This window comes from Mesocricetus auratus, unplaced genomic scaffold, assembly GCF_017639785.1.
Source record: "Mesocricetus auratus isolate SY011 unplaced genomic scaffold, BCM_Maur_2.0 Super-Scaffold_4256, whole genome shotgun sequence".
NCBI classification, from domain to species: domain Eukaryota; kingdom Metazoa; phylum Chordata; class Mammalia; order Rodentia; family Cricetidae; genus Mesocricetus; species Mesocricetus auratus.
The window spans coordinates 48,091,292-48,160,655 of NW_024429182.1; the positions used below are offsets into that span (position 1 = coordinate 48,091,292).

The 69,364-nt window shown below is 39.1% G+C and overlaps 2 protein-coding genes across 3 annotated transcripts; both read right to left on the reverse strand.

The window, feature by feature from the left end:
- Nucleotides 1-7,128: 7,128 nt before the first annotated feature.
- LOC101824907 (membrane-spanning 4-domains subfamily A member 4D) lies at nucleotides 7,129-21,345 on the reverse strand. The gene is made up of 7 exons (XM_021225729.2): nucleotides 21,188-21,345; nucleotides 18,074-18,233; nucleotides 15,992-16,114; nucleotides 12,803-12,859; nucleotides 11,400-11,516; nucleotides 9,000-9,101; nucleotides 7,129-7,419 (listed from the first exon to the last, which is right to left on the reverse strand). The coding sequence occupies exons 2-7, from the start codon at nucleotides 18,215-18,217 to the stop codon at nucleotides 7,273-7,275; spliced, it is 690 nt and encodes a 229-aa protein (XP_021081388.1). The 5' UTR covers nucleotides 18,218-18,233; nucleotides 21,188-21,345; the 3' UTR covers nucleotides 7,129-7,272.
- A 2,656-nt stretch (nucleotides 21,346-24,001) lies between these two features.
- Nucleotides 24,002-42,968, reverse strand: LOC101825174 (membrane-spanning 4-domains subfamily A member 4A). 2 transcript variants are annotated; one of them, XM_005063266.4, is made up of 7 exons: nucleotides 42,802-42,968; nucleotides 38,747-38,909; nucleotides 34,462-34,590; nucleotides 31,340-31,396; nucleotides 29,783-29,941; nucleotides 26,154-26,255; nucleotides 24,002-24,342 (listed from the first exon to the last, which is right to left on the reverse strand). In XM_005063266.4, exons 2-7 carry the CDS (start codon nucleotides 38,891-38,893, stop codon nucleotides 24,280-24,282), a joined length of 657 nt encoding a protein of 218 aa, XP_005063323.1. In that variant the 5' UTR covers nucleotides 38,894-38,909; nucleotides 42,802-42,968; the 3' UTR covers nucleotides 24,002-24,279. The 2 variants fall into 2 exon arrangements, with proteins under 2 accessions (XP_005063323.1, XP_021081399.1); XM_021225740.2 differs by lacking the exon at nucleotides 34,462-34,590.
- Between the last annotated feature and the right edge of the window lie 26,396 nt (nucleotides 42,969-69,364).

Sequence of the window (69,364 nt, forward strand, 5' to 3'; positions counted from 1 at the left end):
AATTGTAGCCTCATAAAAAGAGTTTGGCAGTGAGCCTCCTGCTTCTATTGTGTGGAATACTTTGAGGAGTATTGGAATTAGCTCTTCTTTGAATTTCTGGTAGAATTCTGCACTGAAGCCATCTGGGCCTGGGCTTCTTTTGGTTGGGAGACTTTTGATGACTGCTTCTATTTCATTAGGGGTTATAGGTCTGTTTAGATTGTTTATGTGCTCTTGATTTAGTTTTGGCAAGTGATATCTAAACAGGAAATTGTCCATTTCCTTTAAATTTTCAAATTTTGTGGAGTACAGATTTTCAAAGCATGCCCTGATGATTCTCTGGATTTCCTCAGAGTCCGTTGTTATGCCCCCTTTTTCATTTCTGACTTTGTTAATTAGCATGCTCTCTCTCTGTTTTTTGGTTAGCTTGGACAGAGGTTTGTCTATTTTGTTGATTTTCTCAAAGAACCAACACTTCGTTTCATTGATTCTTCTCAATGTTATCCTGGTTTCTACTTGATTGATTTCAGCCCTCAATTTGATTAGTTCCTGGCATCTGCTCCTCCTGGGTGAGTTTGCTTCTTTTTATTCTAGAACATTCAGCTGTGCTATTAATTCTCTAGTATGACTGTTCTCCAGTTTCTTCATGTGGCCACTTAGTGCTATAAACTTTCCTCTCAGCACTGCTTTCAGAGTGTCCTGTAAGTTTCTGTATGTTGTGTCTTCATTCTCATTGAATTCCAGGAAGCCTTTAATTCCTTTTTTTATTTCTTCCTTTACCCAGGGATCGTGCAATTGTGCATTGTTCAATTTCCATGAGTTTGTAGGGTTTCTGCGATTTGTGTTATTGTTGAATTCTAATTTTAATGCATGGTAGTCTGATAAGATACAGGGGGTTATTCCAATTTTTTTGTATCTGTGGAGATTTGCTATGTTTCCTATCCCAGGAATTCAGGGATGGGTCAACATTAGAAAATCTATCAATGTAATCCACCATATAAACAAACTGCGAAAGAAAAACCACATGATCATCTCACTAGATGCTGAAAAAGCCTTTGACAAAATCCAGCATCCCTTCATGATAAAGGTCCTAGAGAGATCAGAGATAACAGGAACATACCTGAATATAATAAAAGCAACATACAGTGAAACCAACAGCTAACATCAAACTAAATGGAGAGAAACTCAAAGCAATTCCTCTAAAATCAGGAACAAGACAAGGCTGTCCACTCTCCCCATATTTATTCAATATTGTACTTGAAGTTCTAGCTACAGCAATAAGACAACAAAAGAAGATAAAGGGGATACAAATAGGAAAAGAAGAAGCCAAACTTTCACTATCTGCAGATGATATGATGGTTTAAATAAGTGACCCGAAAAGCTCCGCAAGGGAACTCCTAGAGCTGATAAACACCTTCAGCAATGTGGCAGGATACAAGGTAAACTCAAAAAAATCAGTGGCCCTATTATATACAGATGATGAAGTGACTGAGAAAGAAATCATTGAAACATCACCCTTTACAATAGCCATAAACAGCATCAAATATCTGGGGATAATGTTAACCAAGGAAGTGAAAGATTTGTATATCAAGAACTTTGAGTCTTTAAAGAAAGAAATCAAAGAGGATACCAGAAAATGGAAAGATCTCCCATGCTCTTGGATTGGTAGGATCAACATAATAAAAATGGCTATCTTGCCAAAAGCAGTCTACAGATTCAATGCAATCCCTATCAAAATTCCATCACAAATCTTCAAGTACCTGGAAAGAACATTAATCAACTTTATATGGAAAAACAAAAGGCCCAGGATACCAAAACAACCCTATACAATAAAGGAACTTCAGGAGGCATCACCATACCTGACTTCAAGCTCTATTATAGAGCTATAGTCCTGAAAAGAGCTTGGTATTGGCACAAAAATAGGCAGGTAGACCAATGGAACCGAATTGAAAACCCTGATTTTAACCTGCACACCTATGAACACTTGATTTTTGACAAAGAAGCTAAAACTATACAATGGAAAAAAGAAAGCATCTTCAACAAATGGTGCTGGTATAACTGGGTACTGGTATGCAGAAGACTGCAGATAGATCCATGTTTATTGCCTTGTACAAAACTTAAGTCCAAATGGATCAAAGATCTCAACATAAATCCAGCCACACTGAAATTTTTAGAAGAGAAAGCGGGAGATACCCTTCAACGAGTTGGTACAGTAGACCATTTCCTGAACATAACACCGGTGGCACAAACACTGAGATCGACAATTAACAAATGGGACCTCATGAAACTAAAAAGCTTCTGTAAGGCAAAGGATACAGTCAACAAGACAAAAAGGCAGTCCATAGAATGGGAAAAGATATTCACTAACCCCACATCTGACAGAGGGCTAATCTCCAAAATTTACAAAGAACTCAAGAAGCAAGTCTCCAAAACACCAAAGGATCCAATTAAAAGGTGGGGTACAGAACTAAATAGAGAATTCTCAATAGAGGAGGCTAAAATGGCCAAGAGACACTTAAGAAAGAGCTCAACAGCCTTAGCCATCGGGGAAATGCAAATCAAAACAACTCTGAGATACCATCTTACTCCTGTCAGAATGGCTAAAATCAAAAACATGGAAGACAATTTATGCTGGAGAGGATGTGGAGAGAGGGGAACACTCCTCCACTGCTGGTGGGAGTGCCAACTCGTACAGCCACTTTGGAAATCAGTATGGAGATTCCTCAGGAAAATGGGAATTAATCTACCACAAGACCCAGCAATTCCACTCTTAGGTATATATCCAAATGAGGCAAATTCATACAACAAGGGCATCTGTTCCACTATGTTCATAGCAGCATTATTTGTAATAGCCAGAACCTGGAAGCAACCTAGATGCCCCTCAACTGAAGAGTGGATAGAGAAAGGTGGTACATTTACACAATGGAGTATTGCTCAGCAGAAAAAACAATGGAATCTTGAAATTCGCAAGTAAATGGATAGCACTGGAAGAAACCATCCTGAGTGAGGTAACCCAGTCACAAAAAGACAAACATGGTAAGTACTCACTCATATATGGATTTTAGACATGGATCAGGATAGTGCCAGTCTGGACTTCCACTGATAGAGAGTCTGGGAAACAGGAAAGAATCTAAAATATATGCATAGTACCCAAGAGAAGAGGATTGAGACAAGATCCTCTGAATGGATGGGGAACACGACGAAGGGGGGGGGAGTGGGAGCTGTGAAGAAGAGAGGGGAGAAGAGGAAGAGAGATTAGGTCATGGGGGAACAGGAAAGTTGAGTGGGGAGGGGGTAGAATATGGGGAAGAGGGAATCATAGGATCGAATACAGATCAGGCACCAGAGTGACCTCTAGTGATCTAAAGGGATGACACCAATTGGCAAGCTAAGCAATAGTGCAGAGACCACCTCGAATGCCCATTCCTGATAATGAACTTGATGTCTATAACCACCTGGGAGCCTCATCCAGTGACTGATGGAAGCAGAGGCAAACACCCACAATTAAGCACTGAGCTGAACCCAAGGAACCCAGTGACAGAGAGAGAGGAGTGATGAGCAAATTGGCAAAGAATGGGCTGGCAAAACCAGCAGAGACAGCTGATCTGAACAGGGGAGAGCTCTTGGACCCCAGACTGACAGCGGGGAGGCCAGCATGGGACTGCTCTGGACCCCCCCCCCGAATGTGAGTGTCAGTGAGAAGGCCTGGGAAACCTATGGGACCATGAGCAGTGGATCAATGTCTATCCCTGGAATACAAACAGTCATCGTGTGCCCATAGCACAAAGAGGGATGCTCTCTCAGCCTGGACTCTTAGGGGAGTGCCTGGACCCTACCCTGAGTGAAATGACAGACTCTAGATATCCCCTATGTGGAAGCAATTGGCGATAGGGTGGGAGGCTGGGGGGAATGGGGGAGTGCGGGAGGAGGGAAGGGAGAGGGAACTGGGATTGACATGTAAAACAAGCTATTTAAAATTTAAGAAAATTTTTAAAAAAGAATTGTGTTTTCTCCTAAGCACACTTCCAGTGTAAGAGTGGAGACAAGATAAGAAAATTGAATAAAATACTATTTTAGTAAGTGAACCTTGTAGGTATAGAAAAATGTTTTCCTTTCTGCTACTTATACTTTCTATTCTCTTGGTAAGGAAAGAACTAAAAAAAATCCAAACTGCTTCAAATGGAGAAGAAAAAATGCATTACTTTGCAATAACATCGGGCTTGTTCATAATGTCTTGTGGCTAAGCTGTGATTAGGAAATAGGACAGATGCCATTGCAAATGCAGCCTGACCACCTGCTCCAGCATCACCCAGATTCAGAGAACAAAGGGTGAGAGTGTAACATAAGCACTTTCAACACTGACTGGGATGTCCCATGCTTAGCAGAGAACTCACTTCCCATAAGGAGAAGAACAAGGAAGTAACTCAAAGAACAAAGAGAGAACCACTTGAAAGGAAGCAGAATTGAGCAAAGTGTTGGGATTCTTAGTGCATGTGACACATTACAGACCAGAAACATATCTGCAGCTTTGTCTGACTCTGTAGACATTTAAGTAACTCCAGTAAGGGAAAATGTCTGATTTTTCTTACTTGAAACCATTTCAAATCAATCATTTTCCTATTGGTACTGGTCTTGAATTGATTACTTTGCATTTTTGTCTGCATCTACGGGCACTAGAATCATTCATGAGTGATCTGCTCTCCTACCTTAGACACCCCATAGACTATTTGTAACACTGGAAGTTAGAATATCAACATATGAATTTGGGGATAAATTTCAAGGACATGGAATATTTTACAAAACAGTCAATCCATACTAACTCTCTAAATTACAAAACAATGCAAGAACAGATCACAAAATGAAACTAGAGTGAGAAATGACCTAAGCATCTAGATGATTGCACTCTTAAAAGACCAGAGAGGCAGCTATATTTATAAGCCATATTTATTTGAATATATGAGTAAATGTAAGATATATTATTCTAGCCAAATTATAAATAATTTGTTTACATACATTCACACACATATGTTGTGGACAGTGGTAATTTTATATTAGATTACATTCATAAACTTTGGAATGTACTACTACTAATAAGGATATATAAGTATATTAATTACTTTTCCCCAGCCAAAGTACAGATGAAAGGCAAATAAAAAAGTAGAAGTTTACTTTAGTGGATGGTTTCTGCAGGTATGTTCTGCCATTGTGAGGAAGAAATGGTGGGATATGGCTGTGGCAGCGACTCTCAGTGTGGCTTGCCCCAAAGCAGAAAGCTCATGAAGAAACTGGAAGGCATTATATACATGCCAGAGGAGCAGCGGGTGGTAATTGAAGTTCAAGGTGTCAGCCCACCAGGAAGAAACTCTCTAATGGTCAGTCCCTGATAGGCAAGGCCCAGAGACCACAGACTTCTGAATGTCTTTTGCTTCTGCTGTGCCTTTATATGTGTGCTGCTGCCAATTATTTCTGGTATCTGGCATAGTGAGAATGGGTGTGGGGAGATCCCCACTGCCTGTAATGTGGTATGTTTATCTCATTGAAACATCCCATTCTACTGGTTTTGTTTTAACCTGTGGATTATTATGAAGATTATTCCTCCCTAAGCTATACTGTCTAATTGATAATAATGTTAGCTTATACATAGTTTTGATGAATGAAAATAAATACAAGGAATTGTTACACAGCTAGGGCCTATGAGTTTCATGCAAAGAGCTGCATAGATCACAGTCAAGTTAATGATTAAGGAAAACAATTGAGTCCCATGATCCAGGCTGGCTCAAATTCCTTTAATCTTAATGCTGAAAGATGGAGTCACAGATTTCAGTGTGCATCGTTGGATGAAACAAAGCCTTAAAATAACTCCAGGTTATATCAGATGTTTTGATAATAGCTTTAAGAGTGAAAAACCCCAGAAAATAATATAAAGTTCACAAGGACACATAGCTGAATTATAAATTCACTAGGTTAGGGTCAAAAATACAAAGCATCCCAATTGTTTCTAGCTGACATACTTTCCTTGCTAGGTTTGGTTGGTGATTAAAGGTGATGATTAATTCCTTGCACCCATTCCTGCCCTCGATCTCCTGATATAAGAAATTATTGATGAGTGGATATGAACCCTAAAGACTTAAAGTAAAGCTGACTGATTGTTTCTTATGTATAAAAGTTCAGGTTTGTGATTTCTTTAAGACTACTTGTAAGATTAACTTTCAAGATAAATAGTAAAAATGATTGATTCATTTTGTATAACTACAATATGCAGTATGCCAACAGTAGAGTTGGCTGAGAAGAAATACTTCCTGCTTACTCATTTTCTGTTAATCTGTAACAAGCTACTTAGATGTAAATGTATATGGGCTGTTGGGGTGACTTTGTTTTTAATCATGTAAGTGAGATGAAAATTATGTTTTTATCTATATTCATTGTAATGATTCATGTGAAAAATACATTCTAACCACATTGTAATTCATACATTGCTGATAGTGGAAGTCCTTCTGTGTATATGTTTCTTTTATTGGTTGATGAATAAAGTACTGCTGGCCAATAGGGAAGCAAGATAGGTAGGATTAGGAGTCAAGGAGAATTCTGGGACATGTAGTCAAGAGTGGAGAGTCACCATGTGATCCTGGGAGGAGATGACACAAGTGTGGCATTCTTGGTAAGATAAGACCTTAAAATATATATATACATATATACATATATGTATATATATGTACATGTTCAAACATGTAAGCCTGTAGGGGACATATATGTACTCGTGTGTGTGTGTGTGTGTGTGTGTGTGTGTGTGTGTGTGCATGTGTGCATGTATTAGGGGCCAGGTATTCTGATTTCAATCACTTGTCTTCACTGTAACTTTTCACCATATCAATTAAAGTATACACTATGGTATTCTGTGATGCACATGAACATAGAGATTTAAATTGTCTTAGTGATTTAATATGCCTGTTGCCTTACATATTTATGTGTCTTTATATAATCATGAGTAGCTAAATCTACTTATTTAGCAAAATCCCCAAATAAAATGTGTACTGTAGTCTTCACTTCTTGGAAAACTCATTTCACTAACACATTTTTTTCAGTTTACATTCAGAACGTCTTTGACAGTTCAATACCCTGTACATACAATGAATGGAAGATATTCAGGTATTGTTGGCTTAGTAAATGCTTGGGTTTGTTTATTTACAGCAGATCTGATATTCCCACCAAAAACCAGGGCAGCGAACTGTTAATTTCCCAGGGAAACTAGCAATGAGAACACACACACACACACACACACACACACACACACAATTAGAATTGGAATCTTTCACCAGTGGGATTCTGACAGAGATTTTCTGGAACATTTTTTTCTTGGTATACTGGTGGCACCAATGGTCGAAGTAGCATGGGAGGCACTGGTGCCGATTCAGCAGGATTTGGTGGTAGAATTACAACAACCTGTGAAACAAATCAAAATGTCATTGAGTTTCCCAATATACCCAGAACTGCCTTTTCCTTACTCCATGTCACCTTTACCAGTATCTACACTGTTGCTCCTGAGTTGAATCACGCATCACCCTGGTTGGTGTCTCAGGAACTGCTTAGATTAGGTAGTGTACACATAGGATAGTCATTTTAGGGCAGAGTTTGATCAGAGAAGCTGATGTTTGCAGCTCTACTTGGACAATCAGTTTTCCATGTAAATGACTTAAGGGAACCAAGGTGTTATGGGAAATGACAATGGTGTCCTTTCCTACTTTACTCCTGTAGATAGCATCACATCTAGACCTTAATATGACAGCCATGAACAAAGTTCTGCACACTGACTGTGGCCCAGAATGACAGAAGTGTCATAAGACCTGGGAAAATTCTGCCCTTCACAAACTCAAGTGATGCGGGGCAGTGATGGAATGAAGATGTATGCACTTAAGCATCACACGGCCCTAGACCACTGCTCTTGTAGGTTAGCACAGACACTAATCAGAAACAGCACTGGCTGCTTTCTCTACTTGAAGCTCTGAAGCTTTGAGGACACTCCTGGCAAATCATCCACTTGGTCTCCTTCCTGGTCTGTTTCTCCTAACTTCTTCCTTCTCAGTGCTCAAAAACATCGGCCGCAGTCCTTGGGGAAAGACAATGGTCAGACGTGCACAAACTGAGATTTTCTGATAAACAACAGCCCGGTTGACTCCCTGAGCACACATTATACAGGGTTAGCACTCCCTGAGCACACTTTATACAGGACCATAGGGCTTGGAGTGGAGAAAATGGGGCTGGATTTGATCAAAGCACATTAGATACAAATATGGCATTCTCAAACAATAAAAAAGATTATCATGTGAAAGAAACCTGTGTACAGAAGAAGACTGGAAACCCTTCTTCAGCTGGGTTTCACCTAAAGAACAGCGCATGCTTGGTGGGAACAGTTGGCAGTGAAAATGCAGGGTCTGTAACAGTCCTGTAAAGGATACTACATTTTGAGGCTGGATGGCTTCCAGGTTCTTTCTACAGCTCACAAGCCCACTTTTATTCTTAGAATACTTCTCTTAGTAAATTATCTCTATTTCTATTTGTAAGCATGAGTCCCTGGTACAGTCTTTTGCTCTGCAAAACAAGGATCTGGAATTGGGTAACCTCCAAATGCAAATCTGTGGCTTGGAAATCCTAGACATGTTTTCCCAGACACTCTGGGTTTTCTCAATCTTTCTCTCTGTCTGAAGGCTGCATGGATATTCAGACAGTTTTTTACTGTTGTTTTTCCCTCCCTCAAACTGTCATAAAAATGTTCTTGAGCTTCCTATAGAGTTGATTCTAAACTCTTTTTATTAATGAAACTAAGAACCACAAAGGGAACCCCAGTTTCCCTGGTAACATAGCCTTTTGTAACTGAGCAGGGGACCCAGCCAAGCTGTTGATGGTCTTGACTTGAGAAAGCTAAGAGACAATGAGATGTGCCTTTGAAAGCTACTAAATTTGTGTGACTGATTACAGAGCAATAGAAACCTACTAAACATCATCCAACAAGGACTGTTACTCACCTCAATGGAGCTACAACAAGATGCTTTACATCCAAAAGCAGAGATGGACACAGCAATGCAGAATTCTAGCATATTTAAAATGAGCATCAAAGCATCTATACCCTAAAAACAGAGGAATGTGAATAGGGAGTGGAGATGATAAGTTTGAAATATGCCCCCCTTGACTACTGTTCCAAAAGAGGAAAGACCCTGGCCAAAGGTTTGGAAATCCAGCTTTTGATATGGCCCAACACTTAAGATAATTTCCTGGCCTCATGAATGTCATTTATTTTCTCTATTTTTTTACTAATGAAAATTATTAGAGACCCCAGAGTCTGCTATGCCCTGATGTTAGAAATTTCACAAGGAGAAAACAATAATATCATTTCACTTCTGAGGAGAATAGTTTTCCAGGTTGGCTTTCTAACCAAGCCTGGAATAGGGAGATCCTAGTTTGCAGTGGGAATGAAGGCTGTCTATTAGCCAATATGGGCAGACTATTCTGGCATCTGCAGGTTATCCAAGTTATTACAGTATCTTCACAAGCAGAATCAAGATGCTGAAGAATCAAAGTCCAAGTGACTGAGGATACTATAGTGCTAACCTTGAAAATGGAGGACAGAATGATGAGTCAAGGGATGAAGATGGGAGATGGAAATACCAAGGCCGAGAAAATTAACTTTCCCTAAATCTCCCAGGAAGGACAAAAGCCCTGACAAGACTTTGATTTTTATGCAATTGATACTCATTTTTGAACTTCTGTCTTCATGTAATACACCTGGATTCTGCACTAATTTGATAGCAATTGCCACAACTGTGGTAAATGATTGGAGTGTTGGACATCATGTTCTTTAGTATTCAATGTACTTTGTTTGATTCTTCATTAAGCCACAGGATCAAAACAGAGGAACAAAGGTGTCATATTTGTTCGGAATTCTTTTGCCTTGAACTAGTGCCTGGAATTGTTGGGTTTGAATATTCTGTCTTTTCCTCTCAGTGATCAGAAATGTTCTCTCTCCTGTGAATTAATCAGGAGCTTGGCATATTAGAGATACTGATTCAGTGGGCCCTGAGACTATTTGCATTTTTGCTTCTATCCTTGCTCCTGCCTCAACAGATCCAGTAGCCTCTGTGTTTAAGGCATTGTGTGATGGGGGATGTACTTCTGTATATATGCTTCTCTTATTAGACTGATGAATAAAACACTGCTTGGCCAATAGAGGTGGAAAGATCAGTGAGGCAAGGAGATGAGGAGAATTCTGGGAAAGGTAGGCAGGGAAGTGCCAGAAAGGAATACTGTGGAGGGTCAGGGAGGATAGGACACCAAGCCATTCTCTGGTAAGATAAGGCCATGTAGAAATACATAGATTAATAGTTATGGATTAATAATTAAGACAGATTTAGCCAATAAGAAGCCCTAGCCATTAGCCAACAATTTTATAATTAATATATGTCTCTGTGTATTTATTTGGGGGTGAATTGGCTGTGGAACCAGACTAGAAAGAAAAACCAGTAACAATTGTGGCAGACACATGTGGAGAAAAGCAAGTAGAAGAGATGGTAGCCTTGTCCTCAGAAATGTGACAATCTAGACAGACAGATTAAGAGTCTCTTTGAGCATCAGAGAGTACAGAAGTTAGGTCTGTATGCTTCATATTCTCTCTTACAAATATTTAATCACTCTCATATGATCTATAAACAGTCTCACATAACATTTTAATTTACATAAACAAGTACAGACTGGGCCAGATAGCTCACATCTATATCCTCAACACTGAGATGAGATGGTAGCTTTTAATTCAAGGGTAGCCCAGGCTACATAGCAAGAGCCCCCCATCTCCAGAAATATCAAAAAAAAAACACAAACTGAAAACAGCAACATAAACAAAATGAAAGGAAGATTTTTCAACATTAGTAGCAAGTGTAAGTGTTTGTAATATCCTACTTTAAGATGTAGGAATTGTTATTTTTCTATGTCACTTTGGCTGACCATTGGCAATTCCATGTGGCTTGTTCTGATGGTTCCAGGTAACAAGTACACTGTCTGCTCTTTCTTGCAAAGAACTCACTGTTTTAAATCTGTTTTGTAAAATCATAATCTATACAATATATCTTTTCTCCCAAGAGGTTTGGAATTCCCCCTATTAGGATCTTGGTTTTATTTTGGGTATCTGCCAACTCAAGATTTGACACGACATATGGGCCTCTGTGTGTGTGAACTATTAGTGGTTTTCTTTTTACTTAGTTATAAGCAGAAGGGAAATATTGCGAAGTCACCTGATCCCTAAATAGCTGTTCTACCTCCCAATCATTCCCAGCTCCCCAAAGTGTTTTTACAGTCAGAGTGTTGATTGTTGTTTTTGCAGGTATCAGTGAGCCCTTGCCTCCACCTTGCATCCCATCAGCAGAGGAAATACTCACCACAAAAATTTCCCCAAATTTCTCAAATGCATCTATAGTCACACTGAAGACACTGATTATACTCGTTGCTGCAGCCACCACAGAGCTAATGGTGTTCAAACTTAGACTGCTGGTGACCTAGAAAGGCATAAGAATCAGTTCATTCAATAGCATCCTTGGTATATAGCTCCATCGATACTTGAAACACACCATGACTTTATTAATGAAATTCATCCTCTTTTTGTCAAAAGTAAAATCTGTGTCTTTCAGTATAGTATATTTGCTTTCAATCCCTTGCCAAAGTAAAAACATTATATGGTTATTCCTAAGACTAAATCTCCCAGACAATTCTCAAGGACATAAGATGCTCTTCAAATTTCCTAGTGAAAATTTCAGTCTTTGACACATTTTCTGGAAAGCCCCATCTGTCATTTCTCACCACACTCTGCTACAAATGCCTGACTGTTCTCCTTGTGTAATACTGATAGTCACTCATGGCCATGTCCTTCTTGCATATTTCCTCCTATATTGTAGATTTGGCCCCACAATTCTCTTCCCGTGGTTCAGTAAAACAAGCTTTACTGTGAGAAGTAAAACCACTTAGGAAACTGAAACTTGCTGTCCCTAATATGAAGTACATTTTAATGGTCAAGGCTGGTTAAAGATGCTAAGGAGGTAGATAGAAGTTCAGGTATAGAAAGGTCACTTGATCATGTTATAGAAGTTGATGTTTACTTGCTGCAGGAAGGGAAATTCAAATTCAGCTTTTAGCTAGTGAAATAATTGTTGAAATCCTGGCTATTGCATTTTATCCATTTTTGACAGAAATCTCATTATAAATGTTTTTTAAAAAACATTTATTGTTTTATGTGTGTAAATGCTTTGTCTGCATTTATATATATGTCTGGTGCCCACATAAGTCAGAAGAAGGCTTCAGATTCCCTGGAATTGGATATCTATGTGCCATCATGTAGATGCTTGGAATCAAATCCAGGTCCTCTGTAAGAGCAGTAAGTTCTCTTAATCACTGAGATATATCTATGCCCTCTGTAATTAAAAAACAACTATTATTTTGGATACATTTGTAGAAGTCATTTTAACCTGTCAGTTAGTGATATTTTTGCTCCTGAAGATATTTGGTGTCATAGTCACATGATGGATCTGAAGCTTCAAGGTTCACCTGTCTAACACAACTTGACATTCCTTCTCCAGAACTCACTTCACCAGAACCAAGATTCTCCCAGCAACTGCCTTGACACAATATCCACTCAGATGTAGCTCAGCTACTCCTTTGTAAGTCGGATCCTTATAAAACGCACAGCCTTGGCCTTAAAGAAATTAGAAGCAACCTCTTTACGTCTTAGAAGAATTAATACTTGATGAAATCATTCTCATTTTATGGCAAAATATAACAAAATACATACCAGACTCTCTGTAGTTCTCACTGCTGCTGCAATTGATAAGGATCCTGAGAGTAGGAACTGGTCATAAGAAGAAAAATTTGGGTTGAATATCTTTAAATAATTATTATAAATTATAGCATACCAAGCTTGCTTCTAAATCAACTAGTGATAAATTGTCCTAAAAGCAACTTTATTTGTCACATACTTTCCTCTTAAAGAACAAAGGAGTGAAATCAATGGTAGAATCATCAAGGTTTCTTTTTTAATTACACAACTATCATCCTATCAAAATTATTTACAAAATTATTTAAGAGCAATCCTTATAACTCCCAAACAAAACAGAACAAGATTATTCATGTTGAAAATACGCATTGGACTCATCCTTCTTCCTCAGATGTGTCATTTGTCTAGCGATCTCTGGATTCCTAAGTTGGATGTATTTGCTCTCCTAAAAAGATAAAAAACAAAAAATCTTGTCCCAGCAGTAACTTTGGGGAGTTCTTTGTTAGGCAGGTTCCCTTGTTCAGGCAAAATGGTTTTTTTTCGTTGTTGTTGTTGTTTTGGCAACAAAAAGAGTATTGTATTCTAATTAAATATTTTGAAATTAAATGTACCTTGGTACTTGAGAATAAAAAAAAGAAAATATGCATTGGAAGCTATAAATAAAATAATGGCAAAATTAAATTCTATATTAGATAGTCACTAGAATATTGAAGCTCATTTGAGTCTATCAATTTGGCAATTATTTTCAATTTCTTCTAAATGACTGCTGTCAACTTGATTGAATTGACCTTTTTAAACTATTTAGTTAAATACACATATGTCTGCATTTGCTTTTCGAATTTTTGTTTATATCTAAAAGTCAATGGGAGTATCAGTAGATTCACATCATTGAAATGAAAATCAAGATACAAATTCAAAGCTGGGGAGATGGCTATCAGCCAAGTGTTTCCCATGCAGGCCTGAAACCTTACAAAAAATTGAGCCCTGGGGTTCGATCTTCCATCATGAACTATGGAAGTTGGTTTTCAAATAGAACAAAGGGGTCAAGACCACGCTGGGAAAGCCCACAGAAACGGCTGACCTGATCAAGTGGGAACTCATGGACCCCAGTCTGACAGCTGGGGAACCAATATAGGACGAAACCAGTCCCCCATCTTCCCCACCCCAAATGTGGGTGTCAGCTAGGAAAACTGAGCAGTCTACGGCGTCTCTGGCAGTGGAATCAGGAAGTATGCCTACTGCAAGGACAGGCTTTGCGATCCCATTTCTCATGGAGGGACGCTCTCTTATCCTAGATACGTAGGGGAGGAACTAGGCCTTGCCCCAAATGACTTGACAAATTTTGATGATCCCTCATGGAAGGCCTTACCCTCCCTGGGGAGAGGATGGGAGATGGGATGGCAGGGTTGGTGGGGTCATGGGAGGATGTGAAGGAGAGGGAACTGGGATTGATATGTAAAATAAGATTATTTCTAATTTAAATAAAATGTATAAAAAAGACTTCATAGTGAAAAGCAAAAACAAAAAAGAAAGAAAAGAAAAAAAGGTGAAAGGACAAAAATTTGATGAGGAGATATGTGAGATTCTGAGTCCTTTCATGGACTGAATACGTCTTGAGTATACTAACCTTTCCTAGTCTCATTTTTGTCATTTATACAATGATGATGAAAGCAAATCTCTCAGAAGTTGTAGTAATTGGTTGAAGCAGAACATTACATACAAAAACATTTAGCAATATCCAGATTATAGTGCAATGAAAGCTATTACTGGTGTTATGGGTGGTATTATCATTATCATAATCATTGATATTATTATCGATATGTCAAGTGCTGTGTAACTTTGAAAAGTATGGGAGCCTGTGACATTCCTTAAATCCTTTCAATAAATTTAATTTAAAAAATTGCATACCAATCCTAGTTCTCCCTCTCTCACCTTCCCTTTCTCCGCCAACCTCTCCCCTTTCTGTATCCTCTCCATCCACTCCTCAGAGGAGGAAAGGCCTCCCCTGGGGAGTCAACAAAGTCTGACATACCAAGTTGAGGCAGGACAAAGGCCCTCCTCTGTGTATCAAGGCTGAGCAAGGTATCCCACCACAGGGAATGCACTCCAAAAAGCCAGTTCATGCACCTGGGATAGGTTCTGCCAGGGCCACCTCCAACAGATCAAGCCACATAACTGTCACCCACATTCAGAGGGTCAAATTCTGTCCCATGCAGGTTCCCAGATCCCAGCTGGTGGGAGCTCAAAGACTATGGACTGACAGCTGGGGGAACCTGCATTCCTCAAATCTTAAATGCCTGTTGTAAGTAGGAAGGGAGCATTGAAGTGACATGTCTACAAAATAACTACATTTTCTCATTCTCACATTTATCAATAAATGGAATTATAACAGTTGAATGGGATTCTCAATTGTAAAATTACCAAGCTTATGTGTTTTATTTTCCACTTGTCAGCTCATAATATATAGGTAAGAAAATGTTTGATAATTCATACTTGATACTCTGAACTCCTAAAAAAATCTCTTAAATTTTATTATAGAGAAAGCTTTTTTAACTTTTAAAATTCTTATTCAAATTTTTGATTAGTAATTTTAATGAAAAACTGAATCAAAATTTATCTATTTTTCCTATTCTCTTAAGATAAGCACTTACTGGTAGGTGACCAGCCAGACATTAATCACCTGCTCAGCTTTGTCTCTTCCTTGCTAATAGCACCCTCATTTCATACCTTCTTTCATGACCCCTTCCCAGCTACAGATGTTAGTTTCAATTTCCCCAAGGTAGAGATGCGAGCTAATTATCCTTGGCTTAAGGATATGCTTGTAAAAAATTTCTGAGCAGTGAAATAGATACATCAACATGTCAAAGTGCTCCATCATCAAGATGTACTACCGAATAACCAAGCCTAGGAATGACTAGCCTCTGGACTACTGATGAAATCAGTTGTGCCAATGCTCAAGTAACTCTGTGGGAGTACATGAGTACATGCTGTCACAGTATCCTAAATGACATATTAAATAAGCAGTCCACCTAGTTTATGTGAATGGTATGTTGGAATTACAACACGAAAAAAAAACTGAGTAAGGTTTAGATACACTGTTCTCAAACTTACAGATTACTTGAAAGAGTAGACTGAGGATTCCATACAAGGTTTGTGGAATCACAACAGAGTGTTATCTCCAGTTATGTAAGATGACATGTTACTCACCATGATTGGACCCCAAACTGGGGCCCATGTGTACACTGATAATGGGGGAAAACGTATTGGTGTTGTATTCATCATTATCATACCCAAGCTGAGATTTATGAGAGCAATCATAATTTGTACAACCTAGACACAAAAAAGTGAAAGATTATCCACCACAAAAATGATATCCATGCTAAGTACTATCAGACCACTAAGTTACCTTCATCTCCACCTGAATATTCACAGATGAATTTTGAAATATTATTCCCTTGTAAATAATTTTCATATACAGATGGGATATAATAACATAAAAATTTCCTTTGGAATCTCTCTTACACACACACACACACACACACACACACACACACGCCTACCCCCCCCATGCCACACACTTGTTTCAATAATTTCAAATTTAGAGAGGATTTCCAAAGTTCTTCCCAGAGGTGCTTTAATGATACCCATCACTAACACTATTTTATCCTTTGTCACATGCTTGCATATGAAAGACCCAGGAATTAGGAAGAAATTATTCTAACAAGAAGCAACTTGAAGAAACAAAATTAGATGCAGAGTGAAGAAAATATGGACAGCACACATGATCTTCTTTGGGGACTTGGAGTATGAGAAAGGAATGTGAATTTTGTGATCTAAAAATGGGGGGACTCCCATAATAAAGACGAAAGAAAACGAAAACAACTTGTGAAGATGTGTGGGAGGAAATGAGAACAGTGCTAGAAAGAAATGCATAGGGCTATAGAAAGAGATTGGAAGATAAATTACATATGTATGTATATATTTTCAAATGTATTATTTGTAGCAATAATATTTTAAGAAAAAGATATCATGACTATGAAAAGGAGTGGACAGCATGGGAGGGCTGGAAGAAAAGAGAGGAGGAAAAGCATATAATTCTATTTTAGTTAATTTTTCAATGAAAAAAGACAGATATAAACGGAGTTAGTTTTCCACACTTTAATTTGTGGGAATCCCCCCAAGGACAATAATTTGATCCGAAGGAAAAATAAACATAGAGTGAAAATCACTAGAATTCAAAACAGGCAATCAATGTAGAAAACTTACAAAACCTAGGTTAATTTCCCTTTAAAGAGAGATAAAAATCAATTTCTTGCTAGGCAAGATAACTAGAAAGACAAGTGATTAATACTATCAGAAACTGTGCAGGGAACAGCACTGTGGAAACCCAAAAGAAGAGGTCAACAAATCGAATATACTTAGAGGAATTACTTGAGAATACCACGTAACAAATCTCAGAAAAAGAAATAGCCACTATGAATGGTCTTATGTCACAAGATAGAACAATTGAAAGGAACTAATATTGTGTGATATCATTATGACTTCTTTTAATTAATACTTAAAGGAATTAATACTAGAACACAAAATGGTAACCTCAAAGCTCACAGCACTGGAGGAGTGTATACCTTTGTGTCCCCTTAATTTTTACTGTAAATGTAAAACTGCTGTTAATTTAAAAATTCCATGTGAATGTAAAACATGTATCACGAAAATGATCATTTCTCAAAATTTACAAGAATTAGAACAGTGGAGTAGAAAAGAAACAGGTGTCTGTCTAATGACAGCTGCCCAGTGGTGGGAAGGTTGGGCCAGTGAGTGAGTACCTTCTGCATTTAGTGACCTTCACCCTGCCTGGGATGTTATTTCTTGACGTTCATTCTCTCTTTCTCTTTTTAGGCACACTCTTCTGAAGACAGAAGCATGTGGAAAACACGGAATTTCTCATCATCTGACTAGCAGTGGGCAGGCCTGGGGTTGGACCACGATGGCAGCAGCTTGTGTAGCTTTTTGTCTGTGCTGAACTAGACATGATCATCTTGAATCATTCTCAGCCTAGAACACACCTGAAGTTTCTATGTTTTAAACATAGTTAAATTGAAAGTCTGATGCGATAGAATAACATATTCATTTTCAAATGATAGATTTGAAAATCAAATGCTAGTGACCCAGAGATGGGTTGATGGACCATGAGGCTAGCGGGACAGAGTACTGATGTTAGCTTTTTTATTTTTTACCCGTTTGGATACTTACAAAATCATTCTCCCCTCAGATGCAAAAGAAATGTCTTACCCCGAGGACTTTGGGTTCCCCCTTCAAGAATTTCTCTGCGTTCTCTTTCCACAGCTGTGACCTTACAACAGACCCCTCCGAAGTCTGAGCACCTTCAGGGGTCACATTTGTGGTTGTCTGTTCTATTCCTTGCATAGTTGTCATGACAGCAGAAACAGTGCTGAAACAAGAGTGCAATTTTGGATGTACTCCTTGAAATGACTCAATGCCAGGTTCCTGCCTTAAGGGTAAATTCCAAACAAAATCCTCTTATGACACAATAACAATTTTAGCTCAGGTAATCTACACAAATAGTTTGAATCTCTTGGTAAGAGAAGCTCTTCTCTTGTTGTTTTCTTAGCCTTAGTTTGAATGCAGTGTTTTCTTTAGATAGCCATGATTCAAATCAGTTGTTGTAGCATTTGTACAAGTTGACTTCATTTTGAGGAGGTTTTCTCCCCAGCTCCCTGTCTGCTCTGCCACAACAAAGAAATCCACCACTCTTCTCACTTGTTCTCTGGTTTCTAGCAGATACAACTTCTCCCTGCCTGCACACTACTCAACCTGCAAGGCCAGAGAGGATTCAAGCAGCCTTTGGTACTTCCTTTTTATGCTCCAGAAGGCAAAGGTATTCTTAAGGAAATGCAAGGTGAAGGTTGTAGTCTGCTCCAATGCATGACTCATTCACTTTTTACAAAGGGCCTTTGACATGCCTCTCAGAAATACCTTCAGACCTCTGGGTATACTGACTTCCTTGGTTGTCTATTAACATTCCCCTCGTTGAGTCGATTACTAAAGAGGAAGAATAAAGAGAAGAATCTAAAGAGTGAGCCTCTCTTTTGTTAAATGGAAAACACACACACACACACACACGCCTAAATATCAACAGTTTTCTGGTAATTGATGTGATCAAGAAATGAAACATGAACAGGGAAAAGCCTGGCCTGAGATCTGATAACTTCGCTCTTTCATTAAGATGTGAATTTCTGGTTATTAACAGTCTCTGGATTACTTGACTGTGCCTGTGCACTGGGCACAATTGTTTCCAATCTTCTTTGTAATCTTCACACTGCTAAAACTCTGCTCAGTGTCTTCCATAAGTAAACATCTGCATCAGCCACATCAGTTCATGGCCTGTGTCCCCTAAAGGAAGCCAGAGATGCTTGGAGACCTAGTCCAGGTCACAGTCAATCTCAGGAGCAGACTAAGCACATCAGACTGGGTGCTCTGACTCCAACCTCTGCATCTCCACCAAATTCTGCATGGAACAGATACTGTCTTAACTGATGGATTTTTCAAGATATATATAGGAGATAGAGGTGAATATTATGGAAGAAGGTTTATTGCGGGTGTGAAATGATCAGTCAATAATTTAAATATTGCTTTCAGGTTTTTGATACTCTGGGGCTAGAGAAATAATAGAAAATAAAACAACCTCACACAGTGCCCAGGTGGGACCTTTGTCTTTTCTTTTACTTTCTTTATTTTTAAAATGCCATTATTTTATTTTTGAGTATTTTATACTTTAGTTTTGTATTTACATAATTTACACCTCACCCTCTCCTCCCTCCAACTTTTTCTGTGTTCCCCCACTCTCTTTCATATTCATGACCTCTTTTTATGTTATTATTGCTGTATTTGCATGATTATATATAATACATATCAATATATAATATGGATATACATATATATATAAACATACAATCTGTGGGGTCCATTTAGTATTGCTCATATGTATATTGTTTAGGGATAACCACCTAGGAGTGAATAACCCATCAGGGAACTCATTGTTGGAGAAGACTGATTCTTCCTCTTTTAACAGCCAGTAATTGACTGGATGGTAGTGCCACACGCCTTTAATCCCAGCACTTGGGAGGCAGATGCAGGCAGATCTCAGTGAGTTCAAGGCCAACCTGGTCTACAAAATGAGTTCCACGACAGCCATGAGTACACAGAGAAACCCTGTTTCAAAAAAACAAAAAATAGCCAGTAATTGTCTGTAGTTCTTCATTTAAGGGTGAACATGGCAAGATGTCCTCAAGGGTACAATAGTGGCCCTTATACCTTTGGGGTAGACAAGAGCTGTTTAAATGGACTTACAGAATACTCAATGGGAGAAAATTCATGCCTGGTACTGTAAACCTAGACACCTACATGTGGCTGGTGAGGCCATAGACCCTGGAGGACAAAATATGGCTGCCACTTTACCAACCTTTTGTCTTTATTTATTTATTTATTTTGGTGTGGAATAGGCCTATAATCTCAATATTTACAAGGTAGAGGCAGGAGGATTGTTTTAGGGCAGTCCCAGTAGAAAATTGAACCTAGCCTCAGTTACATAAGATTTGTCAACAATACAAAACAACAAAAACAAAACTAACTAACCAACCACCAAAAAAACACCATCAAAATAACAAGTAACCAAACAGGTGTGCACTATGTTTAGGATGTCTCGTGTCCCTATTTTCTACCATGGAACAGATTGGAATGACTTTGTCCTCCAAGTGAAAGTAGACAGTAGGTTGGAGGCAGACATTTAGGCTGGCTAGGATTCAGTGAACCAGTCTCCTTGGAGCTTTTGCTGAGAACAGAATGCTCTGAGCACATGTCAAATGGTCACTGTCTACCTCCCCAGGACAAAGCAGAAGGGAATGTTCCTCAGATCTCTACAGTGAGAATATTACATAAATATACATTAAGTATCTATCTACATGTATAAACGAAATGCACATATATATGGAATGTTGCAGATAAAAAAATAGAATGAATATGACAAAAAGTGTTAAAGTAACTCACAGAACAGTATGAAAAGTTACATTCCAGAAGTGGAAATCTGCAGTAAATAGGCCTGCAGAAGTCAGAAGAGAACCCCTGGGAACTGAGGTTATGGATGGTTGGGGTTATTGGGAATCAAACCTGGGTCCTTTGCAAGAGCAACAAGAGCTTCTTTCTTTATCCTTATTCTTTGCATTAAAAATTGCCTCCTCAGCTACATTTAAATGTGCGCTCAACTCCAAATCAAAATACTAGTATATATAGTGAAAGGTAATCTCATTTTTTGCATCTAGATGTCCCATTTTCATCCAGTAAAAGTCATCATGTAGAAAGCCTAGGGAGTCAAATCCCTGCACCTACCTTCTTCCAGCCTGCAATGCCTGCGTCTGTGTCTGCTGAAGGCCAGGCTCGAGGAAAGCACCTCAGTCTTTGTACAGATCTAGTGCCCACACCACATGCAACGCCTCACTCAGCTGAAATCTGCGTGTTGTTTCTATCACCTTTCTAGATCATAAACGCTGTAGTATGAATTTCTGAAAAGCCCAACCACTTCCTTTCTTGTTTCTATAACTACTTCCTTTCTTGTTTCTATAAAAATGGTTAACTTTCTATTTCTCAACTAGGGTGTCTATATTACTGTAACATACACTCAAAAACAAACAGTTTTTATTTTCCACAAGAAATTATTAATGTTTATTGTGGTGGTAAGTATGAAGACTTACTCTTTGTAAAACTCTGTCAAAGGAATATAAACAAAATGCTATGCTATGATACATGAAAATATTTTATGATCCATTACTTTGTCTATTAAAATTAATAAAAAGCAAAACACAAACTAAATAAAACAGATATACCAGAATATAAAAAATATACAATTTTAAAGACAACATAGTCAGGCTAATGTCATTTAGATGGCCTCTCAAAATCTATTTGCAAGCATTTACACATTGCTGTTACTGTGTTTTTCTGTTTACATAGAATTTAAATGTGCTAAGTGCTTATGAAATTCCACTTTTGTTGTCGGATAAAGGTATTTCAAAGTAGAATTGATGTATAGGTATATTGGCAAAGCTCTATCCTCTGCAGGGATAACAAAACATCTGGATAAGTTTTTCTATTGGTTGAAATACTGACAAAGGTATTAAGAACATAAATTTGTAATCTAAACTCATATGGAAATACCTAAGAGTATATCTTTACTAGTGTCTTGAAACTATAATCAGATCGCCAAGGATTCCATGACCGTTTGGGGGCTATTTTGATTTTTGTGTAATCTAAATTTATTTTTTGCATTTCATACATCAGTATTGCATTTACATTACTTCCATTCCTTCTATCCCCATTCCGAATCCTTTCATGTCCCTCCCATGCCCTCTCAAATTGGGACTTCTTTAATTATTGTGAACACACACATTATTATACACATACACATAGAGATTCATCCACCTGTCCCTGCTTCCTGAGTACTGGTATTAAAGGCATGCACCACTATCACCTGGCAAGATATATACTTTTTGTTCTTGATTTGATTTTTATGTCAGAATATACTATTTACTCATTCATATGTATATTATAATTAAAATATAATTACATTATTTTTCCTCTTCTCCTCCCAACCCCTTCCATGACCTTTCTCTTGCTGCCCCTCATTCTCTAATTCATGTTGTCTTTTCTTTGATAATTATTTTTGTAACAATATAACATACATATATAAACATGATGTGTCAAATCCATTTAGTGTTGCTGGTATGTGTATAATTTCAGGACTGACCACTAAGTGTTAGATAACCAATTAGGGGCCCCTCCCTGGGAAAAACTAATTCTCCCTCTGTTGTCAGTCATCAGTTGCCTTCCCTTGCTTTGTTATGGGTGGTGGCTTGTGTGCCTCTTCCCAGTCAGTGCTGGAATGTTGACAGGTTTGATCTCATGTAGGTCTTAGGCAGGCAATCTCAGTTGCTGTGAGCTCATGTATGCTACAACCCTGTCACGTCTAGAAGGCTCTATTTTGCCTCAGTTCTCCCAGATGTCTGGTTCTCATCGTCTCCTGCTTCCACAATGTTTCCTGAGCCTTGGTGGGAGGGAGTGTGATAAAGATGTTCCATTTGCAGCTGGGCACCACTGGAGACACTTGCTGTCTGTACTTTGACTGACTTTGAGTCTCTAGATTAGGCACCATCCACTGCACAAAGATGGAGAGAGGGAAATAGAAGGACTGTGAAAGCAGAGTGGGAGCTGTGGGGAGAGCTGGGCGGGGTCAGGGGACAGGGGAGGAGCAGTGAGAAAGATAAATGAGAACCAAGTATGTGTGAAAGTGCCACACAAAGCCCATTACCTTATATGCTAACTTTTTAAATGTATAAAATAAACTTTTGAGGTGCAACATGTGACAACCAAAGTACTAGCTATTTTACCTGTGTTCTGTCAAATAATTACTAGAGGTCAGTGGTCTAGATTCTTAGTCATCTCCTGAAGATGTGTGAGGCACAGGGAGATTTTGCTGTATTTCTGTTGTTTTCAGGGGCATAAGAGAGAAAGAGGGGAATCTCAAGATGAAAACTCGTGGTGTGATGTACTGGAAACCCCTGATTCTATTCTATTTTCTATATTTCCTAACCTTAGAGCTTAGGTTGTTTTCTCTAGTATCACATCTGACTTAGCAGGTAGCATGTGGATGCAATGGTTTCTAACTTGTTTCTTCTGTAATCAAAACTCAAACACACTTAATGCATAACTAATAAATATATCTAGTAATATTCTGACATAACATGGCATCAGAAAGGAATTTAATTAGGTATCTTCCTGCTTAGTAGGAAGACAAGTGAGGGAGAGATAAAAATAAATCTTATCTATATGTCCTGATGTACACTCACTTGGACATGGGCATACATTGACCTTGATATTTTGTGCTACATTTTTATGGCATACAAAAGAAGTATTTTCATACTTCTTGAAGGAAAAAAACACATCCTCAAATCTTCAAATCTGTTGCTTAAAAAAAAACAAACCAAAGTTAGAAAAACAGGAGGAACATTAGACAAAGTAGCAGAAATGTGTAGTCAGTGTGAAAACCTAGTGTGATTAAAATCATTTCACCCATTTACTTTAAAACCAACTTTGCTGATTTAAAGCACTTTTAGGTTGTCTAAAGTATGAATAAAACATGTGCAAATGCTATTTAGCTAGTAAATGGATGGCATATTTATTCCTTTATAATCTTATGAAGAGCCAGAGGAATGATCTGTCAAGTTCTTGGGGAGACATGAGCACGTCATTGGAAACCTACACACACACACACACACACACACACACACACACACACACACACACACACACACACAGGTATCCACATCAGAGTTGGAGTCTTGTGCTTCCCCGTGTGTGGTTCTTGAAAAAAATCAACACAGATTTCCTGGAACATTCTTTTCTTGGTGTGCCGGCGATACCAAACCTCCTTAAAGTGATATAGGATATGCTGTTTCTTTCATGGGAGGACTTGATGGCATAATTATCACCACCTGTAAAGTCAATCAGATGTTATTACATTATTGAGATACCCTCAGGCCTTCCTTTCTTTACCCACGTATTGTTATCATCACCAGTGCTGACCCTGTCTCTACAGAATTGAATCTCACATCCATCTGATGTACTTCCCAGGCATCCCTTAGGTCAGGCTATATCTAGGACACACACTCAGTTGTAGAATTTTACCCTTTAGGAACTTCTGGCTGCTGCTGAGTCTTAAAGTGGAACAGTATGATGTGTAAATGAGAGTACCCATGAGTTTGCTTTAAATGATGTTTTATAGAAAATACAAAGTTCTTTTCCCAAACTAATTTGCTGATGGCAGCAGGATACACAAATCATGACTTGGTTGCCATACATAAAGCACCGATAACCGGACTGGCCCAGAGAGTCAGGAAGCACACCGAAAGCATAAGCAAGTCTCACCCTTGTTCTGCCAAGGCATCTGACATAGAGTTTGACAGGAATAGCTGAATATTCCAGAGATTATTAGACTGGCATTGTATGTTACTTGTCATTGCAAGTCTAGACTCAGAGAACTTGGGAGCGATGCTTCTCAGCTTTACTGCCATTATAGTGGTCACAAGAAGCACAGACTTCCAAATAGTTGGTACTAAGGTCTGAAAGGTATGAAGGAATTTGCCTATGCCCAAATGCTTCATCACTCAGTGAAATCACAAAATCTCCAGTGATACCCAAGAAACTTACAACTCTAGGACCTGAAATTTCAAACCCATTATACACTTCTCTGTGATCTAGTCCAATGTGCTTCTTTAAGCTGAGCCTGTGGAGATGTAGATGTGGTGTTTCCTGCGAGCTCCCAGAAAGAGGAACAGAAAGATATAGGCGAGAACCCAGTGATCTCATCATTTTATTATCACCTTATTGTTGGCTGTGAGTCCTGTCCATCCCTGGGCATATGGGCAATGAGACTATTGAGCAGCTATGGGGTTTTACTAGCTACTAACTCACTTTAGAGCCCTCAATATTTAAAGAACACAATGGTCATACTATTGTCCTTGTCTACTTCTGTCTCTATTCCCATTACCCACTCTTTGAGATCACCTTTCTGAACAGAATCCAGAAGGATCTGCTACAAGTATCAGGGTAAGCCAATGCCCAGGTGGGTACCAAGTGACAGACAGGTCTTATTCCCAATGTTTCTTTGTAGCCAGAGAAGGATGCTATGATAAAAGAGTGAAGTAAATCTGGTACCCTCTGTGGACTTCTAAGATGTGAACTGTTCTCTGGTCTGGACTCTATGGGGTTTTCACTTGCAAGAAAAAAATGGTAAAACCATACTATGTAAAACAGAATGTAAAACTAAAATCCTGGATGTCTCTCAGTGACCCTCTCCTTAAGTGTGGATGAGACCTGAGAATAGAACAGCATATTAGTCCTGTGAATAGGCCATATATCAGTTGACTTTGAGCTAATTAACAATACTCTAGAACCTGTTCAACTTGTGTGAACCAAAAGAACTCAAAACATCCATTCCCTTGGTATCTTTAAAGAAGTGACTGTCCTACTTTCTATACTTAAGAGGATGTGAATTGTGCCCCGTGACTATACAAGAGAAGCTTGAAGCTTTGACAATTCAGAGGATCCCACAGATCATTCAACTGCACAAACATTATCCTGGTGAGTCCTTGAATAGAAAACTCAGGTAAACTGTGCCCATACACCACCAATGGGAGCTGAGAGGTGATGAGTGAGAATCGTGTTGAGCTTTTTTGTTTGTGTGGCTTACTACAGAGTAACAGAAAACATGAAAAGACATATTCAAATGAAAGCCAAAACTTACCCCACCAGGGTTACAGCACATCACTCTGCATCCAAAGGCAGAGAGAGACACACCAATGCAGAACTCCAGCACACTTAAAATGACCACCACAATATCCAGACCCTGTCAACAAATCACAATGCAAGCATGTGAGGAGTGGGGGTCACACATTCCAAACATTTCTACACTGAAAGAGTGTAGGCACTGGCCAAAAACATGGCTCCTGGTACAGCCTGATTCTTAGCCAGTTTTTGACTTTCTAAATGTTGCATATTCTGTCATTTTTTGAAGCACACACATTAGCTTAGGCCCTATGACACTGTTGCCTTTCAATAACACCTGTAGCTGATTCTTGCTAAATTTATGTAGTGTAGTCCAGTTATTTCACACAGTATGATCTCTACCTGTTATTTCTTATAAAGGACTCTCTTTATCTGACCTTTTTATTTATAGTTCCATGCTTCATAATGGTTCTTTTTTCACAAGAAGATGAGAGCTTCTTGAACTAAGAGAGCTGTTTCTTAACTTTCCCAGTACTAACCCTGAGATCTTGCATAAATTATGTGCTCCAGAGACTTAGAAGATGGCTTAGCTGGTAAAATGCTTTCTATGGAAGCATGATGAGCAGAGGTTAGATCCATAACATAAATGCCAGATGGGCATACTAGCCTGCATTCAATACCCACATGCAGGAAGGAGATTGTTAGAATAAAAACAATAGTTAGACAAGCTGAATCTGAGAGATTTGGATTGAAGTGAGAGACCCTGCCTCAAAGGAGAGAGCAATTAAGAAATACACCTAATGATAATCTTTGGCATAAACACACACACACACACAGACACAGAGAGAGAGAGAGAGAGAGAGAGAGAGAGAGAGAGAGAGAGAGGCACACGCAGAGACACTAATTAGAACATGCATGCGTATATTCATACATAACACACAAACATAAAAGGTGTGTGTATGTGTGTGTGTTTCAAGATCTGTGGAATAATGTCACTAATTCCCAGGCAGGAACATACTTGACACTTCAAGAATAATGAGGTCCTTCCTTATGGGAGTCCTCTGATGGCGCAGTCATATCTGATGGGAACAGCAAAAGTCACAAGGCCAGCACAGCTGTTTGACAATGATCCAGCAAAGCTGAGCAACATGATGGCTGTCATGCCTGTTAGGATAAAGCATGGGTGACCTTGGTGGAATCCATGGAAGACAAGGGTGTCCAAGGTGGGGGACAAACATGCCAGGCAGACCGAACTTGAGTGAGAAGTTTTATTAGAAAGGGAAAGGGGAGAAGGAATGAAAAAAGAGATAAAGAGACACAGAAACAGAGAGGGGACAGAAGAGAAGAGGGAGACCAGAAAAGTCCTGTCTACCCCAGCGGAACAGTGGGAAAGAGAGCAGAAAGAGAGCATAAGTGGGTGGGGGTCCTTTTAAAGGGGTCCTTTGCACCTGCATGCTGAATAGGAGACTACCTGAGTGCATTCTGCCAGGTGTCAGGGGCAGATCAACATAATGCCTGAATCCTTACCATGCCACCATTGGTTTTCATCTCCACCTCTCGCATATTTGGGTGACAGTATTTGCAAAATTTGGGGATATTGGATTGATGGAAAATTTCTTATGAATAATTTGTGCCTTCTCCCAAAAATGCTGTTTTAAGCTTTCTCAAGAAAGTCCTGAACATACTATTCCCTCTGCTTTAGGGAGATATCCTTATCTACTTGAAGGTCTTCCCTACACCGTGGAGGTTGTGACATATATAAAGAAGCCAGAGGTCTCTTTATGAGGCTACCAGACACTTTTGAAGTATCTTTCCCTGTACTTATACAGGAACAAAATATTCAAAATGAAATAAACTCAAAAGAGTCAACAAGACTCAGTGGGCTATAGGAGTTCACCACAGTTCAGATTGCAAGCCTTTTCCCACTTACACTCAGGCAGGTACGTGGTATATACAGCGACAAAGTTAGACTAGCTGAAGTTACCTCAGCCCTACACAGAGACTTATATTAATGAGCAAAGTATAGAGGGGAAAGATGATAAAAGAATGAGGTACCAGGACCTCCCTTTCTTTGAAAAGTTAGCGTATGCAAAGCCACTATGGTGTCATATGATCAAGAAACCACAGAAGGCCAGGGTTAGACATACAGACAAGCTTTATAAAGATATAAAATGTGAACATTGTACTATGCCAAAATTTGAATAATAACTGCAGCAGCTTTCGCCTGAGGATATTTCTTGGACACTCTGACCATTAAGTGTTAATAATACACTGCTTAGGACACAGCAGTGCGCTCAGGATGTCTTGAATATTGTTTTGGCCTAATGTCCTTGTAGCCATAAAAGCTGCCAACCTAAGAACAGCCTGTTATATGCCTCTAGATTCTTAATAATTGGGTTATGGGGTTAATGAGTAAGAATGATTACAAAAGATAACCATTTATCAATGATGTCAAAACTTGAGGGAAAATTATTAGAAATGATAACTGTTCTATCACAGTTTATTAATGAAGAAAAGGAAGTGAAACACATGTCCAAAAATGATATGATCTATGTTTTGGAACAACATGAATGTATCCCTACTGACTAAACTCTGTATAAATAAAGATGCACTCTGGCTGCTAGTCAGTCAGGCTGCAAGATTCTCCCAACCACCATGGCCTGACACCCTCCCTCCCTTGCCTACTCTTTACATCCCTTGCTGGGACCGGTATGGGCTTCCTCTCTGTCCATCTCTCCTAAAATGAAAGTAAGAAGTGTCCTGTGTCTGATTCCTCCTGTTACTGCTCTTGAATCCACCTATCTTCAGACCCTGCCCTCAGCCGGAGCTAGACTCCAGCCCTCTGACATTAAGATGAAGCAGGAATAAAAAAAAGAGTCACACCATTCAGAAGACATTGTGATCTTAACAAGAAGATTGGGATGAAAAATGATTCCATTGTACAATGTGAAGAAAGCAGCTACAGAGCTTACAGCATCCACAGAACTCTTTTAAGCAAGAAGTATTGTGTGAGATCACAGGCCCCATGACCAAGAAAGCTGCCTTACACAGCTTTTAGTTCTAGAACTATGTTCATATCTTTGTACCCTGGAGGTCTACGAGGAAACAGGCCTTCAGAAATAGCAAGCAAGATTATTAATCAGAATAACTACATAGAATAGGTAAATTATAGGCAGGAAATTCCAGAACTTATCTTTGCCAAGTTCTGAATGACCTTGGAAAATTTTCCATCCACTAAACATTTATATCTCATTTTGGTTGAGTGCCTAGAGGTTGAAATGCTTACTATAAAGACTTAGAATGTTCAAGGGAGATAATTAGTTATCGATGCCACTCATACAATTGTGTTGATGTAAATAAATAGGGCCCGATATTCATGAACTTTAACTTGGAATGGAATGACAATGCCGTTTATTCTGCGTTAGGAGTGAGAATGTTGATTCCCTATATTCACCTGCATTTTCTTCTCTTTTGGTCTCACTGTACCCAGGGATCTGAATGTGAAATGTAAAGGCCTGATCTATTTCTCCATGGTTTCTAACTTCTCAAGGGGATTCTATAATTAAGGAGTGTTATTCTTGGTTTTGTTGAGTCAGTTTACCCCAGCCTTGCTTCAATCATAATTCCATGAAAGCAGAAACCACTCACCATTAAAATGGGCATGGTAATGTTGCAGCTTTCCAAAGAGTTTCTGTATGTACAGTAATAGTAATGGAAAGAATGAATGCTTGGACTCAGTGAGCTGATTATGATTCCCGAGAAGGCAAACACAGAACTGGTGATGTTCAAGCCTAGGCTACTTCGAACCTAGAAAGAATAACATTGATTAATTCAGTATCCTCCAATACCCTTAAGCCTATCTCCACCCATCACCCTTAAATGCTTCAATTCTTTCCTTGCACATCTCATCCTCATTGTTTTGACTAATTCAAAAGTATCCCAATTTGTCTCTACCATTATTTTCAACTTAAATCTCTTGTTGAAACAAAAATGTGAATGTCATTTCTACAATCAAATCTTTCAGATTGCCCCTACAGACACATGAAGCATACTCCAAATTTCTCCTACCAGGGATTTCAAAACTATTATACTTATTAAAAATAAGTTTATTTATTTATTTTTGATGTTTGTGCCTGCAGAGGTCAAAGAACTTTTGGGAGTCAACTCTCTCCTCCTTCCACGTTGAGGTAGGACATCTCTTGTAATTTCTGAAGCTGCACAGCTCTGCTAGAGCCTCTTACATGTCCTGTGGCTCAAACTCAGGTTGTCAGGCTTGACACCTTCACTGGCTGAGCTTTCTCCCTGGACTGTTTATCATACTCCAGCTGATGCAGGAGATCTCCATATGTGGTCTCTTACCATTCTCTGTATCAAGATTCCCTGACTTCTGCTTGTATAAATGCTGCTGGGCTCTCATTGCCCTGTCTCCTTTGCACATTTCCTTCTCGGGTGTTTATTCACTTCTGCAATTCTTTTCTAGTATTGAAAGTATGTCAGCTTTTCATAAGAAGCAAATCTTGCCAGGAAAGTGTGAGTGGTTTGGTGAGAATGTAGCATGGTAGGTATTTACTAACGATGCAGCTATGGGACATGCTGGGGCATAGATTTGGAAGTGTATTAAACACACTCTAGAGTTTAGTGTATCACTTTTGAGTAAGGAAAATGCAAATGTTGTCCTAACTAGTGTCAAGCTTGTCAAGATCTTTGTTTGGAGCCTTTTTCTTGGTTTTTGCAACAGATATTCTGGCATGTTACATTTTAAATGTGTCTCTTCCTGAGAAATAACTCATTGTGAATTTGTTTTATTGAATATTCAAAATCTTTTCTGGATACAATTAAGAACACACAGTTTGATCAATCAGTCAATAAATGCTATATCACTAAAATGTTTAGTGCCGTGCTCCTGGGCATGAATAGTAAACTTCAAGGTAGAATTGATTCATCGTCCTTGACTTTTGCTCTACTGAATCTCTATATCTGTACCAAGATTCTCTTTGAAAATCACTGACACAATATTCAACCTCATGTCAGGACTTAGCTAATGTTTTGACTGAAAAAACCAGTAGGCAGATTCTTCTAGATGAGATACAAACCCTCCCCCTTTGTTTCTTAGAGATTAAGAATATTTTTTTACATCCTGGCAGAACAGATACTTGGATTATATCCTTCTTCTTTTGACATCAAAATAACATTAAAAAACCTCACCAAGCCTTTTGTAGTTCTTCTTCCTGCTACAATTGAGAATGATCCTGAAATAATAAACTAGAAATAAGAGGTAAAATGCAGGTTAAAAGACTTCATACATTATTGGAAATTATAATATATTGAAGCCTACTCCTAAATTTGATAAGATACATAAAACAGATTGATTATCTTGAAAGAACGCCCAAAGTTAAAGAAATTTTCTCCTTTTCCTAGAAAACAGAAGAATTCTACCAGACAGGTGGCTGGTACAACTCATCAATGTTTTCAGTTCTTTGACAATTTCATCCACTTTACCTCCCCACCTTATTACCCTCTCTCATTTCTTTTTTTCCAATGAAGCTCTTCTTCCCAATAATTTTTAACACACACCAAAATTGCTATTAAGACTCTTTAAGAACTCAGGAACACAAATGTATAAATTTCTAAAATAAATTGCTGTTCACATGGCAGCAAAATTTGGGAATTTATTAAATAAAGAAAGAAACTAAATGTTATTCTCATTTAAAATAGTTACTCTAATCCAGTTGGCTTGGTCAGTCATCTAGCCAGAGAAATACTCCTCAAGAAATTAGACTCACCTTAAATCATGCTAAAGAGATAGGAGAAATAATTATCCCTTTAATGAAATACTGTGGTTTTCTTTCCTAGAATCCTGGCCTTCCAAGTGCTGTCCCTAGGAGACAGCACATAGCTCAACTCTGTCTGTCCACACATCTGAGTCCTGACTTAGAAAAGATGTAACTATTTTTTCTTCTTTGTGTTCCTGTTGTGCATGTTTTCTAGAGCCTAAGTATCCTTTTTTATTTAGTACTTTGGGCTTCATTGCTTTTTCTCCAAAATGTCCCTCCCACCATGTGGCTGCTTGGCACTACATGGCTGACACCCATGACAACTTAACTTGGGTGGCCTGGGTTCTTATTTGCTCCTCTGGTCTCCTCTCCTTAACTTCTGATATCTACAGCTTGCCTTTCCTGGGGTTTTTCTCCTGAACTGCTAAAATTGTCCTTGAGTTTCAAGCATATAATATAAAACATATAATATAAAAGTGGCAGGGGGAAAATAGCTGTTTAAGGGACGATGACTAGCATATTTTTAGATGTGTTGTTTTCTTTAACTTGTCAAGTGTTTCAGTTTGCCTGAAATGGTCAGTGTCAACACATTTGGACTCACCTAATTTAACAGTTCTCCTATATAGGTTTCTAAGGTAGCGTTCCACATTTGATTTTTACATTTAAATATATTTTCTTCATTCTGAAATGAGGGAACTAATAAGTTTGAAAAACTTATTCTTCAAAACATTTCTAATGTCAGGATGTTAGCTATTTCATGTAATTCAAAAGCTGGTGGGAAGTAAAGACAGAGACAGCACCTAAAATATGTTACAAATACATGGGATGGTCTCCTCAATGGTACTGTGTGTTGGATCTTGAGTGTCTACCAAAGGCCTTTGTGTTAAAGGCTTGTTCCCTCCTTATCGTGTGCTGCTGGACTGTGGTGGTATTTTTAAGAGGCAAGACCTAGAAAGAAGTTTTCTGATTATGAGGCAAGCCTGCAAAAGAGGTAGCAGTGGTGAACATGAGCAATAGACAATGGTACCCATGTGTACAAATATCATGATGCCCATTATTTTGTATCTTTGATACTAAATGAAAATAAACCAAAACAAGATAATGGATACTTTAGTATCAACCCACATGATTATTTGAGAAAGACACTTGAATGTTATTATTAAAATAAGTATTTAGATATTAATATAATTTATAGAGGCAACACCTAAGACTGTCACTTAAAACTAGTATAAATGACTAAACTCTCAGTAAGGCACATGGGAAAATATTCTATTCATTTTGTTATTTCTCCCATGAGTTTCACAGAAGGGTGAACTATAGAAGTGAATCACAATTGGTGCAAGTTAGTGATAACAAATCCTTCACTCTTGTTAAAACTGGCTTGAAAATCTGCATTGAAAACATCTATAAGAAGGGAGATATGTTAATAAGTCAGATTTACTACTATCAATTGAGTAGTTTATACAACTGAATTAAACAACACTGGAAATGATAAGTCACAAAAATTAATTAAATTAATTGAAGAAATTAATGTTAACATGTCCAATTTATTCTGATCCGAGTTCATGGTTAAATACTACTGCAATATATCTTCATTGATACATACTAAATTTTTAAACCACCTGTGGCATTTAATGTTATATATGAGTCAAAGGATTTTTAAGGCTTTTTTTTCCTGAATGTTGCAGAAATACTAGATAGGTCAGGATTCCATGGGTTGTTGGCCAAGGAGTTCACAGAATCTTTGGAAACAATGCAAGCTACTGTCATTGTTTTTGAATATCCACCAGAATTAAGCAGTAAGAGCCAATTGCTGAAGACACCACACATTCATTATAGATATAAGGATAAACAATCTTCACTGTTCTCATCCCTGATCATAGAAACTTTGTTCCCCAGTGCAGGATGGTCAAGGGAAGTACTCAAACTGGCCAAAGCGCTGAGAATAAGTGACTATTGAATTCTTGGTTCCCAAAATGGAATTTATGCAATGTACATGTGATACACATGCGCGCGCGCGCACACACACACACACACACACACACACACAGAGAGAGAGAGAGAGAGAGAGAGAGAGAGAGAGAGAGAGAGAGAGAGAGCCAGCCCAGTGAACATCACAGAAGACTGAATGGAAAAACTGTAAGAGCTAAAGGATAGGAAGGAATGTGATGGGGTATAGTATTCTGGGTACAACATGGTCATTACAACCATGAACACATAGAATCTGTGGATTCCTATAGAGACCCCAGAAAGGGAGTGAGGAAGAGAGGGAGAGAGGAATAGAGGGAGGGAGCAAGAGTGATACAGAGAGAAAGAGAAAGGACAGAAGAAAGAAGATGGAAGACTAGTTAGGGGAAGGTAGTTGGTAATTGTGGGAGAGAGATGAGAGGCTGGTGCAGATATAAGTACAGTGTACTATATACAAATATTCTATCACCTATTTTTCAAAATGATTAAATAAAAAGAGATAAGAGCCCCCTAATAAATTAATAAATAAATTCAGAATAAAAAATTTACACTAGACCCACTTGTAACATAAGATATGCAACTCACCATCAAAGACCCCCAAATTGGGTACCCTATGTACACTGAAACAGGGAGTACGTCACTGTATGGCACAGTGGCGCTTATCATCATGATGCCTATGGTGAGGTTCATGAAGGCAATCACAATCTGCACAACCTAGATGTGACAGCAAAGAAACAAGAACAGATCATTTACCACAAATGCGTGCCCACGTAGCCACCTTTACAACCACTAAGTTACTCCCAGTCTCCATCTTTGATACACTAAGATGCCGTTCTGGATAATCTTCTCTTGGTGTTTTTGTCCATGCAGCTGCGGATATAACAACTTATCAAAACTGCCCCACAGAAAGTCTATCATTATGCTAGCAATTTTAAAGCTAGAAGGAATTATTCCCAAGTCTTTTCCAAGATGCATTTTCTGATACTGCCATAGCTGCTCTCCTTAGTCTTATGCTCAGACAAGAGTGACCCAAGAATTAGTAATAATGACTTTAACCAGAAGAAGTAACTTGAAGAAACATACCTAGCAACAGAGTGAATAAAGAGAAGAATAAACAGAGCATTGTCTCTGGGATCTGGGACCTGAGGGGAAAAATGTTAATAAAGTGCCCTGAAGATGGGAGAATCCAGGGTTGGAGAGGTGGCTCAGAAGCTAAGGGTACACAATGCTCTTACAGAGGACCAGAGCTCTGTTCCCAGCACACGCATCTGAAGGCCCGGAACCACCAGTAACTCTAGCTCATGGGAACTTGATGCCCTCTTCTGGATTCCATGAGCAACACACATACACACACACACACACACACACACACACACACACACACACACATACTCCACTAATTTTTAATCTATTTTATTCAGTCCAGTCAGATTTTCTGGGGTTTTTGTTTCATTTTGAGTTTTGGCAAAAAGTGTTTTCAAAGAATTCTCCATTTCATCTGTGTTGCTTACTTTGTAGACTTGGCAAGAGAAGCTAAGAAAACAATGAACTAAAACAAAATCTACAGTTATGATTTTCGCTGAAGAGACACAATAAAATCTATTATCTGTTAACCAGTCTGGATAAGAAAAAGAAGAGTGAGGCACCCATTAGTATCAAGCCATATGTGCAAGGCAGACGGCCCTGCTTAAGCATAACGTGTCGCAGAAGACACAAGCCTGGGGAGCGGATTGGATTGGTAAAATGGAGTTGATGGGAAAATGAAGGAGAAACAGTGGGAAGTGTATAAAACCGTCAGTGTTGTGGGAATTCGACAGCAAATTGTATTGGCTGTGGTTTTCTTTGGGGGTGCACTACCCGAATACCCAAATAAAAGTGAGGGTGGGGTAAAGGGCACTCCCTTGGGTGTAAGTGAGATGGCAGCGAGCCATAGGAACAAGCATGGCTGGCAGCTTGGTTCTCGTGCCCTTTAGGATTGGGTGGAGACGGTGCAAACTGTGAAAGTCTGTCTGTGGATCCACAGTGGCAGCAGCTTCATTCTGTATTGTGAGTGTACTTTATTGATTGACACCTATTAATAAATCTGACTTGATCATAGAGTTCGCTCCCTCTTTAGTCAAGTAATGAAACAATCAATAAAAATGGGGGGGAATCAATGGATATTAAAAGAAAAATAGTCTTCCCCGGGGAGGAGTACACCAATTGGTTATCCAATATCAAATGGACAACCCTGAAAACATACATACAAATAACATTCAGACTGAGCATTTTATATATTAGGAACATGTATTTATATACATATATGCATGTAACAACAATCAGTGAAAAAGAGGCCATGAATTTGAAAGAGAGCAAGGAGGGGTATATGGTTTGGAGGAGGAAGGGGAAGGGGAAATAATATAATTATAATCTCAAAAATAAAGGAAAAATGAAAATGGCTAAAATTCATCATGTAAATATATAAAATTGTCAAATAATAAAAAATGGGGAAATGACAAACTTAAGTACTATTATTTAGTATTTGTTATGTGCAAATCTGGTAAAGTGTGTGTGTGTGTGTGTGTAAAATTGTACTCCATGTTAATAGATAAAAAGACAATACTGCAAAAAATAACAATTCTCCTCACCTTCACATAAAACTTTAGTGAAACTCAAAATCCCAGTCATTTACATTATACTTCTCTAGGACTGATACTCAGCATGGGTTACTACATAATGAGTTCCAGGCCAGCACTGGGTACATAGCAGTTGTGGAGCCACAGGAACTCTCACCACTCCCATTTGAAATACTCAAGACAGCACATAAAGGGTGGGCAATCAGGTATCTCCTTTGGAAACGAAATACAGCTTTGCAAAATGCCAGGGTTCAGATTAAATTAGTAACAGAGAGGCTCGGTCACAAGAAACTGTCCCCAAAATATGACCTGATGATTCTCTGGATTTCCTCGGTGTCTGTTGTTATGTCACCCTTTTCATTTCTGATTTTGTTAGTTTGCGTGTTCTCTCTCTGCCTTTTGGTTAAGTTGGGAAAAGGTTTGTCAGACCATGCTGGGAAAACCCACAGAAACAGTCTATCTGAGGAAGTGGGAACTGATGGACCCCAGTCTGACAGCTGGGGAATCAACATAGGACCAAACCAGACCTCCTGAACGTGGACAGTCTATGGGGCCTCTGGCAGGGGAACCGGATATATCCCTAGTGCACAAATGGACTTTAGGAGCTCATTCCTCATGGAGAGATACTCTCTTAGCCTAGATAAACAGGGGAGGGCCTAGGCCCTGCCCCACATGACTTGACAAATTTTGATGATCCTTCATGGAAGGCCTCACCCTCCCTGGGGAGTGGATGGGGATAGGATGAGGGGCTGATGCAGGCCATGGGAGGATGGGAAGGAGAGGGAACTTGGATTCATATGTAAAGTAAGATTGTTTCTAATTTAAATAAAATTTATTTTAAAAAAGAAAGAAAGAAACTCTCTCCAGATTGGCAATGTTGAGGTAATGAAAACTTTAAAAGGCAAGTCTGATGGCTAGATTTATGTTATCGTGACAAAAACTATAGACATCGGAGAGGAGAAAACCTCGACTGAGGAAATGCCTCCATAAGACTGGGTTGTGGGCCAGCCTGTAGAGCATTTTCTTAATTAGTGATTGATGGGAAAAAGTCCAGCTCATTGTGGTGGTGCTGTACCTGGGATGGATATCCTGGGTTCTATCGGGGAGCAAGCAGCACTCCTCCATAGCCTCCACATCAGATTCCCCCATACAGGTTCCTGCCCTATTTATGTTCCTATCCTGGCTTCCATCAGTGATAGACTACATTGAGGAAATTAAAGCCAAATAAATCCTTTCCTCCTCCAACTTGCTTTTTGGTTGTGATGTTTTTGTCTCAGCAATAGAAACCCTGACTAGGACAGCAAACAGGATATTTGTGCTGGAACTATGGATTGAAGATGAATATCTCCCATACGCTTCATTTCCCAGATAAGGGTGCTATTTTGGGAAGTTCTGGAAGTTTTATAGGGGATGCTTACTTAGAAGAAGTAGATCACTCACTGATGGGTGGGTCCAAGTGGTTAAGGATAGAATTCATCCTTGCCCTTACCTGTGTCTACATAATGTTCTTGTAGACCATTAGATAAACAGGTTTTGTCATATGCTCTGCTGGCAGGATGTTTGAGTCAAGAGGAGGAGTGACACACCATGGACTGAGCCTCAGAAACCACGATCAAAACAAATCTTTTATCCTTAGAGTTGCTTTTCTAGTGACACATGTCTTAGTGATGCAAAAATAACACACAAAAAATGATACCAGAGAAGTGATTAAACCTGGCCATGGCAGTACTTCCCTTTGGAACAGGCTTACAGGAGGAATTTTGAAAAGCTTTGGAAAGCCTAAAGCAATATGTACACAGATCTTAACTGATGGTTCATGTAGGAGCTTAGAAGACAAGAACACTGACAGTGACACAGAAGAGTGAAGACCTAGCTTGTGAGGTTTGATCTATGGTATTGGAATTGAACTAGAATTCACACATGTGAGATGTTGGGGAAAATGTATCTACAACTTCTCTGTGTCCTGAGATTTTGAGTGAGGCTAAATAAAAAATGCTAATTAACTTGGTATAGAAAAAACAACATACATTCAGGATATGACATGGATATTGCTTGCTGGCTTTCAGACAGATTTACAATGAGAATATAAGTTAATAGAACATAATGTTATTTTTTGAGAATCTAAGTTCTACAAATTAAACACCAATAACTCCAAGACTATTTGATGCATCAAAATGCTAGCAGGACACTGTGGTTGGTGTTACATTAGTCATCTGATAATTTATAGCACTGTTATTCTCTCAAAATAAACATACCCCGAGGATTTTGGGTTCTCCCTTCAAGAATTTCTCTACCATCCTTTTCCATGATTGTGAATTCACATATAAAGGCTGTTGTCCCCGCTGCTGTGCATCATAGCCAGCTTCCAAAGCAGTCTGTTCTATTCCTTGTATGGTTATCATGGCAGCAGAAATAGCTCTAGAAGAAGAAATACAATTTAGGGTGACTTCCTGGAAACAAGAAACAGGAAGTCCAAATACAATATGACATATAGATTCTAATTGAATTAAATATGCTAAAAGATACAAATTAAGGAGATCCCATGCTACCATTCTAGTTAATGATGTGTTAATCTACACTCTGTATTTTGAATTGATTATGTATACTTACATCTACTTGTGAACTTTTTACACTCATAATCCTCATCATTATCATTACCTATTTTATGCCTGGATATCTCCATCTAATATTTTCTGTAAAGTTTGTCCATAGTCATAGGTTCTTTCCTTTTTCTTTCTTGAAAAACTCTATTTTGCTCTTCTTATATTCTGAAAGGTATTTTTTCTAGTTATAATAGTCATGTCTGTCAAGTACTCTTTCTTTCAGCACTTTGAGTAAGTACATCAACCTAGTGTCTCCTGGACCATGGTATACTTTGCTGAAAAAAATTCAGTGTAAGGCTGATCATGATTCCCCTGTGTGTGAAATGTTTTTTCTCTCAATGTTTTGAAGGTTCTCTTGTCTTTGGTTGTCATTATACCAGGAGAAAATATATTTGGAACACTTGTGCTTACAGTACCTAGATTTTCATGTCTCTCCTAAGATTTGGTTCTCATAAATAAATCTATTCTTATTTTTTTATCATTTCTCATTCTAGTTTTGTAACAAGAAAATTTGTTTGTTATTAACATCTTAACAGCATCTTAGGGTCTTTTCACACTTTAAAGATTCCTTTCATATTTTTTCTGCTGTGGAAAATTTCAAAAGAATCATTTTTTAAGTTCTCAGATTTCAAAATTTCTGCTTGATGTTGTCTGCTGTTTAAACTATTGTATCTTAATTCTTTTTACTGAGGTCTTCAATCTTTCTGGTTTTGTGACATGAATCTGTCAAAAATTTTATTCATACCATGAATTCTCTTGTTGCATTGAATTGTCCAACTGTGTCCTTTTGTATTGTACCGAGTTCCTTAGGATTATAATCTGTATTCTATTGTTACTTCCATTTTTTTCCATTTTGACTTTTGGAGTCTCCAATATATTGAACATATTTGTTTTTCTACATTGACAATTTTATTCCTGCACATTCAGCTACCTTGCAGTATTTTCTTTTAACCACATCCCTTTTCTGCTTTGCCACCACAACAAAAGTCCATTCTCATTTCTTCTTACACACTGATAGCATCACATGTGTTCTGCCTTCCTTCATGAACAACTCCCCACCACACGAGTTCCTCGGCCAACAATAGTAAGGAAGTGCTTGAGAAATTTGTGTGACTTCCCTCATAAGCAACAGAAGACAAAGGTGTTGGGAAAGTAACGGGTGTTTCTTTGAAGTCCAATTTAATATGTATTTTTGTTTATTTGCTTTTTGCAATTATTTTTGCCCTTATTTTTCCAAGCATACATTCATGGCATGTAGAAAATGAAGATTCTGTCTAACTGTAGCCACTAAAACCTAAGTAGGTCTAGGGCAAGAGCTCCATCCACAGGGCTTGCCTGGCAAGCAGGAGAGCTTTGGCTTGATCCCCAGCACCCACATTAAAAAATGAAAAGCTAGCACAGTGGCAAGGGTTTGTAATGTCTGTACTGGAAAGGCAGACACAGGTGGATCATAGGGCTTGCTGATCCACTAGCCCACCCTAATTGGCAAGCTCCAGGCCAGAAAGAAACCCTGTATCAAGAAAACAATTATACGTAACCAGAGAAACCGACACCCAAGGTGGACTGCTGGCCTCCATATGCATGTGCACAAACATTCATCCGCATACACACCATCAATTATACATATGCGTTACATGTGTACATACACACACACTATTTAAATACTCTAGCTCCACTCACTTCAGGTTAATTTTGGAAATAACTGTATTAGAAGCCAAGCCATTGAGCAGTACAGTACTAGCCTCCTAAGATCTTTGCAGTAGATGCCACCTCTTTCTGGAATCCTCTAAGGAGCTAACAGCTACTCTCAGTGAATATTGTCAGTCCTTGGTGTCCCCAGATTTTGGGTGGAATTTACCTTTTACTGCCTTCCTAGTTTTGATAGGAGATGCTTACCCTAATGATTCATTTTAGGATAAATTAAAATGGCACAACTATAACACTTAACCTTCAGTATATTTTCCTTACATTTCCAAAGCCCAGTACTTGGGACAGTTTCAGGTAAAAGCTGCCTGTGCATCAGCAAAGCAGAGCATTCCACATTTGTAACTTCATGTCACCCGCACATGTTATATGTCTAAACAGATCCCCTATATAAGCATGTGTGAGCAACCCATGAAAAGATAGCCTTGTTGATAATAGTGACCATCTTCCTTGGGCTGCCAAGCTTCAAAATCACTGTGTTTCTTGCTGTAACAACTGAACTTCCCAACACTGACCCTTTCAAGTGGCTGGCAATGTATTCAGGCATGGCAATAGTGCATCACAGCCCTGGGGATTCTTCTGAGTTTGTGGACTCCTTTCCAGACAGACTGGAATCTTCTCCAGGACAGACTCTGTATCAACAGTGTCCCCTACCATATTTCCATGGTTCTCTGGTAAAGTGGGTGGTGTTCTGGATATTTGAGGAGGCTGATGCTAGCTGTTTCTAAGGAACTCTACAAGTAAATTGATACAGCTGCTCCATATATTCACATCACAATAAGTATACTTTTTGACACAAAGTAAATAAATTCTTCAAGGACAAAATAAATTGTGTTTATGGGCTAGAGCTCAGTGCTCCAAATTTCATATAAAAGAATATTACATGGACATGAGGGATAGTTCTATAGGCTAGGGAGGTATCTGCCAATGTTTTACATTATCTATGACGTTTATGAAACTATTGGCAAGGATAGTGTCTTTATTTTTTATCCATAGTACAGAGATTCAGAAACACAGGCAACCCCAGTCCTTCTAATAGCATCAAACTCGGTGTGGATCAGCACCAACACCAGTCATGTTTCCTCACTTTTATATGAACATATCTCTATGGGTCAGAATGATTTAGAAGGAATCACCAAGAAGATGGTCTAACAGGTCAACCTCTCGTAGGACAAAATTATAAAATGAAGTGGAAATTCAATAGGAAGTCTGAACCTAGATGATTCTTTGTACAAGATAATGGTGGAAATGGGGGGGGAGATGACCTGGGCTGGGGAGTCCTGGGCTAAGATCCAGGAAGTGGGGGTTGTAGTTGAAGTTCATACAAGCTTCTAGTCATTGTTTCTTCTGGGTATGTTTCATCTCATCTGAGCAAAGACTACACATAGATTCCTCTGACACTAATCCAAGGGCCACACTAACAATCTTCAAGGCCTCTTCCATTCCTAGTTTATGATCTCAGTATCAGAAGCATGAATAGTGCCAAAGATTAGTGGGGACTTACATCAGGTCACAATCTATCTCAGGACTGGAGTAAGTGTGTTAGACTAGGGTCTCGACTTTCTTCTCCATCTATATCCTACAACTACATCCACTACATTCTGCATGTGGCAGGTAGTTTTTTAACTGATGAACTGTAAAAGTAAAATATACTAGAAGAGAACAAATACAGTGAAAGAAAGGACATTCAAAATCCATGAAATGATTACAAGTGAAGGTGTTGCTTTCTGTTGTTAAGACCAAAACTAGCTAAAATCTCATACAGAACCCACTTTTGGCTTTTACTAGACTTTTTTCCTGCCCCCCAGGACTGCAGCACAAGCTCCTCAATGACCCCAAAAGTACATGCCAAAGTGAACTCTTTGCTGCCTTCATCTAGAACAGTGGCTTGTACTATGAGACATGGCCTCCTTTTCCCCTCCTTAGTCTACTCCCAGGTGTCCTAGAACATGAAATGAAAAACCATCATCACAAAAGGCTGTGGAAGGCAAGTCTGCACCTACCTTTCTTCTCAACTGGAAAGCCAGACAAAGAGCAGTCTCTAGGAATGTGCCTTAGGTTCTCTGTTCAGATGTGGTAACTTGCCCACAAGCCATGCGCCACTAAGCTTAAGTCCAGTATTTTTCTAAATCCTGGAGGTTTCTGTGGGGGAATCTCTGAGAAATACAACTAGTTCCCCTTTTATTAGCAGAAGTATCCACTGGTTCTGCCTCCTTGGTGTGTGGGTGTTGCTTTTTGGGAAATGCACTGGAAATCAGTGTCTGTCACAATCTTTCTGACGAAAACAACAGCACAGCTTTTACTGAGCATATCAGTGTATGTACTTAACAGGCCATAGTTACCATCATAGCCTTTCAAGCCATTTTGAAAGCCAATTTCAAACAAGGTTGGTGGTGTATTTCTGGAGTCCTATTACCCAGGAGTCAAGAGTCTGAAGGATTGTGACTTGTAGCCAGCCTAACTGTCAAAAGGAGACCCTCTCTCAAAACAGCAAAAACTAACAAATGTCTCCTTACGACAATTTCACATATTTTCATGTCACTGTTCTTTTTCCTAGAAAATTGTCTATGCATACTTTTCATATGGGATTTTTTAATGAAACCCCACTGTTTTGAACTAACTATAAATGTTCATCAAAAAACAGCATGTTGGTTGCAAAGAAATAAATGGTGCTTTGCAATTATGAAGTAAATAACCCCTAAGCCAAATAAGCATTTAAAACAAATTGTTCTTGTCATCCCCCATAATCTAGAATTGTTCACCAATAAAATAATCCTTGACTTAATGTAAGAAGTATTAGTCTGTTTTCCATTATTGCAACAAAATATTTGGTATATGACTTTCACTCATAGTTTTGGAGTCATGGAAGCATTGCCTTGGCCCTTGCTGATTTTAGTTATGGCTCTATGGAGAAATGGTGGGCAAGTGGCTAAGAGATGAAGGTCACATGAAAAGGTGGAAAGATGATGATGTATTGACTCACCTCAAGGTCACACCTCATAAAGTTTACATTTTCTCCACACTTCCCCACTGAAGATCACAATCTTGACTCACAACCCCTTTGAAGGGCAGATGCATCCAAATCACAGCAAAAAGCAAAGTGCTTAGCAATGTTTATTCATTCAAAAATTTCTTAAAGACAAATTTTCATATATTAAGCAAAGGTCATGATTAAGATGGTGTGGAAGGATATACATAAACCTTGCTGCTGGGGAGTTTGAAAGCTGCTAGAAAATTTGGACAACTCAACACACAAACACATTAAAACCCTGGCTAATCAGTTCTCTCCAAGGTAATGCAGAACAAACCGAGTCCTAGTAGGACCCCAGTGACCTCAGCCTTGGAAATAAGGAAGAGTCATTCCAGAGGCAATGACAGATGAATGAGATGACCAGATGTAAAAGTTGGGGATGGAGGGAAATCCTGTGTGCTGATTCAGTAGCAACTCTTTCAAACTTTTACAGAGGGGCTTTAACCAAGTAGAACTTTCACAAGCAGATGGGCTGGAGGAAATGTGGTGGTTCTATGGTTCCAGGGGAAGCTGGAGTGCAGGTTCTGTGTGGCTTCTTCCAATGTGATGAATGCCGTCAATGGCTAAAAGTGCCTCCATAGTTGAAACTGTAGACATTATCAGCAAGGTTTGGGGCTGGGCAACACAGGTTTTCTTAGGAACAATGGTTTGGGGGATGTTTGATTCTCATTTTCTCCATACGGGTGAGACTTACCTGAAATGACCTCTTGAATGGTTGATGTAGTGATAGCAGTAATAGAATACAAATCATGTGTTCTTAGAGTCATTGTATATCCTGGACCTTGGGTTTAGTGATTTATAAAACTCTGTTTAGTACTAGGGTTATTAGGGTTAGAGCCCTCATGGTCTTAACCATCTAGATGCTACCATTCATTCTCAATTGACCAGTTAAAGACGCAACTAATAGTTAAGACTTGAGAAAGGAGATTTATTCCATGTAGCTACATTGAAAGAACAAGAGGCACAATGAGCTCCTCTTACCCAAGCGCTTTGTCAGGGTCTCCACATGAGGTTTAAGTTGAAATAAAGGAAATCACCTATCTAAGCAGTCCTGGCCCAGGTGTGGTTCCCTCACCCACTCATCATTGTTGGACTTCATTCTGTCCTGCAAGATGATCTGACAGGTTGTCAGAAGTGCAAAAAAATCTCTTTCCAAGAGACAGATCCCTCTTCTGCTGGTGGCAGGACTTCACCCATTCCTTTTTCCAGCACAAAATTCATGGAAAATTTTCAATTTCTTGGGACCAATCGACAAGGAAAGAGCACATGTTTACTTGAAACTGGGCTGTGTGTTCAGTCTCTATGTAATGGTGGCTAACAACCATTCACAAAACCAGGCTCTGTAACTCTGAAGCATCCTGGAAACTCAGGAAACAGTTTACTTGTAATTCTGACTCTGGAAGCAGGGGCTAAATATATGGCTCTGGAAAGGAAATTTGAATCTTGAGCTATGAGGACTCAATATGTATTAGAATGTTTACAATCCAGTGGTGACTATTTGTCCTACTATGATAAGACAAGGCAGGGATCCAAAATTTGTGATACCAGGTACACAGGAATCCAATTTTTAAGACAAGCATGACACCATTATGGCTTTGTTCAAGAAAGCAGGGGCTTCAGTGGTATGTCTGCTTGTGGTGATGTATTATTTATGATTTATTAAAACTTGCCTGAGGATTCAGAAAGAAAAGTCACCCACAATCTATAGAAGGTGGCACACACCTTTAACCCCACCACTTGGGAGACAGAGGTAGACAGATCTCTGTTAGTTCAAGGTCACACTGAGCTACAAGAAATATATCCAGTCCTAGAGAGAAATAGCTGATACAAAGATAACCTCAGCACTTGAGCTCACATGCCTTTAATCCCAGGACTCATGAGAGAAATTTAAGGCAGGAACAGGGTCTCAGAACTGGATTTACTCTTCAGCCACATTGAAGATAGGAAGGCATTTAGTTTTAAGGTTCTCCAACCACACTGAGGAGAGACTACAGTCTGAGGTTTGGTAGAGCCTCAGTCTGAGGTAGAGATTAAGAGCTAGTGACTGACTGCTTTGCTTTTCTGATCTTCAACTTGAAGCTTAAACCCCAATGTCCGTCTCTGAGTCCTTTTATTTTTCGTGCTACATCTGCTTACTACTTGGGGAGCAGAGGACCACTTTAGCCCAGATTCTAGCTATTCTGATTATAGCAAAGCAAGGTGTGCTGGATGTTTGCTGTTGTGGAATATTATTTTAAGATGTGTTCCATTTATTTTAATGATGCAAAGATATGTTACATTCTTCTACGTTGCATTTGTTTAACTCTGTGAAGCTGTGCTACTTTGCCTGTCTAAAACACCTTATTTATCTAATAAAGTGCTGAATGGCCTATAACAAGGCAAGAGAAAGTATAGGCAGTGTTGATTGGCAGAGGAAATAAATAGGAAGAGAAATCTTGGGGGAAAAGATCAAGGAGCAAGAAAATGAGTAGGATATCAGGGACCAGCCACCCACCTATGCACCAAGCCACAGAGAAAGAAGTAAAGAAAGGTATACAGAATAGAGAAAGATAAAAGCCCAAAGGCAAAAGATAGATGGGATAATTTAAGTTAAGAAAAGCTGACTAGAACAAATCAAGCTAAGAAAGAGTAAGACTCCATGTGTGATTTATTTGGGAGTTGCGTGGTGGGTTTCCCAAAGAGCAAACAGTGAAAAAATATCCAACTACTATTTTCTCTTGATATTATAAGTGAAACCAATAAAAGATTTTTAGAACAGACATAGAGGAATCCTTGAGGATTATTTTACAAGCATTTCAAAAGAAGCACTCTAAAGAAAGCAGGCTATAAATCTCAGCAACTTCCTGAAGAAAGGAGCTAGAAAAACAGGAACAGAGAAAGCCAAGCCATGTCATTTGAGTTGAGCACGGAAGTCAACTAGTACATGAAAATAAGGAGCCTCACAGCACACACACACACACACACACACACACACACACACACACAGAGAGAGAGAGAGAGAGGGGGGGAGGAAGGGAGGGAGGGAGGTGAGGGATTTGGATAAGGAATAAGGATGTCCAGAGTACCAGGAAAAGTATACTTAAGCTCTGACCAGTGACTTAAATGCAGAAGAAAAGACAAAGTTATGTTTTCCTGAATCAGGATTCAGAAAGATGGGTAGACTCAACGGAAGTTCATGGCAGCTCTACAGTCATGCATAGGAACCAGGAATTCTTGGAAGGAGAAATACATTGTCTCATTAAAGTAATAATTATTTTTCTCATCTTTTTAGTACACCTTAAGATGGTCCTACCTTCCTGAGGAACAGTCCCTTACCAGGGAATTGACCTGTAAAACTCAAGGTGTTTGGTGTCCACCCAGGCCAGAGATTGCATTTCTCTTGACCAGTAGGAAAGATTTTTCCCTTAATTGGCCTTCACTTCAACACAGAGAGCAATGAACACATCTCAGCAAGCCCTACAATTCTCCAGGGGGACAAGGCTCTTAGAGGTGCAACTGCTTGACTCAACAATGGCATCATTTCCCAAGTAGACAAGGCACTGTGTTCATTCAGGTACTGTGAGGGAGGGAGGGCTGTTTTGTTCTGCCAAGACTCCATACCCCGGAATGGGGAATGTTGTAACTAACTTGTAACAGGAAAGGCTGGGTATATGCACCCAGGGATCCATTTCCTGTGATAGCAGAAAACAAAGATCATGAAGGTCCTGGTTTTATTAACACCCCCTCCAAAATAAAATATAGCCATCAGAGTAACTGTGCTCTGCATGACTTACAACATCTATGTTCTGTTTTAGTTGTTTCCATGATTATATTTGATAATTCATTGTTCAGGTTTATTTTTGTTAGAAGAATGAGTTCTAAGAATTTCTTGTCAACAGTCTTCCTGGAGAGTCACTTCTTTAGAAATTACTTAGAAGCCAGGAATTGGTGACACAGGCTTTTAATTCCTGCACTCAGGAGACAGAGGCAGGTTGATGTCTGTGAGTTCGAGGCCAGTCTGGTCTATAAGAGCTAGTTCCAGGACAGCTAGGACTGTACAGACAAACCCTGTCTTGAAAAAAGAAAGATGGGGGAGAGGGAGCCAAGGGGAGAGGGGAAGAGAGACAGAGGGAGAGAGAGGAATCTTAGTAGTACATATTGTGTATTTGTGTGGGGTGTTTGTCTGCATATATTAATAGCTACCATCCTACTGTCATCTGATAAACTCTTGAAGAACAAACATTTATCCTAGCTTGCCTTGCTACCATAGCAACAACAAATATCTGAAAACCCAAGAGGATCCAGTCAAAGGAAGAAATGAGTTTATTTTAGGATTTGTAGAAGGGTAAAGTTCTGTAAACTTTAAATGTAGTAGCGTTCAACTGACTTACACTAAAGGATTTAAAACAAGCATGGAACAGAACAAATGTGTAATGTTCAACTTCGTTATCCCATTAAGTTCTGAGTCAAAGGCTACCTTACCTGTTTATTTTACGAGGAATAAAACTTAAATTTCAGTGCATTGTTTTGTCCCTGAATAGACAAAATAGAAAGAATGATTAATGCTTTTAAAAATCTTCATGTGTTACATTTAGATCAGTGTGGTTACTATATAATTGATTTTCATAGGAATGTGGAAAACCTTTCTGAGCGGTATTTTTTGTGTCAGTTTGGGTTCTTTCTTCAAACAAGATCAGAGCCTGAGATAGAATTTTAATGTTAATATTTCAGCTGGAAAAAACATAAGGCATAGACATTGTGAGTAACTCAATTATCACAAAATAAACACATCTACATGTCTACTTCCCAGACTGAAAAATAAATCATAAGACACCTGTAGTTCTGAAGACATGATTCCTTTTTGCTCTCTCTTGTATTATCAAGGATAGAGTCTCAGCCTCTTAAACCTGTGATGTTTTATCTAGGTTTGATGTTTTAATAATGGAATCATTTTAGCATGCACTCTGTAAATGGAAGATTCTGTCCCATCCAGTCCTGCAACCATTTACTTCCAAACAAACACACAGAGGCTTATGTTAATTATAAACTGTTTGACTGATGGCTCAGGATTCTCTCTCAATTATTAACCAGTTTCTATTAATCTGTGTATTTCTACATTGTTTAGGCTTACCCAGTGATGCCTGGGTCTCTTACTTTCTCAGTAGCTACATGATGTCTCTCCCTTTACTCCTCTCTGCATTCCTCCTCCAAGAATTCTCCGAGTTTGGTAGCCCCACCTATACTTCCTGCCTGGCTACATCCTACCTGTCCATTGGCTGAAACAGTTTTATTCATCAAATAATAAGAGAAACATATTCACAGCATACAGAAAGACATCCCCCATCATCTCCTCTTTTGTGTCTAAATAAAAAGGAATGTTCTAACTTTAACATAGTAAATTTAAAATTATATATAACAAAACATTAATCAAGCAAGAACTACAGTTAACAACATTTAGTCTGCTAACATTTGGCAAAATTTAAAAATATTCTATCATCTATCCTATCTTTGTGTCTAAAGTTTTATATGTAACTTACCTTTTATCATAATTAAGAAAAGCTATAACCATAACTATCTATCTTCAAAGACCCCAGAAGGATAATACATAAACTCTAGAGTTGACAGAGACATCTCGCTGCCTGGACAGTCACCTAATGTTTTTAATGTAATGTTGGGGGCATCCATCTTTAAGCCATAGGCCATAGCATCTGGCATATTTTTTAATGAATTAGGAAATTTGAAGATCTCTTCTGTCTTGTATTGGCAAAGTTCATCAGTTTCTTTCTTCTGTAAAACAGGAACCCTGGAAGACCATCCTCTCTCTTGGCAAGTTCAACAGTCATTTTTCTTTGTAACCTACTAATCCAGTTTGGACAGCATGCTTACTCTCAGCAGTTGAGACAAGGGCAGTTCTTTTCCCAATAGGCCAGTTTTGCTACATTGAAGGCAAACTCCATAACGAGTTTCTTAGATGCCCATCTTCCTCTCTGATGTAATTGATGTTGCCAGGAGCAACACTGTTTCTCATTGTCATAAAAATGCTAATAAATCATTTTTAAATGCCATATTCTGTAGGTCTTTGAAAGGTTTTGAAAAATACCTATTCATTTCAAAATATATATCTGTATATCTAGGAAACCTAACTAACATAATTATAAGTTTTGACTATTATAGGTGACTATCTATAACCTGTATTTAATTACACATTACATTTTTAAATGAGCTATATAAACACAATATCTAAACAAGAGTAGCAATATACATATAACAAAAATGACATTAAATTTGTATCAGTCAACCCAAATTCATACCGATGAAAAGTATTCATTTCTATATCATATTCCCTTTTTTTCTTTAGAAAGAGGTTGACTATGATCATTAACCATTTTCCAAACAGCCTCCTGCTGTTTGGGGTTACTGTCAATCCCAAGGGGATCCTGGCTGTAGGAGTCTGTGAGGCTGCAATGTCTCAGCTGCTGTGGATGTTGGATAACCTGGGTCACTGTTTCAGGGGGGTCTTGCTTGATCAAACCATATTAATCTGGAAGGTATCCTCAGCTTTTCATCTACTGTGAAAACAAAAGCAGGACCTCTTTTCCAAAGTAAAATGTCCTTAGACTTGGCAAGAATTTCCATGTAAAACCTGACAAAATCTTTTTAAGAAGGTTCTCAACACACAGAAATTGAGCCACAATGGGCTTCCTGGTCTCACAGTCTCACAAAGGCCATTGTACAGAGATGCTGTGGCAGTCAGGCTTGAGTACAGCATGGCAGATTCCCATACAGTACACAGAGGCTGCATGTCCAAGCTGCACAACCTGCTGCATGGCAAATTTAGTTTTACTCATACAGACAAAAAAGGTTTATTGGCAGTATTCTCAACAAGAGTTGAGGTGATGAGTACAGCTCCCAAAGTTGGCGGTAAATATACCCCTGCCAAGTTGGAAAGCCTAACTGGATGGAGCCAGCAGCCAAAACCTCTGCTTTAATCTTAGTCATGCAGTTTATCACAGTAAAGACTCATGTGGTAAAAAAAAAAGATAGAGATACACAATAAAGATAATGCTTTGAATTATCTGTCAATAAAAATTATGCCACTCCAATACTTAATGTCACCATCACGGGCCCTCCTTAAGCTTAAGAATTTGTTTGTCTAATTGCACTCGACATTTCTTCTGCAGAATTCTCTGCATCTTCACCAAGCTTCTCTTAGCAACTACCTTAAAATAGTATAATGTTTCAATATCCATATCAGAACTTGGCTATAAGCCAATTGTTTAACTATAATTATAAAGATGGTTCCTTCTGGATAAAAACTCAAAGTTTTTCTCTGAGAGAGAAAAGGATATAGATTAGATAGATGATAGATATGCAGCTAGGTAGGTAGAAAGAAAGAAAGACAGGTAGGTAGATAGATAAATAGATCCTGTGCCCTGCTAGACGTGCATTTCTTTGGCTGCCAGCATAAGACAAAAGAAAGCAGCACTCAGCAGAATGCTTGTTCCAGTTGAAATTAACAAAGATAATCAATCAACAAACTAATAACAAGAGGAAAAATTATTATTGGAAATTAAAATTTACAAAACTATCACTCCTGTTAAGTGTTGAGTAGACCAATTGTCTTAACAGAAGCACTACATTTACAGACAGATGACTGAACTCAGAAAGAGTGATGCAGTTCTACATGATGGACCTACTGAAAATTACCAAGGTTTTTCCAAGAAGAGGGCTATTAAAATTGTTTAAGAGCACTGAAGGATAAGGCTTCCAGATTCCTGAAATGAAGTATTGCTAATGTGGCACCCAAACCGAATATATATTTTAAAAATGAAACTAAGAAGTATTCTCATTTACAATACTGCTACTAAATGATGTAAATAAAAACCATCTCAAAGAAAACAATAATTCCACATTGAATGATGGCAGGAAATATCCTAGTTCATTCCATCGGTTATGTTTTTTCCCTCAGTAATTCTCTTCATAGCCAAACTGTCTAGCATCACTCTGGTAGGATTTTGTACCTTACACTATTAACCATTTGAATCCCTGTATTTGTATGCTAAGCTTGATTTTAGAAGGTTTAACCCTGTCTCGAAAAAAAAGATAGCCTAATACTTGAATGACTTGATTTTTTAAAGACTTTTTAAAATTTAAGTTAGAAACAAGCTTGTTTAACATGTCAATCCCAGCTCCCTTTCCCTCCTCTTCTCCCCTGCCCCCTCCCAGGCTCAAATGACTTTAATGAAACATCTTAGTTACTATCTTCCTCATCACATTTCTAAGTAAGCAATGAAAGTAAATCTTATGAATTAATTCAGCAATCTCGGGGGAAATAACAGAAAGCAAAACCATCCATCCTTCTGTCTGAAATAAATCAAGAAGATGTGGACTTTTTCTTCAAATGGCCCTGGGTTTGGACCTGAGTATCCCTCTAAGATGCTGTGTTACAGTTCCAGCACCCACTGTGGTGCTGTTGGGCAGGTGTGAAATCTGAAGAAAGTGTGGTTTTAGTGAGATGTCTGAGACCACTGGTTTTTGTTTTGTTTTGTTTGTTTTTATGAGACAGGGTTTCTCTGTATTGTTTTGGAGGCTATCATTCCAGCCTGGCCTCGAACTCACTGGTTTTATGTCTTCAAATTCAGAGCAGCAACTAGCACCCTTCTCCTTCTCTCTGACTTGCCAACCACAAAGTCAACAGCTTGTTTCACCATGGCTCTTTGCCATGAGGTTCTGTCAGAGACCCTTCCGACCCACAATGGAAACATTTCATAATGGACTGATACCTGCCAAACTGGGTGTGTAAGGAAAAAAGAAACCCTTTTCTTTACTTTTTATTTTGTTAGTTCTTTCAGAATTCATACAATGTATTCCCCTCTGCCCCCGCATGCACTTCTGTCATATCCACTCCCTCTTCTCTACCCACCCATCTTTGTGTTCTTGTTCTTATAGCTGTAGTTTCACATAAAGGAGAAAAGGGTTCATGTCTCCACCCTTATCAGAAAAGCTTCCTTTTGCGTTAGACAGTGATTGACACAGAGACCCACATCTGACCAGTGTGCAAAGGATAAGCGACTGAAGACTTCCAAGCTCTACATGGGGCATCTGTATCACACATCCCTCTCCCAAGATTCAGGGATCACTGTGAAAGAGGAAGCAAAACAATTAAAAGAGTTAGGGGAAGTGGACCACTACAAAACTTTCTTCACAAGTTGACGTTCATGGTTGTTTTCCACACTGATGAAAGCTGGCAAATGTAAACCTACAAATACTTATAACGGGGAAATACTATAAAATTTATAAAATTCGGGGTGGGATTTGAGAGGTTTGTTCAGTGGTTAAGAGAATTTGCTGCTCTTGCAGAGAACCAGAATTCAGTTCCCAACAATCATGTCAGTAGACTCACATCTGCCCTTTTCTGGCTTCTACAGACATGTACGTATACAAACACACACCAACATATACATTAAGAATAATAAAATAAATTGTTAAAAATTAAGGTAAAAGTTATATGCAACTTGATATACTTATTTACAATGCTAATTAAACCCTCACCATGATTCAAAATTATTGTTCATTTAAACATAGATGAAGAATGATATTAATCATGCTGTGTGGGCATATGTCTTGATCTGAAACCTTTTACCATAATTAAATACTTAAAGGGAAATAGTTGAAATCAAAATTAAAACCAGTATAGAAATGGAGAGATTGCATGATACTATTCTGTAAACATTAAGGAAAAGGTTTTAATTGCTTTTATTTATTTATTTATTGGTTTTATGAGACAGGGTTTCTCTGTATTGTTTTGGAGGCTGTCAGTCCATCCCGGCCTTGAACTCACAGAGATCCGCCTGCCTCTGCCTCCCGAGTGCTGGGATTAAAGGAGTGTGCCACCACTGCCCAGCTAAAATTGCTATTATTTAAATATGGGTGAAACTTATATGGCGAACATCTAAAAAATACTAACTAAAAACTAATTAAAGCTATTAGAAACCAAGTAAGATATCTAGTAACATTTTGTAAAGAAATCATATAAATATTTAAATTGCTAATGTGCATTTGACTTTTAAAGAATTGAATAGAAACTCTTGATTGAATTAGCAAAATGCATATCAAGCATCTCAGATAACTATTATTAAGAAAGAATGTGACCCAAACTTTTGTGGAAATATTTTTCAGGCGTCTTATAAGGTGGAAACTATGTAAGTCAAAGCTAATAGGCATCAACAACTAATGCAGCTGTACTACATCAGAGAGAAAAGGGTGATATTTTACAGATAAGACTTGATAACAAAGTGGAAAGGTGATTAAAGGAACCGCTAACATATTTTTCAGAATTGAACAAAGGCTCATTTGGGCGGTACCCACCTGTCAGAGCCTGAGTGGCACCATGGTTGACACTCTGTATTCCTAAGAAAGAGTTCAACATGCATAGCAGTGGTGAACTATGTAGACACCCTATTCTGTGGTCAGAAAGGGGAAATGAAACTGAGATCAGAAAAATGAAGTGGTTAGGCTCGTGAGTGTCCTGTTCTGGAGAGAGATTGGTTCCTGGCTCCTGTATTTTACACTTTGAGGCCCCAGATTCTTCACTGACACAGTGATGCTAGCTTGTAGTGATTGTTTGAGATGGAATTGCACAATAAAATGCTTGAAGCACAACACACACTTGGTAAAAAGCTATTTAGTATTTTAGCATTAGTATTGATAGGTACATAGTTGTATGGCACTTCCCAAAGTGGGTCCCCATCTGTATTCTTCAAACGTAAGCTTTTGCTGCAAATGTGGGGCAAATCAAACTAAAACTCTAAACATTCTCCTTCTCCAATACATAAATAGAACTCACCACTCTTGAGAGATTTCTCTGATTCCAGCCTACCAATTTTCCACTTATCAGTGAAGCCTGATATTTTAAACTGGTTACGTTCTGAATTTGTGAGAATGCCCACATATGATTCTCTTATCAGTGCTAGAATTTTACCCATTTTTAAAAAATCAGCTCAAAATGTTTAATTTACTTCTAGAGGTTTTTTTAAAATTAAACTTACAGAATTAATTTAGCTACTAGCAATTCCTTTTCTGTTTTGTGTGTGAGATGGGTGTGTGAGAGATGTGTATGTGTGTGCTTGTGAGTGTAAATTTGCACATTACATACCACAGCATCTGTGAAGGTCAGAGGACAACCTCAGGTATTGGTCCTCAGCCTGTTGCCCACTGCAGATGTCTGGATAGCTGACCCATGAGTCTTCAGGGCTTCTGCCTCCACTTCCCATCTCAAGGCAAGAGTGCAGAGATTACAGAAGGGCCATTTCCATTTTTACCTAGGTTCTGGAGATCCAAATTCAGGTCTTCAAACTTTCCCAGAATGTGATTTGTCCACAGATTTGACAACCTACATCTCAGAATGAAAAATAGCCTCGAGTGCTATGGAATACTGTGCTCTGGACACATACCAAATTACAGAATTTGTAGTTACCTGCATGGGACTTGCACAAGATCAAGCAGGCTAAAATTTCCAGTGTACAATAGAAAGGGACTCCTGAGACCCCATCCCTAACTGAGGAGGTATTGGCAGTTCATGGCTATATGGGGAAGGGCAGTAATTCTTCTTTGGTGGGTGTCCACTGATAGTTTTTCATGCCTCAGTAGATGACTCTATACCCTTATGCATACGGGCAGGCTATTGCCATATTTCTTGGCTACATTTCAAGTTTGCCAGTAAGACCCTATTGCTGAAGACACAACACACTTGAATTAAAAACATGACCAAGTCAAGCTATTAATGACCTGAAAGCTTCATCCCTGTTGGCTAGTTTTCATAGGACCAGAAGGTGCTATGTCTAAATTACAAACAGTACAGAAAAAAATGACATGAAGTTGAGAGGTAGATGTGTGTTGAGGAGAGCCTAGGGATGAGAAGAAGGGATGGAGTGAGAAGTAGACATGATCAAATTCATTTAGGATTGATTATATAGAGGACCAGAATTCTGTTTCTAGCAGCCATGCCATAGGAACATTAAATAAGGGAAAGGAAACAGAAGTAAATAAGAAACAAAGCCAAGCAAATCCCATTATCTTTACCAAGAGTACAGAATGGGGTGGAGGTGGAAGAAACCAAAAATCACTCCTTGAATTAGTGGTTGTAGCTATATCCGTCATCATCATACTTAGCTTGATAATAACTGTGCAAAGTGTTTACTCATTCTCAAGTGTTCTTACAAGCACCTCTTAACATGAGTAATACCTTTAAAACTGAGTTTCAGTGAACTGAATTAATATATCTGTAGCATTCTCTCCAAACATGAGAATACCATTGGCCAGAGCCAAGGCTACACGTCTTAATGCACTTCATGATAACCTCCCAGAGCACCAAGGTTAGCTGAGAATTCAGAATACACATTCTTGCCCACCACCTCCCTCCTGTGGCTCAATGAAATACACCACATTAATGTCAGGTATAAGGAAAGGAAGCAGAAAACAAAAATAAAGCCAGGCATAATGGATTGGTTACAAACACTCATTGTCTTCCTAGCACACAAGTAATTTTCTGTCCTCAGATTATAATTTATCGTACCTTAGGGTAAGAAAGAATATATAGAGATCTCTAACTCTTCCCTCTCCTTCCGTCCACCATTCTATATTTATAGCATTTGTTTCACATCTCTCAGATACAACCTAGTCCCAGTGCAGTGCCTCTTTTTTATAAGGTGTGTGTGTGTATGTGTGTGTGTGTGTATGTGTATGTGTATGTGTGTGTGTGTGTGTGTATGTGTGTGTGTGATAATATTAATTAAGGACGAGGTCATGAATTAAGAGAGAATGGGGGAACATAAGAGAAGTTTGGGGGGAGGAAGTTAGAAATGATATAAATATTGTACTCTTATATAAAAATCCTTTAAAATTAAATTTTTAAATAAAAAACCCAGAATTTTCAAATTTTCAAGGTATCGCAAAGAATAGAGAGTTTAAAGTAATTCTTCTTGAAAGAATGACAAAAGGCTGAGTCAGCATGAGTTTCGTGAAACAATATTTTAGGAAGAAAGGTTAAGAGTAATGACAAACATTCAAAGGTCTAAAGAAAACCAGGACAACTTTCATCAGCACTGCCCAGAAAAGTCACCATCAGACTCTGACCAGGTTAGCAGGAAGGCTGATTGCCTTCTGTCCTCCAAATCTAATTCCCCAGCCCCACCCCCAGCCCCAGCTCTGTAGCAGACCACCTGCTGCCAGCTCCCCTTCTGCTCTGCCACATATCCAGTAGATCACACAGATCTTCCTCTCTAAACTCCCTTCACCCCACTCACTGCTTTAGTCCAGCCCCCAACTCCAGCAGGCATTCTGGGGGAATTAGCAGGCCACTCCAGACAGAGAAGCAGTCTCCCTCCTGTCCTTCAAATCCATTCTCCCAGACTCACGCCCAGCTCTATAGTGGGCCCCTTGCTTCAGCCTCTCCTGAACACACACTGCCCTTCCCCCAACCCAGTGAATCACACAGACCTTCCCCTCTAAACTGCCCCCCACCCCCGCACTCCTTGCTTTATCCTAGTTCCCAACTCCAACGGATTTCCCTGGGAACTGAAAAGCCACTGGGCCAGGGAAGCAGGCAGGCTAACCTGCAGGTCTTCACTTCTCCAATACTCCAAAGCCAATCACCTAATCTCACTCCCACCCTATAGCAGACCACCTAAGGCAGCCTCCTCTGCTCCCCTTCCCCAGCTCTGGTGATTACACAGATCTTCCCCTCCAACCTTTCTTTCCCCCAACTCATCACGTTTTCCTAGCCTCCAATCCAGAGGCACCACATGAGAACCTGCCAGCCAACCCTGCTAGAAAAGCAAACAGGCCAACAAAAGCAAGTAGGCAGGCTTCCGATTTCTACTCTCCATCCTCTCCTCCAAATCTAGTCCCCCGATCTCCTCACTGGCTCTTTAGCAGACTACCAGCTGTGGCCTCTTCTCACTCTCTGACCCCATTCCCAGAGGACTAAGCAGACCTCTCAGAACACCCTGCTGTCCTCCATCCAGCAGATCCACAGAGACCCAGCTCCTAGCCCACTCCCATTCCTAAGTGTCAGCTCCTAATACATAAACTCATTGTACCTAGAACCTCCAGTACTGATGGGGATCCCAGCCCTGACAGGAAACACACAGCCACCACAACCTCCAAAGAAGGGAAGGCAATAGAAAGCAAGAAACAAAACATTCACCCAAATGACAAGACTTCTCAAACCTAGACAGCAGCATAAAAACACAATCAATAGCCACCAGGACAATATGTCTTCACTAGGACCAAGCAACCCTACCGCAGCGGGGCCGGAGAAATGCAACATAGCTGAAGCACTAGACAAAGATCTTTAAAAAGTGTTTATGAGCCAGGTGGTGGTGGTGAATGCCTTTAATCACAGCAGAGGCAGGTGGATCTCTGTGAGTTCAAGGCCAGCGGGGTCTACAGAGCAAGGTCCAGGACAGGCTCCAAAGCTACACAGAGAAACTCTGTAAAAACAAAACATAAAAAGAGCCTCTGTGAATGTGATAGGTGTCATCAAAGAGGATATAAATCCCTTAAAGACATCTGTGAACTCAAACAAACTGTGGAAGGAAATGAACAAAACAGTTCAAGGCCTAAAAGTAGAAATAGAACAAATAAGGAAATTCAAATTGAGGGAAATCTGGAAATTTAGGAACTCAAATTGGAACCACAGGTCTTACCAACAGGATACAAGAGACAGAAGAGTGAATCTGAGGCACTGAAGACAAACACAAGAAGTGGAGACCTCAGCCAAGGAAGATGTTAAAGTTAAACAACACACACACACACACACACACACACACACACACACACACACACACACACACACACACCTTCCTGGAAAACAGGGATACTATGAAAAAAACAACAGACCAAATATAAGCCGGGTGTTGATGAAGCATACGTTTAATCTCAGCACTCCGGAGGCAGAGGCAGGTGGATCTCTGTGAGTTCGAGGTCAGCCTGGTCTACAGAGTGAGTTCCAGGACAGACTCCAAAATAACACAGAGAAACCCTGTCTTGAAAAACAAAACAAAACAAAAAAGAATTTTGAAATAGAAGGAGAAGAAACCCAGGCCAAAGGCCCAGAAAACATTTTCAATATAACCAGAAAAAAATTCCCTAAACTAAAGTACATGCCTATAAAGATACAAGAAGCTTATATAACACCAAATAGACTGGACCAGAAAAGAAAGTCCCCTTGCCACATAATATTCAAAATACTAAACATACAGAACAAAGAAAAAATATTAAAAGCTGCAAGGGAAAAAGACCAAGTAACATATAAAGGCAGACTTACTAGAATTACAGTGACTTCTCAATGGAGACACTAAAAGCACACAAGCCCCCAGTCCCAATCCAGAAGGAATCTCCAAATGACAACCACTTACTATTGGAAGTTTAGTTTTCTCCAAGGGAGTCTCATTGGGTAGACAAACTATGCTTAAGGATAGGCTGCGTGCCCAGCAGCAAAAGGACAACAGAAAACAAACTGGGTGGCATTTTTGGAGGTTCCTTATCTCATAATATTGGGCCAGAACTTTTCCTTTTTATGTTATTTTTTTCAATTCCCTCTTGTTTTTTGTTTTTAATCCTTCTCTCCTTTTACCCCACAGGTTCTTTGCGTGTGTATTATGACGCCCAGTTTCATGCTCTTATGGCATTCCTGGGTGAGTGCACAAGTAGCTCTCTGTTTCTATATCTGTTCCCTGTGCCTTTTCTTGGGCTCTTTTCCTTTTGTTAGTTTTGCCCTATTCTTACGTGTTTGGTTTTTAACTTACCTTTTATTGTTATCCCTTAGAAGTCTGTTAGTTTTCTAATGAGAGAGAGGAAGGGGTTGGCATTAGATGGCAAAGGAGATAGGACCTGGGAGGAGTAGAAGGAGGGAAACCATAAACAGCATATATTATGTGAGAAAAATCTATTTTCAATACAAGGAAAAGAAGAAAAAAAAGAAAGCCAAACCAAGGTCCCAGGGCTAGGCGCCTCTCAGCTCAGGGACACCTCTTCATTTGCTTTCCCTATATGGTCAAGAGCCACAAGCTCTCTGTCCCCATAGGCTCAGCTTTCTCTCCTCTTCCTCTGAAGTACACTAACTGCCCTTTTCTATTCTTCTCCTGTCAAATTTACTCTCAACAGTGTCCGAAGCAGTCGGTGGTCATCGGTCCCCTAGAAGTGGCTTCTGCCAGATCTGCTTGCCCTCTGCATCATCTGCTCCCCGTGTCATTTTTACTGATTCTTCCTTCAATCCCTGAGTGATTGGTGTCTGGTGATCCTGGAGCTTGATTCCTAGTTGCCTCTGATTCCTGTCTCACAGGTTCTAGTGTCCAATGTGGGTACTGACAGATTCCATGGATTTCTCCTGCCCAGATATTGGTTGTGAGCTTCTCCTTAGTGCACATCTGCTGACACTTGGAAGTCTAGTGTTTCCTGTGTCTACAACAAAACACCTGCTCTGGACTGTAGGCCTAATCCAGCATGACTCTGTGTGTGTGTGTGTGTGTGTGTGTGTGTGTGTGTGTGTGTGTGTGAGACGCGTGCGTGTGTGCACACACGTGCGCACAAGTGAATCACAAGTGTGGGGAGTGCAGAGGACAACCTCAGGTGGTGTTCCTCAGGCACCATCCACCTTGTTTGAGACAGAGTCTGTGGTGATGCATTGTTTATGATTTAATAAGGCCAATGGAGATGAAAATGCAAAGCTAGCCACAGCCAGAGAGCCAAACAACGGTGATACACACCTTTAGTTCCATCGGCCACACTAGTTAGCTGTAGAAGCTGGGCAGTGGTGGCACACACCTTTATTCCCAGGACTCAGGAGACAAAGGCAGATGAATCCCTGTGAGTTCAGGGCCACCCAGGGTTGCATTAGTGTGAATCAGTCTAAAAGAAAAACAGCTCACACAAAGAAGATCTCAGCACTTGGGATTCCATGCCTTTAATTCCAGCTCTAAAGAAGTATGGAGTATTCAGTAGTTAGTCTCAGAGATTTATTCTCCAGCCCTTTCAGCCTGAGGTAGAGGTAAGAGCTAGTGGCGGTGGCTTTGCCTTTCTGATTTTCAACTTGAACCCCAATATCTGTCTCTGGCGTTTTATTATTCATGCTACAAGAATCTCAGCAGCCTAGAGTATGCTAGGCTGGCTGACCTTGAGTCTAGGGATCTGGCCCTCTCTGCCTCCCCAACACTGAGATAACAAGCATGTGCCACCATTCATTCATTCATTCATTCATGGCTCTTTTTTTTTTAAGCCCTTGGCTGGCCTAGAACTTATTATACAGATCTCAGGCTGGCCTCAGACTCAGAAATCTGTCTGCCTGTGTCTGTAGAGTGCCAGGATTAAAGAGGGTATGTGTACATCCGTCATATTTTTATTTGTTTTAAACATGAGCTCCTGAATGAGACATATACTCTCAAGGCAAGCTATTTTTTCAATTAGGGTCATGATGGTACTGGACATTTATTGACTATATAAATATTTGATAATAGACCATAGTCCATACCAGATATGCAACAGCATACAGGATTAAGGAAGTAACTGTTAATGAAGGAGAAGATGGGAGCTGGGGAGATGGGTCAGTGGTTAGAAACACCTGTTGTTCTTGCAGAGAGCCAGAGCTCCAATCCCAGCACCAGCATCAAGCAGCACATAACTGCTAACCCAGAAGAGTGCGACTCCCTCATCTGCCTCTGGACATCCACACTCACATGGCATGCTCACATTTACACATATATTAAAACTAAATTAAATTATTTAACTATTTTCTATTATTCCAAGAAGACGATAACCCTGGTGTTGGAGTTTTCTGGGTCTGGGTCTTCAGACATGTTTTTGACAGAATTTCTGCATATGTAACTCTGATGCCCCACTTCATCATTCAGCATTCCTCAGTTGTCCTGGGAATCCTCCAGCCCTGAAGGCAAGATGCCAGTGCCCTGCTGGGAACCTGCAGAGCAGCTGTATTTGCCATCACTGAATGGGCACAAATAGCACACAGCTGGGCTTGGGTTTCACCACTGACCACACATGTGACAGATGACATCATGTCTTCTCTTTTGGAACTTGGACTCCAGTCTCTTCCTGCTGATCTTGCAATGGGCTCATTATTGCATGCCTTGTTCTAGCTTTCTAAGCTCTAATAACTTCCATGTCTTGCCTGTTCCCCCTTAGGGTCCACTTAGAGCCTTTCTCTGTGAACCATCCTTTCTGGAATTTTAAGATACATCATTCATTTATCTTATATGTACTATCATTTTCTTTCAAAATTAGTAGATTTACACTGGAGAAACATGAAGTCCACTGCCCAAGCCATGTGATTAAAGTCAATGTAAATAGTGATATTTATTGTATCCACACTGAGAAGATAAGCACAATGTCCAACCCTACAGATCAGGGTCATGTAGACCTCTCTCCCAGAAGTCACCAAATTCTATCACCCACATGTATGAGGCTTCATTCTGGGTAACTTCCTTAACTGTTCAGTGCCTTCCTCTCTGTCTACAAAATGCAGACAGCTTGATGGCAGTTCTCCAAGGAATAGAATGAAGAGAGCATATACAAAGCTCTATCCAGCACAGGAAAATTCATACCTGTTCCCCTCTCTCTCCTATCACCACACATAGGTACAATAAACATCCTCAAAATCATTCACACAACTTTTTCATATACTCTTGTTAGATCAAACAAGGACAGTAATACATGGTGTAAAACATGTGCCCTAATTATTTAAACTTTGATAATGCAACATTTTATCTGTCTGTTTTGTTTGCCAACTTGTACTCATAGTGTATGCACATACACACACACAAACACACATAGAGTGCCACCTCATGTGAGTGCTCAGGGAGAACACCCTGAAGCTCAGAGACTTTATGTGCTTTTTGAAACCTTCATGGATTGTCGTAGTCTTTACAGCAATTACCCAGCAGAGGGCAGCAAAGCTCCTTGGTATGGAAAAGCCATTTCTACTTTATTCATACAATGAAATAGGAAAACTAGAGGCCTGAGTGTCCATTCAGATAAGGTTGGACATGGGCAGGAGACTGCTCAGTTTATCTGAGGTACAGGGACAATAGATCATAGTCACTGATGCTAACACCAGGCCTGGGTGAGGAAAGGGTTGAGTCTGCTCCTGGGACAATTAGAATCCAGAACATTATTTTCTTTTTCCTGAGAGGTCTGTTATTACCTGTGTTGTTAAGAATCTTCTACATATGAATATTAAAAGACAGATGGCTTGTTTTAAATGTTCTGCTTACAGTACTGACCCTTGCTTCTGTAACTAGAAGGACCAATTCTATATTTCTTGTTATTAATAGGAAGGGAGATAACAATTTACAAAAGGAGACACCATGCACCCAAGATGAAAACACAAAATAAATAACCTAAATAATTACATAGTTTCCTAGTCCCACGGTCTCTAGTGGGTCACAGCATACAGAGATAGATCTCCCCGCTGCTGCCTGCAGGCTAGAGTCAGCCACCAGCACCATGTGTCAGCACCTTGCGCTATGCTGAGACATGTGACAGTTTAAGGTTTGTCTCATGTTGTCAGAAAATACTTCAGGTGCTCAGTAAAACCAGGTTCAGACACAGAAAATTTCTAAAAAGGTACAGTATGTTTTAAAATATGCTGAGATGCTGACAAAAGAAAAGAAAATGGGTATAGACAGTTGTATAAAAATATAAATAGTTTAAAAATAATAAAGTCTTTAAAGAGAGATTGAAGTAATTTTTTTAAAGTCATGTAAAGATGGGAAACACGCAGGGCATTTGGATCCTATATATGGTGCTTTGTTTACTTTTAAGTTTTTGAATGCTAATGAACAAAGATGGCAGTTGCTGAGAGGCACTGGATTGTGGAAGGGACTACTAGATTAAACCAGCCTATATACTTTAGGAATGTCTTGACTTCAAAATAGAAGCTGGGCAATCAGTTGTGTATTCCCTCAAAGTTAATCAACATCAGATTTGACCAGGGAAGAGCTCCTGTGGATCTTGGCTACAGACATAAGGGAAAAAAAGCTAAGAAAGTCTACAAGACAGATGATGTATAAGCTGATCCTTCAACATGGGAACAGCTCTGAGACTGGATGAGACATGATAAATCTTGTTAACTTGTTAAGGGCCCTCATGACTTACTATTACATGTCATCCTTCTATATGGATGAAAAGAGATTTATATTATAGTGTGGCTAAACAGACTTATAAAGTTGACAGATGTCTTTTACCTGCTCAAACATTAAACAAAAATTATCTTTAGCTTACTTGTGGCATACTATACATTCCATACTTGTGCTAATACAGATTTATTTGTTCCCTTTAAAAGTTTATGTGTTTTCAGGAAAAAAAGAACCAGACACCAATTAAGACAAGTAGCCTTTTGGAATGCCTCTGTTACAGTTTCCTCAAAATTCTGCATCTACAGCAACTTCAACGCTGCTAACTGATATGCTCAAGCTTCACACACTAGCCAGGCAAGACTTCAGAGAAGCTCTACACTTTCCTATCACACAGTGACTAAACTGAAAATTAACACAGCTAGTTCTCCCAGGACTTGACCATTATCCCAATTTCCCCAGGGTCCTCTAAAGATGCCGTTGCCCCCAGACAAAAAGAGGCATTTTAGAGAACATGACACCCACATTCCCAAGAGGTGGAGTGGGTGGCTTTTGGTCATTCAGAAGGTTATAGATGTTTGTCATCATGAGGGATTGGTTACAAGTTGTTATTGGTCACAGTCAGGAAAAATGTTAAACAAAGGCAATTAATTATATTCAGAGATCTCTTTCTAAAGGAAAACAAGGGGAGGGTCTCTGATGGAGAAGAAGATGAAATAATTTAGTTATAGTTTTCTTTGTTACAAAATTCAGGAATGCAACTCAGAAAGAAGTATAAAATGCATAAGGTTGAGAGACTCAAAAGCTCAAATTGTTAATCTAAGGAAAAAATGTTTTGAGGTCTGAAAAAATAGTGTTGGGTTAGTCATACAAGTTATGATAAAGAATGGTTTAAGTATAAAACATTATACTTGCCATCCCCACTCAGGGGAGAGGTGAGCTCGGACCCTGTCTCAGGCCCCACTTTCACTTGAGTTCTTTGGGATCTCCTGGCCTCGGGACTACAGGCAGGTTAACTCATCCCCAGAGAACCAAGCAATCCAGAGTCTGCTGATATCACTGTGCTGGTCCCACTCCCACCCATCAGGAGAGGGATTATCTCAGACCCGCATGCACCCACTGTGAGACCCATCTGAGTATTGAACCTGCTTGTACCCACTGAAAAAGAACCTTGGACCCATACCCACTACGAGAGGAAGAGACCCCACCTGCACACACTGGAAGAAGGGATGGAAAGACGACAATATAAAAACACACTCAACAACAGAAAAACCAATATGATGCCACCAGAGTCTAGGGACTGTATACCAGCAAGACCTGAACATCCAACACAGAAGAAACAGAAGAGAACGACCAAAAAAACTTTGTGAAGATGGTGAAGACTCTAAAAGAGCAAGTGGGAAATGATCAGAAAGCATAACCAACAGAATATAAGAGATGGAAGAGAGAATCTCAGGTGCTGAAGATACACTAGGAGAAATAGATTCATTGACCAAAAAAATCTTAAGTCCAACAAATCCCTAACACAAAATATCCAGGATATATGGGACACCTTGAAAAAGCCAAACCTAGGAATAACAGGTATAGAAGAAGGTGAAGAAACCCACCTCAAAGGGGGCAGAAAACATATTCAACAAAATCATAGAAGAAAACATTCCCAACATAAAAAAAGATATGCCAATGAAAGTACAAGAAGCTTACAGAACACCAAATAGAGTGGACCACAAAAAGTCCCCTTGCCACATAATAATCAAACACCAAAAATACAGAATAAAGAAAGAATATTAAGAGCATCTGAGGAAAAAGGCCAAGTAACATATAAAGGTAAACCTATCAGAATTACACCTGATTTCCCCACAGAAACTCTGAAAGCCAGAAGGTCCTAGATAGATATTCTACCATCACTAAGAGACCACGGATGCCATCCCAGAATACTATACCCAGCAAAGCTTTCAATCACTATAGATGGAAAAAACAAGACATTCCACAACAAAACCAGATTTAAACAATGCATATCCATTAATCCAACTGGAAGGAAAATCCAACCGAAGGAAGTTAACTACACTCACAAAAATACAGGCAATAAATAATGCCACTTTACCAAAAGCCAAAAGAAAAAGCGGGGGTAAGTCCATACACAATGCCATCACCACTACCAAACCCAAAATAAACAATTAACCTAACAATTAACACTCAATGGTCCTTAATTTCCCTCAGTGGTCTTAACTTGCCTAGAAAAAGAAACGGGCTAACAGAATAGATACCATCCTTCTGCTGCATACAAGAAGCACATGTAAACTTCAAAGACAGATGTTACCTCAGAGTAAAGGGTCGAGAAAAGACTTTCCAATCAAATGGACCCAAGAAACAAGCTGGTGTAGCTATCCTAATATCTAACAAATTAGACTTCAAACTAAAATCAATCAAAAGAGATGAAGAAGGTCATTTCAGATTCATCACAGGAAAAATATATCAGGATGAAGTCTCTATTCTGAATATCTATGCCTCAAATACAAAGGCACCCACATTTGTAAAAGAAGCATTACTAAAACTCAAATCACATATAAAACCTCACACACTTATAGTGAGAGACTTAAATACCCCACTCTCACCACTAGACAGCACCACCAGACATAAACTTAAAAAGAAATAAGAAAACTAACAGAAGTTATGACCCAATTAGGTTTAACAGACATCCATAGAACATTCTGTCCAAACACAAAAGAATATATCTTCTTCTCAATGCCACATGGAAACTTCTCTAAAATCCACCACATACTTGGCAACATAGCAAACCTCAACTGATTAAAAAAAAAGGAATAAGCCACTGTATCTTATCAGACCACCATGCTTTAGAGTTAGAATTCAACAACAACACACATTGCAGAAACCCTACAAACTCATGGAAATTGAACAGTGTACAATTGCACCATTCCTGGGTCACGGAAGAAATAAAGAAATTAAAGACTTCCTAGAATTCAATGAGAATGAAGACAAACATACCCAAACTTATGGGATGCTTTGAAAGCAGTAGTAAGAGGAAAGTTCACAGCACCAAGTGTCCACATGAAGAAACTGAAGAATAGTCACACTAGAGAATTAACAGAACAACTGAAAGCTCTAGAACAAAAAGAAGCAAACTCACCCCAGTGGAGCAGATGCCAGGAAATAATCAAATTGAGTGCTGAAATCAATAAAGTAGAAACTAAGAAAACAATACAAAGAATCAACGTAACAAAGATTTAGTTCTTCAAGAAAATCAACAAGATAGGCAAGGCTTTATCCAAACTTACCAAAAGACAGAGAGTCAACATGCAAATTAACAAAATCAGAAATGAAAAGGGGAACATAACAATGAACACTGAGGAAAACCAGAGAATCATCCATACTTTGAAACCTGTATTCCACAAAATTTGAAATGGACAATTTTCTGGATAGATATCACTTACCAAAACTAAATCAGGAACACATCAACAATTTAAACAAACCTATAACCCCTAATGAATAGAAGCAGTCATCAAAAATCTTCCAACCAAAAAGAGACCAGGACCCAATGTTTTTAATGCAGAATTCTACCAGAAATTCAAAGAAGAACTAATACTAATACTCCTCAAATTGTTCCACACAAAAAAAGCAGAAAGGTCATTGCCAAACTCTTTTAAGAGGCTACAATTACCTTGGTACCCAAACTGCCCAAAGACACAACTAAGAAAGACAACTACAGACCAATATCCCTCATGAACATCGATGCAAAAATACTCAAAAAAATACTAGCAAACCGGATTCAAGAACACATCAAAGAAATCATCCACCATGATCAAGTAGGCATCATCCCAGGAATGCAGGGATGGTTCAACATATGAAAATCTATCAATGTAATACACCATATAAACAAACTGAAAAAGAAAAACCACATAATCATCTCACTAGATGCTGAAAAAGCTTTCATGAAAATCCAATTATCCTTCATGATAAAGGTCTTGGAGAGATCAAGGATAACAGGAACATATCTACACATAATAAAAGCAATATCCAGTAAACCAACAGACAGCATCAAACTAAATGGAGAGAAACTCAACATGACTCCGCTAAAAATAAGACATGACAAGTCTGTCCACTCTCTCCATATCTCTTTAATATTGTACTTGAAGTTCTAGCTAGAACAATAAGACAACAAAGGGAGATCAAGGGGATATAAATTGGAAAGGAAGAAGTCAAACTTTCACTATTTGCAGATGACATGATAGTTTACATAAGTGACCCCAAAAACTTTGCCAAGGAACTCTTACAGCTATAGACACCTTCATCAAAGTGGCAGGATATAATATTAACTCAAAAAAATCACTATCCCTAGTATATAGAGACTATACATGGGCTGAGGAAGAAATCAGAGAAACATTACCCTTTACAATAGCCACAAGCAACATAAAATATCTTGGGGTAATGCTAATCAAACAAGTGAAAGACCTGTATAACAAGAACTTTGAGTCTTTAAAGAAAGAAATTAAAGAAGATACCAGAAAATAGAAAGATCTCCCATGGTCTTAGATTGGTAGGATCGATATAGTAAAAACGACAGTCTTGTCAAAAACAATCTACAGATTCAATGCAATTCCCATTAAATACCAGCACAATTCTTCACAGACCTTGAAAGCATAATAATCAACTTTATATGGAAACACAAAAGACCCAGGATAGCCAAAACAACCCTGTGCAATAAAAGAACTTCTAGAGGCATCACCATCCCTGACTTCAAGCACTATTATACAGCTATAGTCCTGAAAACATCTTGGTATTGGCACAAAAATAGACAGGTAGACCAATGGAATCTAATTAAAAACCCTGATATTAAACCACATACCTACAAACACGTGATTTTGACAAACAAACTAAAATTATACAATGGAAAAAAGAAATAATCTTCAACAAATGGTGCTGGCATAACTGGATGCTGGCATATAAAAGACTGCAGATAGACTCATATCTACCACCTTGTACAAAACTTAAGTCCAAATGGATCAAAGACCTCAACATAAATCCAGACACACTGAACCACTTAAACGGCAGCCCACAGAATGGGAAAAGATCTTCACCAACCCCACATCTGACAGAAAGCAGATTTCCAAAATTTACAAAGAACTCAAGAAGCTAGTCACTGAAACACCAAATAATCCCATTAAAAGTGGGGTACAGAACTAGATGGAGAATTCTCAAGAGAGGAATCTAAAATGGCTGAAAGGCACTTAAGAAAGTGCTCAATATTCTTAGCCATCAGGGAAATGCAAATCAAAACAACTCCGAGATACCATCTTTCTCCTGTCAGAATGGCTAAAATCAAAAACACCAATGACAGTTTATGCTGGAGATGATGTGGAGAAAGGGTAATACTCCTCCACTGTTGGTGGGAGT

Excerpts from the sequence above, each read along its gene's own strand:
- LOC101824907 (XM_021225729.2), bottom strand. The coding sequence starts at position 18,217 with ATGACAACTATGCAAGGAATAGAACAGACAACCACAAATGTGACCCCT. Across the intron at positions 11,517-12,802 it reads TGAGAACTACAGAGAGTCTG|GTCACCAGCAGTCTAAGTTT; the intron begins GTATGTATTTTG and ends ATGCCTTTCTAG. Across the intron at positions 9,102-11,399 it reads AATTTGGGGAAATTTTTGTG|GGTATAGATGCTTTGATGCT; the intron begins GTGAGTATTTCC and ends CTCTGTTTTTAG.
- LOC101825174 (XM_005063266.4), bottom strand. The coding sequence starts at position 38,893 with ATGATAACCATACAAGGAATAGAACAGACTGCTTTGGAAGCTGGCTAT. Across the intron at positions 29,942-31,339 it reads GAAGAACTACAAAAGGCTTG|GTTCGAAGTAGCCTAGGCTT; the intron begins GTGAGGTTTTTT and ends TATTCTTTCTAG. Across the intron at positions 26,256-29,782 it reads TTACCATGCCCATTTTAATG|GGTCTGGATATTGTGGTGGT; the intron begins GTGAGTGGTTTC and ends ATTTGTTGACAG.